General features: G+C 41.0%; 3 protein-coding genes across 3 annotated transcripts; 1 reads left to right on the top strand and 2 right to left on the bottom strand.

Annotated features, from left to right (window-relative positions):
* Window positions 1-10,231: 10,231 nt before the first annotated feature.
* LOC104216788 (uncharacterized) lies at window positions 10,232-13,979 on the top strand. The gene is made up of 3 exons (XM_009766920.2): window positions 10,232-11,390; window positions 11,509-11,660; window positions 13,605-13,979. The coding sequence occupies exons 1-3, from the start codon at window positions 11,138-11,140 to the stop codon at window positions 13,737-13,739; spliced, it is 540 nt and encodes a 179-aa protein (XP_009765222.1). The 5' UTR covers window positions 10,232-11,137; the 3' UTR covers window positions 13,740-13,979.
* A 13,932-nt stretch (window positions 13,980-27,911) lies between these two features.
* On the bottom strand, window positions 27,912-28,889 carry LOC138885344 (uncharacterized). Its single transcript, XM_070166285.1, has one exon. It carries the CDS (start codon window positions 28,887-28,889, stop codon window positions 27,912-27,914), a length of 978 nt encoding a protein of 325 aa, XP_070022386.1.
* A 750-nt stretch (window positions 28,890-29,639) lies between these two features.
* Window positions 29,640-32,987, bottom strand: LOC138885345 (uncharacterized). The gene is made up of 4 exons (XM_070166286.1): window positions 32,556-32,987; window positions 31,927-32,450; window positions 31,309-31,570; window positions 29,640-31,058 (listed from the first exon to the last, which is right to left on the bottom strand). Exons 1-4 carry the CDS (start codon window positions 32,985-32,987, stop codon window positions 29,640-29,642), a joined length of 2,637 nt encoding a protein of 878 aa, XP_070022387.1.
* Window positions 32,988-72,089: the final 39,102 nt, after the last annotated feature.

Genomic DNA, 72,089 nt, shown 5'->3' on the forward strand with positions numbered 1-72,089 from the left:
CACTTCCAATGGTACATGGGATAGTGAATGCGCCGGGATCCTCAAGTTTTGGAGCCATAGAATGCACAATTGCGCTCACTTGATGGGTCATCTTGATTGTCTCACACTCCATTGATCTCTTTTTTGTAACCAAATCTTTCATGAACTTTGCGTATCCCGGCATTTGCTCGAGTGCCTCCACCAAAGGCACATTGATAGTCAAACTCTTCATCATTTCAATAAATTTCTTAAATTGGTTGTCACCCTTTTGCTTGGCCAACCGTTGAGGGTAGGGCGGAGGAGGTCTAGGCAAGGGTGCCTTGGCTTTTGGCACCTCCGGTTCGGGCATATCAATGACGTGTTCCCTAGACGGGTTCACGACCTCTTGATTCTCCTCCTCACCCTCATCAATTGCAATTCTCCCATCATCATTTGCACTTGGTTCGACAACATCCTCAACTACCAACGGGATCTCATCATTTTGCAACTCATCTTCATCTACCGGAACTCGGTTATCTCTTGAGGCATGCACATCACCGCCTCTTCCACTTCGTGTTTTCACTGCCATCACATGATTGTTATGCCCTCCCTTGGGGTTTACTACCGTGTCACTTGGTAGATCACCCTTTGGGCAAGTATTTAAAGATTGAGAGATTTGGCCTAATTGCACTTCCAAGTTCCTGATAGATGTGTTATGCGAAGCTAATTGGGCCTCGGAATCTTGACTTTTTTCATCATTTGTTCGAACATGCTCTCTATTCGACTCATGTCATTGCCCGACGAACTCGACCCTTGAGATTGGAACGGAGGCGGGTTATTGGGCTGTTGATACATTGGGGGTCTTTGATAGCCTTGCCCCCTATTACCTTGACCATCATTGTTGTTGTTCCAATTGTTGTTCCCGCTCCAATTTCCTTGATTCCCAGAATTATTGTTCCCCCAATTGCCTCCTTGATTGTTGTTGTAATTCCAATTGTCGCCTTGTTGATTGCCCCAATTACCTTGGGGTCTCCATTGCTGATTCCCTTGGTTGCCTCTATTCCCTTGGTAGTTGTTGACATATTGGACTTCCTCACTTTGGTCATCAAAACCTTCATTCGAATACCCACCACCATCATTGTTGTTGTCATATTGTTCACAATTACCTTGAGGTTGTTGTCCTCTTTGCCTCCTTTTCAACATAGAAACACCTTCCATTGCATTGACTTGGCGCGGGTTTTGGACTTGTTGCAATTGCGCCTTTGCTAATTGATTCATAGTTGTTGTAAGTTCGGCTATCGCTTGGCCATGATCGTGCAATTCCTTGTGCAAATGGATGACCGTGGGGTCACCTTGTGGCACGTTTGCTCGGCTTTGCCATGCCGAAGAGGTGTCGGCCATTTCATTAAGTACATCACATGCCTCTTGGTAAGAAAGTTTCATAAAATTCCCTCCTACCAATTGGTTCACAATGCATTGATTTGTGGTGTTGATGCCCCGATAAAAAGTTTGTTGAATCATAGCCTCGGCCATGTCGTTATTAGGGAACTCTTTCACCATTGTTCTATATCTTTCCCATATTTCATGCAAAGGTTCTGTTGGCTCCTGCTTGAAAGCTAGAATTTCATCCCGAAGAGCCGCCATATGACTTGGAGAGAAGAACTTGGCAATAAATTTGTCCGCCAATTCATCCCATGTTGTGATAGAATGATTGGGGAGCCCTTCTAACCAATCCAATGCTTTACCCCGAAGAGATAACGGGAAAAGCCTCAATCTCAACGCGTCTTCGGACACGTTTGTCTGCTTGCTATCCCAACAAGTATCCACGAACCCCTTCAAGTGCTTGTAGGCATTTTGATCGGAGGCACCCGTGAAATAACCTCGTTGCTCGAGCAAGGTCAGCATAACATTTGTGATTTGAAAGTTCCCCGCCCGGATTCGGGGAGGAACAATAGCACTGGCGTATCCTTGATTTGGTTGAACTCTGGGAGCCACTCTCGGCGGTTGCGGAGGAGGGTCTGGAATGTTGTTGTTCTCATTTGCATTTATATTGACATTCTGGCCTCTCTGTGGAAGTTGAGGTAAGACCTCATCTTGTTCTAGATCTTCTACCTCCTCCCCCGCTATCACATTGCCGAGAGGGTCATTTGCATTAAGAGCCATGGTACCTGATTGATCAACACACAAAATTAGTAAATAAGAAGGAAAGAGAAGCAAAACACAATACTAGCTACACAGATAGTCAACACCGTACGATCCCCGGCAACGGCGCCAAAACGTGATCGCAGCAGACTCAACCTAAGGATGAGTGGGCGCTAATACTTTTACCCAATAGCGATATCGGGGTCGATTTTCCACAGGGAACTTCAAATTGGAGTCGAGTATTTGTATGGTCTAGGATAGTGTTTTAGCTCATAATTGATCTTCTAACATTTTTGGTTTTCTTTTGTTTAAGAGCTACAATTTATCAACTACAGTTGTAAAACTAGGTTATGCTAAAATTATGATTCTAAATTGTATGCAAGATAGATAAAAGCACTAGGGATGCAGCATTTACCTAGGTGGTCCACTAACGGGTAGAAATTCCTAATGCAAGAATGACGAATATGGGGCTTATGCTATAACCGTTGCACCTTTTACACCCACTCTCACACCTCTCGGTAGAGAGAGTGATTTTGCCCAATTGACTCTCTCGAGACCAATTGGGTAGGCTAATTTGCCCAAGCAACTTATGGTTCAAGTTGGGTAATTACTCTCTCGAGGTTTAACCCGTTAATTGGGACTACCATTCTCATGGGTCCATCCCGATTCCTTGTTGGAGTTAATCTTGAGGTCATAGACTCTCTTTCTCAAGAAGAGTCAAGACCCACTAAGCTAGACTTAGTGTTTGCAACCACCAAATCTTAGTGAAAACTTAAGATTAATCCAAATAGCAAACACCCAACATCATTCATGCACTAAACAATCACACCCATCAATTTCCCACACTAGGGTTGAGCCACAACCCTAGCTAATGGGTTTAGCTAGACATAGTAGTAACAAAAATCAAAGAAATAATAGATGAAATTGACATAATAGTTAACTACAATGTTAATCTACTTGATTCCACTTTAAAACTAGAAGAAATGGCCCAAAATAGGCTGATAATAGGGTAACACGAGTTCAACTGCTCTCTGCTCTCGAACCGCCTTTTAAAAACCCTTACTAAAAAGTAAAATGTTCTATTTATACTACACAAGAAAAATCGGACAAAAATACTCCTGAGGGTCTGGCGCGGACCGCGCACAAATGACGCGCGGCCGCGTAGGACTCTGGGTCTTCATTACTTGCATCTGGTACTGGGGGGCGCGGACCGCACAAAAGTGACGTGCGGCCACATCAACTTCATCCACGCGGACCGTACTGATTAGGTGCGCAGTCGCATGGGCTTTTGTCTCGAGTGATTGCTTCTCTGATTCTCTTAGGTGCGGACCGCACAAAAAGGGACGCGGACCGCGTTGGAACTGGGCGCGGACCGCGCAAGAAGAGGCGCGGACCGCGCAGCTTATCTTAAAAATATCATGGCCTCTGAACTTTCCTGCGCGGCCGCGTGGCAAAACAGTGCGGTCCGCGCAGGTTGAACTTGGATATGCCCAGCTTTTGAACTCTCCGGCGCGGCCGCGTGACAGAACAGTGCGGACCGCGCAGGGCCTTGTGATCCCCCCTTTCAGTTGTCTCTTGACACTTGGCAGATTTCACTCCTTTTTGAGCCGATCTTTAGTATTTGTCATCTTGTCGCTCAAACCTGCAATCAAGTGTCATTTGTAAGCATTTTGGGACTATTATATGGCAATAAATGCACAAAGCTCAGGTAAGAATGGGTATAAAAAACATGCAGAAATCGCAGTTATCACTCTGCAACTAAGAATTTGCCCCCTCCATCTGTCGAGGGTATCCGCGAGTGGAATTCAAGGCAGCCCCTCCGACTGTGATTCACTGGACGACTCTCCCTTGATAGAATCTGGGGCGGGGTTGACACTGCTCCACCCATAGGGATGGAGACAGCCGTCGTATCTGCCCTGTCGACGGAGGTTCCTGTTGCTATTGTTGATCAGCACCCTGTCGTGACGGGTGGTCAGGTTTCTGAGATTGACGTTGTGGTTTCGGACGTACCCTCGTCCTCCGTGCATGGTCGTTCTTCCTCCTCAGCTGCTGAAAGAGGAAAAGGCGTTGTGGTCGACGATTATGAATCCGAGTCGGACCTCGATCCTGATAATGTGAAGATGTTTGAGGAGGGTATTACCCACTCGGTGGTTTGTGCGGGAGGGCCGGCCCACATTCTTGAGATTTCTTCAGATGTTAATCTCCTAGGGGACACGGAGGATCTGGTGCCACAGTTCAACATTTTGTGTTCTGCTGCCGAGAACGAGGCTCTCTGGAATGTTCCTGATGTCGATTTGATGAATGAGGTGGTCGTTATGGGCTTGAGAGTACGTTGCACTTTTCTTTTATACTTCTCTCATTTTTCTTGCTAATATAACTTTAAACCATCTTCTCGTTTTTCAGACGTATATGGTGGAAGTGGAGAGTATGCGCAGGCCGACATTCGGGCCAAGCTTTTCTTGAAGATATTGGAAAAGTATCGACGCTATTGTAACAAGTGCCGTGAGATGCACGAGCGACTGAGGGAGAATCCTGGTGCTCGATCCCTCGGCGAGGAATTGGAGAAGAGAGACCAGCAGTTGATGGAGGCAATTTGCAGGAACAGTATGCTCGAAGAGCAGCTTCGTGCGAAGGATGAAGAGCACGAGGTGGGAAAGGGGGTGGCCGCAGAGTGTGATTATCTGCAGGGGAGACTGAGGTCAATGAAAGTCGAGATGGACCAGAATCTTATCAAGATCGAGGCGATGAGTGCAGAGTGGATGGGAAAGATGGCCGAGTCAGAGATCAAGGTCGTCGGGTTGGAGAGTATCGAGAGTGCCTGGTCTGCGGCTTCAACAAGGGCGGCGGCCCTGGAGAGCACTATCCGCGTCCTTCATTTCGATCAGGAGTCGGAGAGAGCGATGGCAACGCTAATGGAGGCAAGGCTTGAGGAGCGCATTGGTGAGATCGATTGGGAAGCTTCGACCTTAGGAGATTGGGTCGCCGCTCTTGAGGCTGAAAAGGAGCGATTGTTGGCACAGATTGAGTCTTCCTCCGCCGATGTTCCCCGCCGCTCACACGAGCTTGGGTTCATGCTGAATCTCACCAGGATATATACAAGAGCCTGTGGGAGGCGGGCAATATTACTGAGGCCGCATATGAAGGAGCACGAGCAAAGGCATGAGAGGCTCGTGTCAACTATGGTTATGACTCTGCGACTCCGGAGGCCGAAGAGCGCCGGATGATGAGGAAGAGCTTCCTGGAGATGAAGGCGATGATGGTGGCAATGATGACGTCGAGTGAAAGAATGTTGTCTTAGTCTATTTTTTTATTCATCATCGGTTGTCGTTGTTCCTTTCTTCTTTTCTCTTTTTTTTATTGTTGGCTTGGGCCGTGAGTAATCTGCGACTGTTAGCGCGGTGACTTTGTATAAAGAAGAATTCTTTTGTTGTTATTTGCCTTGTACTTTATCTTTGTTTTTGCTTTTCGTAATTTTGGTGCGGGGTAGACTCCCATATGGCGAGTCCCGGTCTTTCCTCCCCTTTTTGTTTATTGACGGCCCTTGGCCATATATATATTTCAAACTTTTTTTTCTTTGGTGATGGCTCGTGGACTTAGGGGTGTGATTTTGAACTTTTGTCGAAATATGTCCGTCACTATTCGATCGAGGTTGAACTCTTATTTTTGGCGAAGGCCCTTGGCCTTAAAGGGTATTATTTTGAACGTATCGAAATAGTAACCCGTCGTCGTTCGATCGAGGTTGAACTCTACTTTTTGGCGAAGGCCCTTGGCCTTAAAGGGTGTTATTTTGGACTTATCGAAATAGTAACCCGTCGTCGTTCGATCAAGGTCAAACTCTTCTTTTTGGCGAAGGCCCTTGGCCTTAAAGGGTGTTATTTCGAACGTATCGAAATAGTAACCCGTCGTCGTTCGATCGAGGTCGAACTCTTCTTTTTGGCGAAGGCCCTTGGCCTTAAAGGGTGTTATTTCGAATGTATCGAAATAGTAACCCGTCGTCGTTCGATCGAGGTCGAACTCTTCTTTTTGGTGAGTTTCCTTGGCCTTAAAGGGAGTTATATTGGACTTATCAAAATAGTAACCCGTCGTCGTTCGATCGAGATCGAACTCTTCTTTTTGGCGAAGGCCCTTGGCCTTAAAGGGTGTTATTTCGAACATATCGAAATAATAACCCGTTGTCGTTCGATCGAGGTCGAACTCTTCTTTTTAGCAAAGGCCCTTGGCCTTAAAGGGTGTTATTTCGAACGTATCTAAATAGTAGCCCGTCGTCGTTCGATCGAGGTCGAGCTCTTCTTTTTGGCGAAGGCCCTTGGCCCTTAAAGGGTTTTATTTCGGACTTATCGAAATAGTAACCCGTCGTCGTTCGATCGAGGTCGAACTCTTCTTTTTGGCGAAGGCCCTTGGCCTTAAAGGGTGTTATTTCGGACTTATCGAAATAGTAACCCGTTATCGTTCGATCGAGGTCGAACTCTTCTTTTTGGCAAAGGCCCTTGGCTTTAAAGGGTGTTATTTCGAACGTATCGAAATAGTAGCCCGTCGTCGTTCGATCGAGGTCGAACTCTTCTTTTTGGCGAAGGCCCTTGGCCTTAAAGGGTGTTATTCGAACGTATCGAAATAGTAACTTGTCGTTCGATCGAGGTCGAACTCTTCTTTTTGGCGAAGACCCTTGGCCTTAAAGGATGTTATTTCGAACGCACTAAAATAGTAGCCCGTCATCGTTCGATCGAGGTCGAACTCTTCTTTTTGGCGAAGGCCCTTGGCCTTAAAGGGTGTTATTTCGAACATATCAAAATAATAACCCGTTTTCGTTCGATCGAAGTCGAACTCTTCTTTTTAGCGAAGGCCCTTGGCCTTAAAGGGTGTTATTTCGAATGTATCGAAATAGTAGCACATCGTCGTTCGATCGAGGTCGAGCTCTTCTTTTTGGCGAAGGCCCTTGGCCCTTAAAGGATTTTATTTCGGACTTATCGAAATAGTAACCCGTCGTCGTTCGATCGAGGTCGAACTCTTCTTTTTGGCGAAGGCCCTTGGCCTTAAAGGGTGTTATTTCGGACTTATCGAAATAGTAACCCATTGCCGTTCGATCGAGGTTGAACTCTTTTTTTTGGCAAAGGACCTTGGCTTTAAAGAGTGTTATTTCAAACGTATCGAAATAGTAGCCCGTCGTCGTTCGATCGAGGTCGAACTCTTCTTTTTGGAGAAGGCCCTTGGCCTTAAAGGGTGTTATTTCGAACGTATCAAAATAGTAACTTGTCGTTCGATCGAGGTCGAACTCTTCTTTTTGGCGAAGACCCTTGGCCTTAAAGGGTGTTATTTCGAACGTACCAAAATAGTAGCCCGTCATCGTTCGATCGAGGTCGAACTCTTCTTTTTGGCGAAGGCCCTTGGCCTTAAAGGGTGTTACTTCGAATGTATCGAAATAGTAACCCGTCGTCGTTCGATGAGATCGAACTCTTCTTTTTGGCGAAGGCCCTTGGCCTTAAAGGGTGTTATTTAGAATGTATCGAAATAGTATCCCGTCGTCGTTCGATCGAGGTCAAACTCTTCTTTTTGGCGAAGGCCCTTGGCCTTAATGGGTGTTATTTCGAACATATTGAAATAGTAACCCGTCGTCAGTCCCAGTTTTTGGAGAGTCGGGCATCCTCCGGGGGAGTTCCGGTTTGCTTGATATTTTCTGCATCAGAGGGCATAATGTCGGAGAGTATGAAACGTTGTTGTTTCGCTTATGTTCATTTTGTGCCCATGTTAGAGTTTCTTTGCCTGATTCACGCCTTCCGACCTGAAGATGTCATCGGTGGGCGATATTTCGATAGTCTTGTAGTGGTTTCTCATTCTTTAATTGAGATGTTTTTTTGCTCGCTCGCTCGCGCGACATTTGTGTTCCTGCTTGAGCAAAGAGCAGAAGGTGAGTTAAAATGATACTTTCCTTACCCCCATCCGATGGACCGGTGCATGAGAGCAGGTTTGTAATGTTGCTCGTTTTGTTTGGCATTTCGATGGTTGATGGGGCGAGGATTTCTAAATTTGGTGACTCTATTCGGCTCTCCTTCCCCTTCTATGCTGCACCTTTGTCCGGCGTGGGTTGGGTTTTGCCTTAGCGCTCTTTTTGGTGGGTAATCGTGTTTCTTATCTTTGATATGGAAGAGACTAGGAAATTTCACTAAAAAATCCCCACAGACGGTGCCAAATTATTTGATTCAAAAGATATTTGAACCTTTTTGGACAAATCAATCAAAGAAAGTGAAGGGGCATCTTGGTAAAACATAATAAATTCCAGATCAATGAGCTAACTGAATAAATAGTACATAAGATGAAATAGAAGTAACCAATCTTATTGGAACTTTCGTTGTGTCTCCCATTAATCAATGGGGGAGGTTGTGTTACATATTCTTCTTTGGAGATTGCTAAATTGTTCCTTTTTGTTTTTAGGAAGATTGCAGAAGAGGGAAGTGAGGAGAGAGGGAGAAGCTCTCGATCCCCCTTAACTGAAGGTTTTCCCTTACTATATATAGTCATGGGACCTTTGCTATCTACTTGGTCCGACGCTCTTACATTATGTCTGTCTCGGTCGTCCTCTAAACATTGTTTCTTCTGGCTCGACGGGTATCGAGAATGCTGGATGTGGAATAGGCCATGTCGTCTTTCATCGCCTTGCCGCCTGGACGGGACGTTAGTTAGCTTGACGGCAGCAGTCAGATTTTGACCAAAACTTATTAGTTTAATATGCACTTCAGATTTTAATTTTTATAGTCGTAGCAGTTTAAGAGATAATTAATTAAGAGCGCTATATTGTTCAATACTTTTTTACCATAGAAAAGTTAGCGCCATCGCAACACCTTGTGGTTGATAATAACATGAATAAATGGTAGTTTAGCACTTTAGCTTCAGTCAAAGGAAAAAAGGGAAAGGCATTGATACAGGGAACTCCATTTAGGGTAAGTGGATTTCCTATGGTAGATGAGTCATATTAGACGGCAGAGATTAAAGTCCACAAACTTACGTCCCTAATTTAAGTACAAAAAAGGGATCATGTGTCACTTTAGAGCTCTATCTTCTTCTTCTACTTCGCTTAATTATTTAACTCTATCTTCTCTGGTACAAATTAAGAGGAGTATGGTCACCAACTAAACCAGGACGGCATTGCACTAACGCCCCTCACTCTCAGGAAACACGGCTATATAATTTAAGCCCATTGTAAGGATTTAATTACACTGGCTTGTTTACACCTGTACATAATCTTGCAATTAAATATGACAAAAATAAATGTTGGTTAACAAGCTTGGAGCGAAGTAGACTCCTCACCGAGGATTCCAATTTGAAGCTATGACAAGTATAATCGCGGCATTATAGAGCTTTACTATATTGACGACGACATCCCCTTTTACTTTTTGTATGTACATCCGATTACTCTATAAGGTCTCTAATTTGGCTTCCAAAATCCAATTTCATTTTAACTTTGCACTTATAATTGTTTTTCTATTTAAGTTGATCAAAATTTGACAACTATAAAATTAATTAATTTTAAATGGTCTTACACATTTTTAATAACATATGGTCATCAAATCAATACTGATTGGTGAAGTTTTAACATAGACTAATAGTATTATCGGTAACTAATTTTTATCTAACTTAAAACATAATATTTATTTATTTATTGTATATGTTTAGATCGTGATAATAGTCGTTAAAATTGATCCAAACATCCAATTGTATACTATAGGTTATCTCACAAACCAAACAGTCTGTTAGCGCCTTTTCATTCTGCTAGTGTCTTTTCGCAAACCAAACATCCATATATGTGTAGCACCGTAAGATTTCTTTACTATTCCCTTTTCATTCTCTATGACAAATTAAGCACAATAACATTTTAATTTGTTTGAACTTTTTTCGAGTACAAGGTCAAAATAATCTTTGGTATGAAGTTGTACATAGAGTCTTTAAGTTTTTTGAAATAAAATTATTTAAAAATTATATAAAAAGTACTGTAAGTCAAAATAGTTAACAATTTAAAATATTTATAAATTATTTATAAAAAATATGATCAAATAAAATCTTATTGACTCCCTAAATGGTAAAAAGTTCTTTTTTTTATTTATTTTAAGAGAGGGAGTAAAGTTCGATACTTCCGAAATGTTTTTTCTCTTTTTCTTATGCCTTCCTTTAAAAAAGAGAGAGGGAGAGAAAGATGTGCAGAGTTGCAGTGACACGCACGATGGCAGCAAAATGAATAGGAAAAATGGAAGAGCCAAAAGGGAGGTCCACGTGCCTCTCTCTGTCTTTCACAGTTTCTCACCTGTAAACGTGAAGTCTTAGCTCATAAACTATACAGGTAGTAATAGTAATAGAAATCCTACCCCCTGGTTTGTGCAGCAGCAAAGGCTTTGAGTCTTTGACAACGTAGCCCATATAGCTCAGTTGTTGGGTTTGGCAGATCTAATACTTTTCTCTTACGTCTCTCTATTTAAAGCTACCCCTCATTCCTCTGTTTTATGCTTTCTTCTCACGCTCCTAATTTACTTCGCGCCTCGTTACATCATTTTCTCTGGCAACTACTGCTTCTTCTTCTTCTTCTGCACTCCCCCATTACATCATTTTCTTTACAACTCCTACTTCTTCTCCGTCTCCACTTTTACACGAAGATATACACAACACAAAACCGTGCTTATTTGCAAGTTCCCAATACTTGTAGCATGATTCTACTTTGGTTTCTATTTCAGTGATTGATTTCTGTCTCACACCTCTGGAATCTTATCGTACGTTCTACATAGGTGAGTGTGAAGAGCGTCAGAGTCCTCTCTGTCCTTCATTCTTTTATTATTGGTTGACAAGTCAGTTTCGATTAATCAGTTTCTCTCAATTATAAAGTTTCCATCACATCGTCTCTGTCTCACTAGTAACCAAATCCCCCCAACCAATTTCTTCTATTCATCTTTAATTTCAGGCAGGAAAAGTGAAATAACTCACACCATTACTACGTATATATTCTGTGCATTTTGATACTACTACTACTACTACTCCTGTTAGTTTGTATTTATCAATCATGGGAAATTGCCAAGCGGCAGAGGCGGCAACAGTGGTGATTCAACATCCAGGTAACAAAATAGAGAGAATCTACTGGTCTATAAGTGCACATGAAGTCATGAGCTCAAATCCTGGCCATTACGTCGCCCTTGTTATCTCTTCTCCAACTGATCAGAGAACAGACAATGGTTCCCCCGTGAGACAGCTCAAGCTTCTCCGACCCGGCGATACTTTACTTCTTGGACAAGTTTATCGACTCATCAGCTTCGAAGGTAAAAGAATTTCAGACATGATCACGTGACTTTGTTACTAACTATTTCTTTAAAAAAACAAAAAAAAACCATTGTATTCTCAATTTTTGGTCTTTAATCGTTGATCAATTTTTCTCAGATGTACTGAAAGAGTTTGCAGCAAAGAAGTGCATGAAACTTGGCAAGTTACTAAGGGAAAGTGGAGGCCTCGTTCTTGATTCCAAGAAAATTTCGACCGATCCACCAGCAGTGAACGTCAAGCCTAGATTGGTGAATGGAATCCCATCTAAGGTAATTAATTCTTACAATTCCTTTAGGACCATTTGGATGGAGATATTTGATCTTGATGTGTTTTGAATTCTCAGGTCTAAGTCATTTTCACCCTTTTAATATACCCAACGACCAACTGAACACAGAGTTACAAACTTAAATTATTACATTACTGTTTATTTTAAGTCTTCTTTTGCAGTTAAGTTATTTAAATGATACTGGAAGATTTTGTTACTATTTAATTTTGAAAGTGAGTAAAAAATTTGGCTTGCAATTTAGGATTCTGTTGTCTTTGATCTAAGTAGATTTGGTGATGCAAAGTAAGATTGCTATACCTTCCTTCAATTGTCGTATACAGAATATAAAGCATCTTTAACATCCGTAAAGTTGAGTGCATTAAACGAAAAGCTTATAACTTGATAAATACGTAATAAAACAGAGACATATTTTGTACCATGGATAGTGATATTGGGCCTGCTTTCCTCTGTCTGTTTTACCTTTGAAGTATGGCTAGTGATATTATTGCCTATGAGGCCATGATGATCTGAGATTTGACAGGAATTGGTATATTTGGTTGGTGGTATTATTTGCCTAACTACATTATTTTACATATGCCTGAAATAATTGTTAGGGAAAACAATCGCATATTCCTGAAATAATTGTCTCTATAATAAATAGGGGTATAATTTGGTAGGTAACTATTCTAAAAATGGTTTCCTATACTTTTTTTTTTTTTTTGGCTAGTCAAACTAATGCATATTTTACCAAGTCTTTCTGGATATATTGTCATGTTGTAGTCGTTATTAGTGCATTTAGCTCTAGTACGATTTTGAGAGTTCGTTAAATTGAACTTCAAGGAATATGTATTCCATCAATTTAGGTAGATGAATCTGTCCAACTTTAAACTCTCTCTTTTCAGGCAATTATTGAGTTAGCTCAAGTGAGTTGCATATTATTGGTAGTGGGACAACACTAGGGTGGGCAAAGATCATAATTAGGAGATGATACAATTTATAAAGGGGAAAGGCTGACTAGAATTATGCATCTTTCATTAATTTGCTTGCTTGGTTTGTTAAAATGAAATAATGGAAGCCATGTGGTTTTCCTTGGTTATAATGAAAAGGTATGGTGGAATCTCTAATAAGAAGCCATTAATAGGAGGTGTAGTGAGAATATATATCTTGATCATTATACTTCCATATGTTTTAGTCCACTTCCCAATTTTGCGGGCTTTATCTCTGTCGATCATAAAGGGAATCACATGGGTATTTTTATATATATATTTTTTTTGGAGTTGAAGGAGAAATTAAAGTAAAATGCAAGAGTTTACCAGAATATCAAGTGGTTGTTAGAGTATTATAATATTTTTTTATGCTGTTTTATTGTCAGTAATAATCTTTTAGGGCATATAATTTTTAAAATAGCGAAGAGGCACTGAATCTATTTTCTTCTCCAAGCGTTTCACTTCCAGTATGCCAATCAGAAACTGCCGTTAAATGCACCATAAGGCGTGACCTCTGGTTTAACGAAACGATGATTACTTAAGATATAATGAAAACTACTACTACTAATATTTAAAGTACAAAAGCCAACTTCTAAATTAATAGTCATGCAGTTGCACATTACTTGGATTTAGTCTAGCCTTGGCCCTTGTGACAATTTAAAACCCTTTGACTTTCAAATATAAAGCAAGGGGAGAATCATTATTAATAAATTTCAGTTTGCAAGCTTAAGGAATATTGTGATGGAAATGTACTTAAATTATGTCATCGTATGACTTGATCATTTAATTTTAACATAATGGGCGCCTGATAAAGTGACGATAGAGATTCTGTTCCAAACATAATTGAATTGGTCATTGGTAAATGGCGGTCTGAAAATGCAGTCTTTGGCTTTACTATTGGTCTTTCTGCAGCATCATCTTTAGCTCAAGATTCACGCATCTTTGTGCACTTTTTTTTTCAGATGGAGCATGAGACTTATCAACAAGGAAGTAGCAGCAGCAGCAGTGGGCCGAGCCAGAGGAGTGTGGTGGGAAGACATAATGGTGGGGGGCAATGGAAACCAGCCTTACAGAGTATTGCAGAGATTGGAACTTGAACTCACTCACCCCAAGCAGAAGTGCCACTCCTATTTCAATTACATATTTTCCTAGCTAGGCTAAGCCTTTCCAAAATAAGAAATTGGCTTTTCTCAAATGTTCCTACTTTAGTTTAGAAAATTAAACCCACTTAATTAGTACAATGGGAGTTGATGTTTGACGGACTCGCTCTAAAGACTTGTAGTTTAGCTTATTTTCAAGTTTGACTTAATTACTGTCATTTGTTTCTATTCGGAAAATCCTTGCAAATTACTACAAAGCGATCAACTAGATAGGGACTTCCATAGTAAGAAGTATTATGAATGTGTCCTGGTTATGATTCAAGTTCTTCTAGATAAATTGTTCAATATTTAGACGCTATACCAAAACTATTGTTAATATTAAAGCGTGTGTATTTATTTTGGTGTATATATGGATATTAAATATATTGTATGTTTAGGACTAGGAGAATGATAGGTTACAAGTACTTTGGTCATAAGTATTTTACTTTATGTTTTGATGATCTAACAATCTTAATATCCAGAACCAGATTAGGAATCTGTTACACATTTACAAAACCTTAAGATCACAAGGTTCCAGGTTGGGATTCAGCGTGGAAAATGATTCAACTCCTTAGAGTGGAAGGAACAACTGAGGGAACAGGTCCTTACCAGTTCCCGAGGAGACTGTACGAAGTCAACTTTCTAGCTGGAAAGTTACTGCCTGCACACGCTACAGTGCAGGAACAGTGCTGCTGTCAACTTTGCAGGGAAAACTTTTTACCTACCTTGCTTACATTATTGTAAGTGATGTCACACATGTATATACACATTCAAGGGAGGTAAAACACAATTATTTGAACTTTTTAGAAGCTCATTCACGTGACTATCCAGCAAGAAAGTTTCAAATGCTTCAAGAACAAAGAACAAAGTAACTACGGACCAGTTCCCACATTGAGTTATTGTATGTCCTTAATTGAGTTTTAACTTTGTAATAGTTCTTCAATTGTAATCCCTACCTAGCTTGTTTAGAAGCATTCTGTAGGAAACTCTTTGTAAACCTTAAACATGTGTGTTCAAGTCTTTGCTAGAGTTAGTCATGTTGTAAAGTCTTTGTAATAGAGTTATTACAAAGTGGTTTGTAATTGGTGTGTTACAAGTTAGTGAGGGATTAAGAGGTTAATTCCTAGGTTACATAGGTTGTAATCTAAAAGTTGCTCAGTAGTGAAGTTAAAATCCTACAAGGGTAGACCGTGGTTTTTAATCCCGCTAAATTGGGAATTTTTCACGTAAAATTCCTCTTGTCATTTATTTACTGTTGTGTGTGTACTGTTGAGCCTGATAGAGAACCTGGTTGTCTATAGAGTTTGGTGGACCCTTATATTCTATCAGAGAATTTTCCTTTTCCATATTTATTAGGACTACTTTTTCATATTTGTTAGGAATAGGGAACAACTTGATTTATAATATATACTCCCTCCGTTTCATATTATATGAGGTAGTTTGACTCGGCACGAAGTTTAAGAAAAAAGAAGAAGACTTTTAAAACTTGTGGTCTTAAAAGCTTAATGGGTAAAAAGTTTGTGGGGTCATGACATTTGTGTGGCTATAAAAACTTCTCATTAAGGGTAAATGGGTAAAATGAAAGAGTTTAAAGTTAAACTATTCCAAATTTAGAAATGTGTCATTTGTTTTGGAACAGACTAAAAAGGAAAGTATCTCATTTAATATAAAACGGAGGGAGTATTTGTTAATCAATAGAAAACGACAAGTCTTTCTCTTCCACACTTGGCTACCATATGATTGCGTGCTTGGCATGGTATCAGAGCCAAGGTCGAGCCAAACCTAAGGAACTCAGAGTGATGTACCAATGGTAGGGGACAATGTAAAGACGTCGCCACTATCGACGGGAGTAGTGGTGGTGATGAAACAAACAAACGAAATACCATCTCTCTGTACGATAAAATGTCGAATGACTGGGATTTTGATAACACGTGGCACTAAAGGGACAAAACTATGATGAATGGGCAAGGTCCATGAGTCGCCTTGAGGGCGAGGAAGATGTTCGGATTTGTTGATGGAATAATTAGGAGACCCAATGAGAATTTCTCCAGATTTTGAAGATTGGTGGACCATCAACTTGTTGTTGCCTTAGATTTGGAATGCTATTGAGCCTACTTTTTGTTCGTCTATATCACACATGGAAGTTGCTGAAGATTTATGCACTAATATTGAAGAACGTTTCTCGGGTTCTAGTGGCCCAATAATACGACAGTTGAAGGCCGAACTTGTGGAGTGCAGATAGAAGGGCATAACCACAGTTAATTACTATGGAAAATTAACAAAATTCTAGGAAGAACTTGCTAAATTTTGATCAAACACCGAATTGCACATGTGATCGTGAGATCTTGGTGCAATCTTTGAAAAGAAAAGAGAAGAAGAGAAGGTGCATCTTTTTCTTATGTGGTTAGATGAAACACTATATGGAACAGTGAGGTCGAATTTGTTCGCTCAAGATCCGTTGCCAACTTTGAATCGAGTTTAGTTGAAGTTGGTACAAGACGATGTGAAGACGATGGCTCGAGGGACAGATGAATGAGGCGACATTATCATCTTTTAAATTATAAAAATGTCTAGAGAGTTTTGCCGAAGTTATAAGTAAGTACGTAGGCGTTCTAACTTCTATTAGCGAAGTTTATATGATATTTTAAGAAAAATACCAAAAATTAATTGAATCATATTGATACCAAAGAAAAATAGAGATAATTGGGACGACTTCGAAAAGTATAATTTTGTTAATACAAAATAGAATAACCAAAAAGTTGATATGGTATAAATTTTATAAAATAGTCGATCGAACCGAAATATTAATACCCCCAATCAGGAAGGGAAAAAAGAATTAATTTGCCGTTTAAGCTCTTCTAAACTTCAAAAGAGAGAATGAACCCGTCTAAGTCTTGGAGAGAGCGAGAGAGAAAAAGAATGAGATGGAGGACGAGCATAACAACGAAGAAAAAGATATCGCATTATTGGGCGAAACTAATTTTCAACTCATCAGTTATTCATTTTTTGAATGGATAATATAAGTTGATTCATATTTAACCCACTTTTATTAAATCGAGTTGCCAACCTATTTTTGAGCGAAAAATATGAGCGAATACATATAAATTTTATTCATTTTGCCAACAATAATTACGGCCAAGAGGGAAAATAGCATTATAAGGACGAGTTAAAATGTACCCATAACTTTCAACTTGGTGTATAAATTTATATATAAAAATTAATTAAAATTGTAAATATGAATCAATAACTATAAAAATACAATAAATTCAATGCTAATAACCTAAAAAGTTGAACCCCTAAATTTTAAATCCCGGACCCGATTACCCCATCCACAACTCTAATCACATCCGCGGTCCTAGCAAGTTGTTTAAATTTTCTCTTGAGCTTCTCTCTCAAGCATCCTCATTGAAACACTTGCTTTTGTACCATTGCATTGTCCCACCAAGTTTCAAATAGTGTTCTATTAGTAAGCGGACAACTTGGGGTATTTCTTTTCTTATTTGGAGCTTAACCAATTAGAGCTAAAATATTGCAAGCATCCTTATAAGCTACACATATTTGGTATAGTAGCATTCGTTATTTCCTCTGCTTATGTGTTACGATCTCAATTTCCCTCCGTAGAATGTCGTGATGGTACCTAGTCTCTAAGACTAGGTAAGCCTAACAATTATACGTAATAACTGAATATTAAGTTGAAACTCAAATCTCAAAATCCGAAATAAATAAAACTGTAATTTAAAATGATTACAACTCCCAAAACCTAGTAGAAATAAGTCATAAGCTTCTAAAAGAAATGCTAAGTGTCTATATACAGTAGATTCTAAGGAAAATAAGGAAAAACAATATAGTAAGGATAGAGGGGGACTCCGAGGTATGCGGACGCTGGCAGATGTACCTTGAAGTCTCCACGCACAATCTATCTCACTGGTATGTGGCCTGATAGGAAGAATCTGGATCTGCACAAAAAGATGTGCAGAAGAGCAGCATGAGTACACCACAACAGTATACAGTAAGTGCCAAGCCTAACCTCGGTAGAGTAGTGAATTCAGGTCAGGACCCTACTGGAATAAAAAGAAACAAGGCAAAAGAACTAATATAATATGATGAACTGACTTAGAATTTAATAATGAGAAATTACAGAAAGACTACACAGCAATAGAGATAAACAACAGGGGCGCTCCTGAGGTACCGCCTCGTAGTCCCAAAAGTAAATACACAACAAGGAGCTCCCGAGGTACCGCCTCGTAGTCCCAAAAGTAAATATGCAAAAGGGAAGCTCCCGAGGTACCGCATCGTAGTCCCAAAAGTTAATATGCAATGGGGAGCTCCCTAGGTACCGCCTCGTAGTCCCAAAAGCAAATACACAACTCGTAACAGATGGAACAAGGAATCCTATAGTTAAAGACTGAATACAAACTCAGGGAAACAGAAATTCAAGTAAGCATGTTGCATAGAATGCAAGTAAGGATCAAAACACGTAGACATGTGATATTAGGCTAAACATGATAAATACACATGCTAAGGCAACTCAGTTAAGGAATTAAAAGAAGACTACTCAGCAAGAACCAGATTTTTTGACATATAAACCGAGTACGCACTTGTCACCTCGCGTACATGGCCTCCACATATTTCAAATACCATAACAATACCAAAACCTAAGGGGAATTTTCCCCACACAAGGTTACTTGAAATCAAGCTCAATCAGTCAATAAGAATGTCTTTTCCTCGATTTTCTAACTCCGAATGGTTCAAATCTAGCCAAAAGCAATTACATACTATAAATATATCTATAAGAAACTAATCCAATTAATGAAATCATGACTTTAACAAGAAATTAAAAAATCGCCCAAAATCGCCACGTCTCAAAATCGGGTAAAAAATCATAAAATATGAATACTCATTTGATATCGAGTTCACCCATATCAAAATTACTCAAATCTGATACAAATATCTTGATCAAAACCTCAAAATTCGGCCTACGAATTTTATTACCTTTTCCCCAAATTACTCAACCCAAATCCTTAATTAGTGAAGAAATTAATGATAGATTAGTGGATATTAGTCAAAAATGAGTGTAGAATCCTTACCCAAATGTTTCCTCTGAAAATCCCTCAAACTTTTGCCTCAATCCGAGCTCTCTAGGTACAAAAATAGAGAATGAAATTAAACCCTCGAAATTAGCCCTTTTCTGCCTAGCAATTTCACTTCTGCGAGCTTAGCCGCATCTGTGGCTCCGCTGCACCTGCGGAATTTCCATCGCAGGTGTGACCATCACTTAGGCCATTGAAACTCGTTTCTGCGGCACCCTAAGCGCACCTGCGCTTGCGCTCCTACGAAGGGACAACTGCATATACGCTTCCGCTTCTGCGCTCCACTGACCGCACCTGCAGGCCCTACCGGCCTGACTCACTCTCGCTTCTATGGCTCAAGGGCCGCTTCTGCGGCACCGCACCTGCGGTCCAAGGTGCGCAGGTGCGATTGCACCAGACACTGCCAAGCTTCAGCAATCTAACACAATTCCAACTCGATCCATTAACCATTCGTAATTCACCCGGGGCCCCCGTGACCTCAATCAAATATATCAACCAGTCCTAAAATATCATAAGAACTTAGTTGAGCCCTCAAATCACATCAAACAATGCTAAAAATACAAATTGCACATCGATTCAAGCCTAATGAACTTTAGAACTTCTAACTTCTACATTCGACGCCGAAACCTATCAAATCAAGTCCGATTGACTTCAAATTTTGCACGCAAGTCATAAATGATATTACGGATCTGTTCCAACTTTCAGAATCAAAACCCAACTACGATTTTAAAAAGTCCACCCTCGGTCAAACTTTCCAAGATTCATCCAACTTTTCAACTTGTGCCAATTAATGCCGAAATGACCTACGGACCTCCAAATCAACATCCGGACACGCTTCTAAGATCAAAATCACCCTACGGAGCTATTAAAACCATCGAAACTCTATTCCAGTGTCATCTTCATACAAATCAAACTGCGGTCAATTCCTACGACTTAAATCTCCATTTTTTAGGGACTATGTGTCCCATTTCTCTCCGAAACCAAAAAACCAAACCTGCCGGCGAGCCACAAAATCATATAATGAGATAGAGGAAACAACAAATAGGAGTTCGAGGCTAATATTCTCAAAACGACCACCCGGATCGTTACATTGTGACAGAGTGGAAGGGATTGATGATCTTCATGCTATAAATATTCGTTCATTTTAGTGTATATTTTTTAGCAAAATATTTTTCTTTGTTCCCATATTGAAAAATGTAATGATTAATTTTAAAGGAGCTACTGCAATGCATACATATGATGATCTTGCAAGAAATGTACCTGCTCAGATTGTGCGTTTTTTCTTTTTCTTTCTTAGATATCCTAGCCGGGCTAAGTTTTTCCAATAGAAGAAGCTTTCTCAAATGTCTATAATTTAGTTTTAAAAATCCACGCATTCTAAAAAATCGTAATTTAGCTTATTTCCAAGTTTAACATAATTAAACAATTACTTGCTCAGCATCATAGTAGATACAATCTATTTATCTACTAGTAGGGATAGCCCGAGCTTCGTCCGGGCCCAACTTAAACAACCTATATTGTTTCATTATACTTTGTGTTACTTCTGATTCTCACCGTAACATTTCGATTTTCTCTTGTGAGAGGTCTCACTAATTTTTCAAATTCTTTGTCATTTTTTTTTGTAAGTACTAAAGAGAAATATAAAAAATACTACTATTGTAAATAAATGTACAGTGGCAATATCTGCAAGGACCCAAAAACAAAGTGCATAAAGTACTTTATCCTTTGACTTTTAAATTTCAGTTTTCAATATCACATAAGTTCGTCAAAAAGTAGATTGGGTTGAGCGTGTTGTGAACTAAATCATCAGAAAAGAAAGACCCTGTGTCCAGAAAGTGCGAGCCTAGTTGATCTGCACAGAGTTAAAAGGAGTATCCATGAAAATGTTTATAATCATTTTTATTTCAAAATGAGTTGATAACAATATTGTTGAAGTAGAATCAAGTGAAACTTTATTAAAATATTAGTAGATGAATAACATAACTTATGTAAATACAAGTATTGATAATGAGCGAAGGAGCATTCCAATTTACATTTGATAACTTAAGTGAACTTGGTAAAACTATATCTTAAGAAGGCTACCCAAGATTAAGTACATGCCACCTCTATTAATATTTCCAGATGTAAGCCATTTCTTCTAAGAAAAAGCATGTATTGATAATGAGCGAAGGAGCATTCCAATTTATATTTGATAACTTAAGTGAACTTGGTAAAACTATATCTCAAGAAGGCCACCCAAGATTAAGTACATGCCACCTCTATTAATATTTCCAGATGTAAGCCATTTCTTCTCAGAAAAAGATGTAAGCCATTTCTTCTCAGAAAAAGCATGTAATTGTATCTCACAAAGAACTCGTCGTATAGAGAACAAATACTAACCGAAAAACTCTATCAATATGAGAAGACTATATTCAATCAACATATTCAAATACTTTTTTTTTTCCTAAATCAAGTTAGGATCAGAGGACTCTTAGTTTACTGGAAAATTATACTTTTAAATCCTTTGTTTCACCTTTCACCATTCCTTCTTATTTGTACAAGACCTTTTAGTTGGCGAGTTTGTATCTTTGTGTCAAAGGAATAAGCTTTACTAACTGAACTTTTTCAATGCAGTCAAATTCGTCCATAACTTGCACTAATCAAGTGACTTATCAAAACTCTTCTTATGTGTCAAAACAACAGCAATGGCTCGTTTGAGTGTGAACTCCTTGACGGTTTTATATGAGTGTGAACTTCAGCTAACAAATGGAGCAACTATAAAGTATCCTACATAACTGATATGTCTTCTTATGCAAAAAATTTACTTGCCAAATGAAAATATCAAGGCCATTTAACAATTGTCAATCTAATATTTTTGTACAATACAAATGGAAAGAATGCGGGTAAGAAATAGCATCTTCTGTATCTTATGCCATAGTTTAATGTCTATCAAGCCGCAACAGTATCTGAAAATAAAAACACCAACTAACTTTGGTTACGGCTACTAAGAACCACTAAGCTTGGAAAGTAGGAAAGGAGCCCAAATTCGATGTTTCAAAAGTTTACTCTGCAATAATAACTGCCACAATACTTTTTGCAGTCTTGCAAATAACCTATTTATACAAAATAGTTTACACAAGCTAGTTACCCAAGATACTATGAGAAGGAAATTCAAAACACTGTTAAGAAATGGAGGGTATGTTGTCCAGATAAGGCCACATGTGCTCAAGAAATTTATTGAGTCAGTCCAGCTTCAGAAACATATAAAGATAATTGTTTGCAACAAATACATGCAGAAAAATCTAACTACAATCACAAACAAGTATAAAGAAAAAAAAGATTTTATTGATAAACATTGTGGGTTACAACTCTGTTTATCCCTTGATTCTTCACTCTAATTTATTATCCATAATTCGAGGGTCTTAGTGGCGTACATCTCAAACTTAGAATGATACATGTCCTTGATGTATTTGATGATCAAGAAGCATGTAGAAGCACTCCATTTGGATATTGAATGTTGCTAGAAATTTGAGCAACACATATTTGACATGTCTTTTATCTCTTAATGAATATTTCAAAAGTTTTACGGAATTTCAAAGATCTTATATTTGATCTTTTTGTGCATATTTCGAGTCTTTATGGAACTGCTGAGATCGTCTTTGAAGAACATATGTAGCCTTATTTATAGGCATGAATTAGGATTTGAGTTGAGTAGCCACTAGGTAACCCTAATAGACTCCTAATATTTGAAGAGTTGTACTGAATTTAGGATTTATCTTGATCTGTTAAAATTTCAGTGTCTACAAATGCCCCCTACTTCAATTCTTGTCGAGATATAGGCTTGCTGAACCTTGAAGACGAGACTTAAAGTACCCGACCATCACAACAGATAATCTTGAAACTTGTAGTTTTCGATTTGCAGGAGGAAGAGATGGATGGCAAAACTGGTCCCACTGGGCGTGCCAGAATTTGTAGACAATAAATTTGCGCCGAGAAAATAAAATCAAGATCCAAAATATCACAACAATCGTAGTATTTTAATTCGAATATTTAAGTGTTACAATCTCTATGAATGAGTCTGATTCTTCTTTTCAGTAGTAAATAAATTCAAAGGCCTTTGAGCTTGATCTTGAATCTATATTTGTTGCCACGAACGATGATCTTGAATTCAACTAGCACAAACTTTTATTTGAACTCGTACTCCTTGAATCTTGACTTGTTCTTCGTTCTTGAGCTTGAACTTGATTTCTTGAACTTGAACTTGATTGCTTGAAGCTTGAAACTTGTAAAGAAATTTGCGGCGTTTGATCCACGAGCTCTCTCTTGCTTCTTGTTATAACTTCTGGTGTCTTTTCTGGATTATGAAGACCCCTATTTATAGTTGTGGAAAGGAGGAGTTGTGATAAAGACAAACTCTTTCCGACCAATCAAATTGAAGTGTGACATGACCGCATTTGTTTGGCCAGAACATGTCACTTGCACACGTTCTCCACGTTGCAAACAAATTGGCATGCCCAGTGGGACCAGTTCTGCCATTCATCTCTTCCTCCTGTAAATCGAAAACTACAAGTTTCAAGATTATCTGTTTTGAGGGTTGGGTACTTCAAGTTTCGACTTCAAGTTTCAGCAAGCCTACACCTCGACAAACCTCGACAAGTTTCATCAAGATCTCAACTTTGAGCTAAATCTTCAAGTTATGAAGCTCTTCAAATTCGAGCGAAACTTCAAACTGTAAGCTAAACCTTCAAGTTGCCATGCTCTTTGACGCACGAGCCTAAACTATATGTTCCTACACTCCTGGCCCGCAAGAGTATAAACTGTGTACGGCCCAAAAAAATGGAGTCCGCTAGGTTGAAAATCTCGAAAGAGGTGGCCTAGGCAAAAGTTAGGACATAAAAAAAATCACCCAGTCTGAACTACAGTATGACTTGATCCTCTTCACTGAGGTACGTAGGCAGCTTAGAGTTTCATTTTAAGTTCAGTCGCATAAGTTCAAAAGATACATATTGCCCCAATTGTCGTTCAAATTTAGTATGAATGAATGTAAGATCAAGCTAAAATGCCATCCTCTTGTTAAACTTTGATCTCATTTGATCTAAAGAGGGCAACCCTCCATGGTAAATTAATATCTTCAATAGGCCGATTTTAGGAGGATGTCAAGTATTTACATTGAAGTTCAGGGATTCTCTATATCTTCTGGTTTGCCAAACCTTCAAGTTTGTTGGTCTCCAAGTCCGCCCTCTACCTTAAAAAAAGGGAAGAGAAGAGAGGCGTCAAAAGGAAATACAAGTATAAGGAAAAGATTGCTTGGCACAACGTTTCAAATTCAGTGAGACTTGAACTCAAGATATTTTTGAGAATATAGCTCTTAAATTTTAATTGATGGCAAGTAAGACATCTTTCGATCTCGAGGCTTCCATACCAAGATATGAATTTTTTTGGTGAAACTGCGAAAATCTAGAATTGATAGCATGGTGCAATATAAAGTTGATTTCAAAATATTATTTGGGACGATTCTAAAGTTGTTTGATTGAGAATTTTGGATATGTTCTAGATCTTAAGTCTAGTTTTCTTGAAATTAAACGGTTTGTAATTTCGATATTTCTACACCGAGATATGAATTTTTTGGTGAGACTGCGCAAATCTGAAATTGATAGCGTGGTGCAATATAAAGTTGATTTCAAAATATTATCTGGGACGATTCTAAAGTTGTTTGATTGAGAATTTTGGATATATTCTAGATCTTGAAGTCTAGTTTTCTTGAAATCAAATGGTTTGCAATTTTGATATTTCTACGCCGGGATATGAATTATTTAGTAAGACTGCACAAATCTGGGATTGATAGCGTGGTGCAATATAAGGTTTATTTCAAAATATTATCTGGGGCGATTCGGAAGATTTTTGCTTGAGAATTTTGGATATATTCTAGATTTTGAACTCTAGTTTTCAAGAAATTAAACGGTTTACAATTTCGATATTTCTACTCCAAGATATGATTTCTTTGGTGAGACTGCGCAAATCTGAAATTTTCAACGTGGTGGAATCTAAAGTTGGTTTCAAAATATTATCTGGGGCGCTTTTGAAGGTGTTTGATTCTAATTTTTGGATATATTTTAGATATTGAAGTCTAATTTTCGAGAAATCAAATGGTTCATTATTTGGTCTCTCCCACGACAAAATATGAATCTTTTGTTTCAAGCGCTTAAAGCTGAAAATTATGCGACTAAGATTTTGTCGGATAATGTAAGCAAAAGAGAAGCTGAAACATTTAAGCCCTCGAAGTGTCCAAGTTGAAATCTTCAAGTTCGTCGGTCTTCAAGTTGAAGTCTTCACGTTCTCCACCCTTCAAGTTGAGATATCTAAGTCCTCCGGGTCTCCAAGTTGAAGTCTTCAAGTTGAGGTCCTCAAACTCGTCGGTCTTCAAGTGGAAGCATTTGAGCCCTCAAATTTTTTAGATTGAAACATCAAAGTCCGCTGAATCTTCAAGTTTATCTGTCTTCAAGTTGAAGTCCGCAAAGTTCGCCGAATCTTCAAAGTTTTCCAAGTGTTCAAGTCGACGTCATCAAGTCTGTGAAATCTTCGAGTTGAAGCTTTATAACTTTCCAATCTTAAGGTGGACATATAAGTCCCTTTGCAGCATAAGTCGGCCTCTTCGTGGGTTTGTCCTTAAAAGGAACTATAACTTTCCAATCTTAAGGTGGACATATGGGTCCCTTTGCACCTTAAGTTGGCCTCTCTGATAGTCGGGTCATTTTGAGAGTAATCTCTCCGATAGTCGGGTCGTTTTGAGAGTAATCTCTCCGATAGTCGGGTTGTTTTGAGAGTAATCTCTCTGATAGTCGGGTCGCTTTGAGAGTAATCTCTCTAATAGGCGGGTCGTTTTGAGAGTAATCTCTCCGATAGTCAGGTCATTTTGAGAGTAATCTCTCCGCCAGTCGGGTCATTTTGAGAGTAATCTCTCCGATAGTCGGGCAAGGATGAGTACCCATCCCTCACATCCTATGATGGTCTTCTTCACGCATGGATCATCTCATTAAACAAGTAGCTTCTTGTTTGACCTACAAAAAAATGACAAAAGAAGAAAAGCACAAGAAAAGAAGAAGAAATTACCTTCGCGTCAATGCTTCCGAGTCCACAAAACTAGACTCAAATGGCTTCAAAATACTGCGATTGATGACGATTGAATGGAACATATGCAACTATTTATAGAAGCGGTGAAACGATACTGGAAGTTTAACGGCGATGTGGGATTTGAAGTTTGTTAGAGTCCAACAAGGATTTGATACCCTAATTTAACTAGAAGAAAAGGTTACAGCGGTGGAATTTGCTTACATATATGCAAATTGAAAAGAGGACAATGTTAGTTGTATTTCTAGTGAACTATGGAAAAGATATCCTAAGATATGATGATGACATCAACGTGGTTTTGCTTAATTCCATTATTCAAGTCAAATGCATTGAAAATGGACATTGCTAGAAGCTGCATGGGATGTTTTTCATAACCATATGTACGTACGAAGTTCTTTTACTACAAGCCTAGTCTTTTAAATTCACACAACAAGTCTTGAAGTAGGGGGCATTTGTAGGCATATAAATTTTATTAAAATTAAATTCATAAAATAATTTGGACTATATTTTAAATTCAAGATATATTGGTCCAAATATATATTATTTTCTAATATAATTAAATTAATTATATAAGTCCAATATAAATGGATTAAATAAATAAGTCTTAATCCATTGGGCTAGCCCATTTAATTGGGCTAAAGTGATGAGCCCACTTCATTAAGCCCAAGATGTCATCTTCCTAGAGGCCCAGATTGGTACCACGTGTCAAATGACGTGGCACACCAAGTCAAGCGGAAGAGCCAATAGGACCATGCCACGTGTCAAAATGACAAGGCATGCCAAGTCACATTAAAAGGATAATGAAATGGCGCCACATGTGCAAGTGACATGTTCTGGCCAATCAAATGCGACCATGTCACACTTCAATTTGATTGGTCAGAAAGAGTTTGTTCTTATCACAACTTCTCCCTTCCACAACTATAAATAGGGATCTTCATAACCCAGAATAGACACCAGAAGTTATAACAAGAAGCAAGAGAGATCTCGTGGATCAAACGCCGCAAATTTCTCTACAAGTTTCAAGCTTCAAGCAATCAAGTTCAAGTTCAAAAAATCAAGTTCAAGCTCAAGAACGAAGAACAAGTCAAGATTAAAGGAGTACGAGTTCAAATAAAAGTTAGTGCTAGTTGAATTCAAGATCATTGTTCGTGGAAACAAACATAGATTCAAGATCAAGCTCAAAGGCCCTTGAATTTATTTACTATTGAAAAGAAGAATCAGAGGATTCATAGAGATTGTAACACTCAAATATTCGAAATAAAATACTACGATTGTTGCGATATTTTCGGTCTTGATCTTATTTTCTCGACGTAATTTATTGTCTACAAATTTTGGCACACCCAGTGGGACCAGTTCTGCCATTAATCAAATCACTTGCATTTGATTGGCCAGAACTTAGGCGTGCCAGAAGTTATAACAAGAAGTTATATCTTGATGGAGATAATCAGGAGAGTTTTACAAGTTGAAAACTTTTTTCGAATTTGAAGAGCTTTACATCTTGAAGTTTGGCTTGAATTTAAAAAGCTTTGCAACTAGAACTCTTTGCTCAACTTTGAAAAGCTTTCGACTTGGGTCTTTGCTTGAATTTGAAGAAACTTAAAGACTTTGCTCGAATTTGAAGAGCTTTACAACTTGAAGACTTTTCTCAAATTTGAAGATCTTTACACCTTAAAGATTTAGTTCAAAATTGGGGAGCTTCGTGATATGTAATATATACTCATGTGCCAAGAAACATTATAACTTGCAGTTTAGGCTCGTGCGTTGAGGAGCATTATAACTTGCAGTTTAGGCTCGTACGTTGAGGAGCATTACGACTTGCAGTTTAGGCTCATGCATCAAGGAGCATTATAACTTGCAGTTTAGGCTCATGCGTTAAGGAGCATTACGACTTGCAGTTTAGGCTCTTGCATCAAGAAGTATTACGACTTGCATTTTAGGCTCTTGTGTCAAGGAGCATTGCAACATTCATGGAATTTTCAGTTTCATATTCGGATGAATACTTGCCCCCATTCTCAGCATCGTTTGCTTCTATTTCATCATTAGGCTCAAAGCCAGGAAATCCTTGATCTCCGTTTGTAGTTATACTCAATTCCATATCATGTGCACGAGTTGCTAGTTCTTCAAATGTTTTGGGCTTTATGCCTTGTAAGATATAACGAAGAATCCAATACATGTCTTGAATGCACATTTCGATGCCAGAGGTTTCGCTAAGGCGATCTTTGTAGTTGAGGCTTAAGCTCCGCCAGCGGTTGATGAAGTCAATAACTGGCTCATACTTTCCTTGATGAGTGTTTGTAAGTTTGATCATGCTTACGATGTGTCTTACGCTATATAAACGATTGAGAAACTCTTGCTCCAACTGCTCCCAACTATCGATAGAATCAGGTTCGAGATCTGTGTACCAATCAAATGCATTACCTTTGAGAGAACAAACAAACTGTTTGACAAGATGATCACCATAAGTTCCAGCGTTGTTGCATGTCTCGGCAAAATGTGCCACATATTGCTTAGGATTTCCTTTTCCATCAAATTGTTGAAGCTTTGGAGGTTGATATCCAGTAGGCATCTTCAAGTTATCAATCCGTTGCGTGTATGACTTTGCATATGCGGGGGAAGATTTAATCGGAGGATCAATTTTATCTTTAATTGTCCCTATGATGAAGTCCTTCAATTGTTCAACATGAATTAGACTTTCTAAAGAAACTTGGATCTCTTTGACCACCACCGTTTGCCTCGTAGAGGATTCTCCCTTTTCTTTATCTTTGGAAAGCTCCACAGGTGCTTGAATTGATTTTGCTAATGCTAAGCTCTCGATCTGACTTGCTAACTTTTCGAGGCGAGTATCTCGATCCTCCGTATACTTGGTCAACTTCTCAAGTGCTTTGGTCAAATTTGTAAGTTGTTCTTCCATGGTTGAATTGTTAGATCTTGTTCTTGAACTTGGAAAAGAAGAGATAAGAGGTAGAGATCGTCCCACTGGGCATGCCGGAAGTTATAACAAGAAGCAAGAGAGAAGTTAAAAACTCAAATCTTTTACCATCGTTGAAGAGATAGAGGTAGAGATCGTCCCACTGGGTGTCCTAAATCTTTTACCATCGGTTGCCAATAATATCCCATCTTTTTTATATGGAAGTGGAGGTTTGGTCCAGACTGGTGTGACCCACATACCCCAGAATGTGCCTCTTGCAAAGCTTGGAGTGCTTCTTCTTCCCCTATGCATCGCAAGAGTACTCCATCGAATGACCTTCTGTATAGAGTATCTTTGTAGTAAAGGAAGTGAGGTGCACGACGACGAATTTCAGTCCTTCTCCTCAGATTTTCTTGAAGTATCCCATAGCATAAATAGTCGATAAGGTTGTCGCCATTCTTCTTTCTAAATTTCAGAAACAGCGACAAGATGCTTGAGTTTATTTTCTTCACCTTCAGCCTCATTTGGCGGTAATACTACCTATTTTTGGTAGACAGTAACTTGCGCGTGATTTGGCAGAGTTAAAGATGAAGCTAGGGTAGCTAAAGCATCATCCTTCTTATTTTATTTCCTTGGCACATGCTGAATAGTCACATCACTGATCCACCCAATTAATTTTTTAGCGTAATCATGATATGGGCGTAGCTTAGGCTTCTTGACCTCGTAACTACCTAGAAGCTGATTAACCACTAACTAAGAGTCACCAAAGATTTGCAATTGTAACAGCTTCATTTCGACAGCCATTTCAAGCCCAAGTATTAGTGCTTGATACTTAGTAACGTTGTTAGAGCAGAGTTGCATCAACGTAAAAGAGTTAGGCAGAACTTCACCTTGAGAAGTGATAAATACCACCCCAGCACCAGCTCCTCTACGATGTGCAGCACCATCAAAGTACATCTTCCATAGAGGCTGAACTTCAATGACCATTGCGTCCTCATCAGGTAGTTCGTCAGTTAGCTCCCAGTCATCAGGTATCGGATGATCTGCCAAGAAGTCTTCCAATGCTTTCCCTTTTACAGCCTTTTGAGGGATGTACAAAATCTTGAATTGTTGAAATTGGAGGTACCACCTCGCTAGTCGATCATTAAGAACAAGTTTTGACATTACAAACTTGATGGGATTTGCCTTAGAAACGAGACGGACAACGTGAGCTTGAATTGGTGAATAATTCAACTCGTTTGGTGTCATCATCTTGCTCAAGTAGTAAAGGGAGTTTTCTTTCCCTTCACTATTTTCTTGGGCTAACAACGCTCCAACAGACCTTTCTTGTGCTGAAATGTATAGTATCAACGGCTTTCCAAGTTTATGGGCTGCCAAAATTGGAGGCTTCATCAAGTAGGATTTAATGCTCTCAAAGGCATTGGTACATGTTTGGTCCCATTTGAAATGGAAACCTTTCTTCATAAGGCGACTGAATGGTTGGCACCTCCCAGCTAGGTCTGAGATGAATCTCCTAAGGTACGCTAACTTTCCTTGCAGACTTTTCAATTCGTGAATATCCCAAGGCTCAGGCATCTTCAAGATTGCATCTACTTTGGCTTGATCAATTTCAATCCCTCGATGTCGAACAATGAAACCAAGGAACTTTCTGGAAGTAACTCCAAAGACACATTTCAATGGATTCATCCTAAGTTGGTACCTCCGAAGCAACTCAAACACCATTCTCAAGTCTTTTAAGTGGTCACCCTTCTCTCTTGATTTTACCACCAAGTCGTCAACATAGCATTTGACATTTTTGTGGAGAAGGTGAATATTTTGCATAGCTCTTTGGTAAGTAGCACCAGCGTTCTTCAAACCAAAAGGCATTACATTGTAGTAATAAATACCCTTCGGGGTACAGAATACAGTAAGCTCTTCATCTTTTGGCGCCATGCGAATTTGGTTATAGCCTGACGAACCGTCCATAAATGACATTGCCTCGTACCTAGTAATAACATCGATCATCAATTCTGGAATGGGAAGCGGGAACTCATCTTTCGGACACGCATTGTTAAGATCCCTAAAGTCAACGCACACTCGAATCTGTCCATTTTTCTTCCTTACAGAGACAATACTTGAAACCCATGTTGGGTATTTAACTTCACGAATAAAGCCAGCTTCGATGAGTGTTAACTTCGGTTTCAATCAAGGGAACCAAGTTCGGCCTAAAGTGTCGTTGGGCTTGTTTAACAGAGCGAGCACCATTTTTGACTGCAAGGTGATGGAATGCTACTTTCGGGTCCAAGCCAGGCATCTCTTTAAAACTCCAAGCAAAGACATCCCTGAACTCCTTGAGTAACTCAATATAAGTGCTCTCTTCATCAACTTCTAATAAAGCACTTAGGTAGGTGGGTCTTGGTTCTTCATCGGTGCCAAGGTTAACTTCTTTTAAGGCATCAACTGTCGCCTTCACTCCTTCTTCAAGTTTAGGTGGATCATCTTTCGCATCTTCATCTTCTTGAGGGTCCCCATAGTTGAAGGATGTGTGATAACATGGTGAAACATCCTCCAATTCTGCATTATCCTCCATTGAAGATGGAACACCATTCTCGCCTTGTACAGTAACATGATACGAAGAACCCACACTTTCTTCATCTTCATCACGTTCCTTAGTACCACAGTATATGGCTTTACCTTCAGTACTTCTTTACATGAAACCACAAGTTTTGTTTATCGCCTCATTCTAGAAGGAACCAAACTTTGGAAATCCTTAGGGATCTTCTGGATTTTGGGCGAAGCGGGTTTTCTTATGCTTTGAAAATTTCTCTGGAACTTGTTCCCCTTCTTTAATGGACTCAATCTTTCAAACATGGAGGTCCTCACAGGTGAATTTCCAATTCGATCAAAGACATAAGGCTTGTTAGAAGCGGCCGATTCATCTTCTACAGTGATATAATTGATGCTCGCCCTTCTTATAGAGATGCGCACTGGTGACGGTTGCTTGTATCCCAAACCTTCACATGGTTGCCTCGTTGTAGCTTATGATGGGAGCTTTCCTAACTTTGACGGCTCATTGGGATTGTATCCACCTTTTGCAAATAGCTTGTAAGCATTAGAGTCAAAACCTTCATATGTTCGCTTTGTAGGGAGTGCCAAATTCTGCAAATGATTTTGGGCTACAAACCCTGCAAGCGGCTTCAAGGACAACTTTACTAACTCAATTCGCTTTACCGGAAGAGTTAAATCCTTTAGCGTATGAGTTTGGAGATTAGATGATTCGCCCTCGTCTTTCTTCCTTTCAAGGACATATTGGAGCGCGAGACTTACTTTCTTTCCATAATACGCAATATCTCCTTTATGAGATTTATTCACGTTGGTGTGTACCTCCTCAGTAATAGCTTTGGCTTTACCAATAGTCACTTCAGCTCTTTTAGTTGTGGGCTCGTCATTCTTTCTTTTCATGCCATCATCAACTTTTATCTCCTTCACAATGTGGTTCTTCAAGTAGAACTTTGCATCGGCAAAGTGTGACTCTGCCTCAGTAAATGGCTCATCATCAGCAACTATCTTCTTCTCGACTTCACCCTCGTAGTATTTTAAATATTGATGGTAGGTAGATGGAACCACTTTATTCTCATGTATTCAAGGCCTTAAAAGCAAGACATTGTATGAAGTCTTCGCGTCGATTACATGCAGCCATGCACTTGATTGCATATCTTCAATAGTGATTTCCAGCCTGATCGCGCCTATGGATCTTTTCCCCCTTTGGTTGAATCCTTGGATCATCACACGACTTTCTGAGAGTTCGCTCATGGGAATACCAAGTTCTTTTACAATGCGAATTGGCAAAATGTTCACTGAGGATCCCCCATCAACCAAAATTCGATTTATTCTTTCATCGCGCATATAGCCAACCAGGTATAATAGGCGATTGTGAAGAGTGTCACCTAGTAGAAGATCATCGTTTATGGACGTAACCTTTTCATCGCACGCATTAGCTTCTTGAGGAATAGACTCGATGAGCTTTTCTGAAGATGGAGCTAATGGTAGGTTGTCACTCTTTTCTTCCCCTTTATCAACATTGCAACAAAAAGCTTCAATACCATCACGGGAAATCTTCATGCGGAACCAACATGGCAAGAAATCCTCCAAGGTCACTGGATGTCATAGCTTTTGAGGGTGGTGCACCTCCCCTTTTGCTTTCTTTACGTGCTTAACTGGATTCCATCTCCTCGGTCTTTTCACCATTATTATCCTTGTTGGTTGTTCCATTGATCCTTTTTGTGGGCTCATTTTGTGGCGCCTACGACGAGTCACCAATGTCCAATCTTCATCATCCTCATGTTGATTGACTTCAGCTTTGTCACTCTCTAGTAATTCTTCATCTTTACTTTCTTTAATACCGCATAATTCATCCGGACTAAATGAGCCAAAGGTGATAGGGACTTGGTTTGAGCTTGCTTTCTCATCTTCAAGCACGATCTTCTTTTCACGGGCTAAGTTCATAACTTTGTCCTTGAAGACAAAGCACTTCTCCAGAGGGTGGCTCACAAGTTGATGGTATTTGCAGTAATTTGGATCATTTGTTTTCCTAGCTTCATTTGGTCGCTTCATCTCTGGAAGCTCAATGAGATTTAACTCAAGGAATTCTTCCAAAATAACTGGCACATCAGAATCCAGAAATGGGTACTCTTTCTTTTGTATTTCTTTTAAAGTCAACTTTCCACTTGGCTTATCTTGAAAAGAAGTGGGTTTCATACTCTGCTTCTTGCTCACCTTCGTTGTGAACTTCACAGGTGATGTGTTGATATTTTAGCTTCTTCGCTTTCAGACTTGGGTACGAACTTGCCCCAATTCCTGACTTCTTGCTTGTCATTCCCTTTGCGAGGTTCATAGATGGGAAGTCTTTCATTTCCAGTGGAGACCATGCTCAATTCCATGTCATGGGCACGGGTTGCAAGTTCTTCAAATGTGCCAGGCTTGATACCTTGCAAGATGTAGCGCAATCCCCAATGCATGTCTTGGATGCACATCTCTATACCTGAAGCTTCACTAAGCCTGTCTTTGCAGTTGAGGTTTGCATTCCTCTAACAATTGATAAATTCGATAACTGGTTCCCCCTTTCGTTGACGAGTATTTGTAAGTTCTATCATACTCACAGTAAGTCTCGTACTATAAAAGCGATTGAGGAACTCTTGCTCTAGTTGATCCCACCTATCGATATATCCAGCCTCGAGGTTTGTGTACTAGTCAAAAGCATTTCCTTTTAGTGAATGGACTAACTGCTTGATGAGGTAATCTTCATAAGTCCCAGAATTGTTGCACATCTTTACGAAGTGCGCCACATGTTGCTTTGGGTTACCTTTACCATCAAACTGTTGAAACTTTGGAGATTGATAGCCAACAGACATCTTCAACATATTGACCCTTGTAGTGTACGGTTTTGCTTATGTAAGGGAGGATTTGGTAGCAACTTCTTTTATCTTAACGGTTCCTTCAATGAACTCCTTCAGTTGATCGATTGGAACCATCCCTTCAGATGAGATAGGGATATCCTTAGTGGATGCTACTTGTCTTGGTGGAGAGTCACTCTCTAGAACTTCTGGGAGCTTGCCGGGTGCATGGGTGGATTCTTCTTCCATCAAGATTCCCACCCTGCATGTTAGCTTGTCAATTCTAGCCTCTTGATTTTGCATGCATTTGGTCAAGCCATCGATTGCTTCCGTCAAGTTTGCTAACTGCTCCTCCACAGATGAAGTGTTTGTCACCATGACTTGCATGATTGTCATGGATGACAGAAAGTAACATGGATTTTCACATAGATTGATCCTTGATTGGCTCACACTATGTGCTGTAAGTAGGGAGGATCCATCACTTGAAGCATCATCATCTTCCTTTATAATAGAGTGCTTGGATCCGGAGAGGTCAAGCAGAGCAAGAGTTTTCTTGATCTTTTCAGCAACATCACTTCCTCCTTTAGGTGCATTTGTGAAAGTTCTTGCTCCTTTTGAGGATGAAGATCCAAAAACAGGTGTTGATGCAGACGATACTTGGGGTGCTTGTTGTCCTAAAGAGCTCGCTTTGCTCCTCGTAACTGGTCCAAAGCTTCCAAAGGTAACATCGATGATGCTTTCCACATCAGCATAGAACCCGGAGTTAGCAGCCTTGGTGGAAGTTGAATCGGAGTTGATTTTCTTTGAAGCCATTTCAATGTTCTTGGATTTTGGTAATTGAAAAGTTGAGATGAGAGGTAAAGATTATCCCACTGGGCTTGCCAATTTATTTGCAACAAATACGCAAAAAAATAAAACTGCAATCACAAACAAGTATAAAGAAAAAAAAAGGATTTTATTGATAAACATTGTGGGTTACAACTCTGTTTATCCCTTGATTCTTCACTCAAATTTATTATCCATAATTCGAGGGCCTTAGTTACGTACATCTCAAACTTAGAATGATACATCTCCTTGATGTATTTGATGATCAAGAAGCATGTTTCCGTTTGGATCTTGAATGTTGCTAGAAATTTGAGCAAAAAATATTTGACATGTCTTTGATCTCTTAATGAATATTCCAAAAGTTTTACGGAATTTCAGAGATCTTATATCTGATCTCTTTGTGCATATTCCAAGTGTTTATGGAACTGCTGAGATCGTCTTTGAAGAACATATGTAGCCTTATTTATAGGCATGAATTAGGATTTGGGTGGAGTAATCATCAGGTAACCCTAATAGACTCTAAATATTTGAAGAGTCGTATTGAATTTAGGATTTATCTTGATATGTTAAAATTTCAGTGTCTACAATAATAATTATGTATACATAACTAAGTAACTCTATAGATGCAGGTTAAACATATAACTGAATACATAACAAAACCCAAACCAATAACAAGAAGAATAAGTTTTAGTCAAGATAAAAATGAACCATCAAATAGAGTGCTTAGTTCATGATCAACTGGTTCTGGAATATATTAAAAAAATAATAAATTTAGCTAAATAAGAACTACAAGATTTGTTCATATTAGGTTTGTATAACCATAAGTATGTATGGATGCAATTAAATAAACCACAATATGACATTGAAGTGGGTAAGCAGACATGTCCAATTGGTCCACTCTAGTCTCAGTTGCTATCGTTCGTCAAGTAAGAAAAATTTAAATTTATGTCATTGTCTCCATTATAGGATGTGGAAAGGCATTCAAGAAGGAAAACTACAGAGGGCAAGCTATCAAGATAAAAAGTTTTATACTACAGGGATTAATGCATCCTTAGACATATGACAACCAACTTTAACCCTAACTTTATTCATATTCCAAGGCGAAACCTTGTCAAGTTCTCAGTTTCGAGAAGTAACAAATCCAAAGAGTATCGACATATGCAAATTAATATTGTATGTAAATTTATAATTAGTATCTCTAAAGCTAACACAATGAACATTAATTTTTTAAACTAAGAACACATTCTGAATGATCTAGGACATGCCTTTGACACTTTTAAATATTGTTTCTTCATTACAATTTTGTATTAGCATCTCTAAAGCGTTGAAAGAAGTACAGAATCATACTTAATCGCAATTTGAATGCCAAAATAATGAAAGTATAATTTCTTAAAATATTATTCTTGCCTAACATTCTCTCGGCGTTTATTTTTTTTTGATTGTGTTGTAATATATTACCATTTTATAAGTCTGAGCCAATATCAAAGTAATGGACACAACATAGCTGGGGAAAAACTTTTTAAACCCATGCAATTACATTGACGGAATGCAATTACATTGACGAAGCAAAAGTATAGTTGGCGGATGACGACGTTACCAGTGTTGCAAGGAGATGACCAAATCACTCTGTTATTTAAAGAAATTCAGTAACAAATGTAACATTCGATTAATCTTTTTTGAGAATCTCAGTAGAAGTCAAAATTTAAATTTTGGCGAAAAATGTGCGTAAATCAAAGAGAAGAAAGTAGCAAAACCCAAAGAAAAACAGAGAGGAAACAAAGCAAATCAAAAGGATTTACTTTGGTATAAGAAGCTAGAGCAGCGAAGAACTATGCGTCAAAAATTGAGGAGAGAGAAAATTATTCTTCAAACTCGGTAGCGGTGATTGCCACCGTCTAGATAGAAAATGACCTATTGAGTCTACTTCTGATCCGAATAGTTTAACAATAAATAAGGACATAATAGACAATTTAAAGAGAATAGCACATCAAATGACCAGACTGCCCTCGTCATAAGCAGGCAACATGCCTGAGAGCTCTCTGCTATTCCCTCTTATTATAAGTAGTAAAGTAATTCGCAAAATCCTAGCAGATTGCTACAAGGCGATCAACTATTTGGAGAACTACAAATATGTCGTGGTTATGATTCATACCAAATATTTGTTGGAATATTATTATTTATATGGATAATGGTTAGTTAAAGTTAATAAGATGTTACCTATATGTTAACAATATATTATGTTGGATCTTTTTGTAATTTTTTTTATTTACGAACCTTAAAATTTGAGTAATTTAATTCAAAGTTTTTAATATTTGTATTATTAAAAAGTAAAAATATGTGAGTAGGTATTCGTTCTTTCCTTTTTAACGAAGATCTTACTTCAATTCTTTCTAAGCAAAAATAAAATCATACGGTCCAACTAATAATTTTGGGATAGCGCCTCTAGTTATAGCTTGAGTTTAGATTGTCTGTTTTAAATTCCTCTATCTCGGATATAGTATGATGATCGCTGCTGCCAGAATCATTCTTACATCAATGGATCAAATGTTGGCTTTAAGCTTGGTGTAGCTTAAAGAGGGTGACTGAAAAATGGAGGGAAAATGAAATATTTGAGTTTCCCTCCTTGGCAAAGGGACATTGTCCCATATTGGAGGAAGAAAAAACTTTTGATGGATATATATACAATTGTTTTAAGAGCTAGAATGTCACGACCCAAGTTCGCCCTCCGTGAACTATCGTGATGGCACCTAGTCTCTACGACTGGGTAAGCCTAACAAATTGCGGAAAAAGGAAACGAAATACGAAACTAGCAAAAAAACTGCGGATAAAACAGAATAAAAGAGTTACAGATGCCGCTCGGCATATACAAATACTCACTCTCAAAATCAAATCAACTCCCAAAACCCGGAATCTCATAAAATTACAAGCTGTAGATACTACATAGTATTCTAACTCCAGAATGTCTAATCAAAAGAAAATACAGGATTCTAAAGCTGAAGGGAAGAATAGAGAGGGACTTCTAGGTCTGCAGACGCGGTAGATATACCTTAAAGTCTTTGATGTCGCCCGCCTCACTGATAGAACAGCTGAGCAGAAGAACCTGGATCTGCACACGAAATACATGTGCAGAAAAGGGCATGAGTACACCACAACGGTACTCAGTAAATGCCAAGCCTAATCTCGGTCGGGTAATGACGAGGTAGGTCAGGGACCTACTGGTATGAAGTGTGACAGTATAATTAAAAACACTAACAGTCGATAAAGAGCAAAATCCCAAACAGAATATACTCAGTACACAGAGATAGCAACATGGGATCTCCCAAGATATCGTCCCGTAGTCCCAAACGTAAATGTACAGGAGATCTCCCAAGATATCGTCCCGTAGCCCGAATCATAAATATGCAGGAAAAACTCTCGGAATGCCAATCCGTAGTCCCAAAGTAAATATCCAGCACAGGAGAATCTCTCAGGTGTCGTCCCGTAGTCCCAAACGTAAAAGTGCAGGGGGATCTCCTGGAATACCGATCCGTAGTCCCAAAATAAACATGCAGGGGGATCTCCCGGGAAATCTTCCCGTAGTCCCAACGTAAACACAAAACAGTCTCAAGAGAAAAAAATTACAGTTCTATTCGAGAATTAAACAGGAAATTCTACTCTAAACATGCTGCACAGAGTACAAGTAAGCAGTTGAAGCAGGTAAGACAATTAAATCACATACGCATTCTTTTCCTAAACTAAATAAGAGGCTTCAAGTATGATTATTGCTCAATTACAAGAAAACATGGATATTTAATTAATAAAAACGGGATTTTTCAACAATTAGAACGTGTACGCACTCGTCACTTCACATACACGACACTCATATAACAACAGTACCAAAATCCTAAGGGGAGTTCCCTCACACAAGGTTAGGAAAGCCACTTACCTCGAACCAGCTCAAATTTAATTCGAAATCATGCTCTTGCCACGAGTATCCAACTCCGAGTGGTCCAAATCTAATGAAATAAATTTCATAATGTAAATATAGTTACAAGCAACGAATTTAGCTAAAGGAATCGAAGTTAAGGTAAGAAAATAGAAAAATGCCCAAAAATCTTCCCCGGGCCCATGTCTCAGAATCGGGTAAAAATTACAAATTATGAACACCCATTTTCTCACGAGTCTAACCATACCAAAATCACTCAAATCCGATACCAAAAACCTCGATCAAAATCCCAAAATTAGGCCTAAAAACTTTTCTCAACTTTTCTCCAATTTTTCATCTAAATCCCGAAATTAAATGATAAAACTAACAATAGATTAATGTATTAGAACCAAATTAGAGTTAGGATTCATTACCCAATCTTCCTCCTTCAAAATCTCTCCAGAAATCGCCCTCTACTGAGCTCTAATTCGATTTTTCCAAGTTATGAACTCAAACCCTCGATTTTTTCTTTTTCTGCCCAGCGAAATCCGCTTCTGCGAGGGGTTGACTGTACCTGCGGTCTCGCTCCTACGGCTCCTACTCCGCACCTGCAGATTTTCAATAAACGGCAAGAAACCGCACCTACGCTCCTTTCTCCGCAGGTGTGGTCCGCTTCTGCGGCCCCATAACCACATCTGCTGTCACTGGCCAACAATGCCCAAATCACACCTACGACCAACTTTCTCGCATCTCGGTCCGCACCTGCGGGCTCGTCACCGCAGGTGCGAAAATACCAGAAGCAGCACCTCAGGAAATAGCCTAAGTCCAAATTCCAATCCCTTAAGCATCTGAAACTCACCCAAGGCCCCCGGGACCTCAACTAAACATGCCAACCAATCCTAAACATCATACGAACTTAGTCCAACCCTCCAATCACATCAAACAATGCTAAAATCATGAATCACCCTCCAATCCAAACCTAAAGAACTTGAAACTTCAAGAATTCTACAACCGATACCGAAACCAGGCAAACCAAGTCCGATTGACCCTAATTTTGCACACAAGTCACATTCAACACCACAGAGCTATTCCAACTTTTAGAATCAGATTTTGACCCCAATATCAAAATCTCACTATCGATCCGGAAACATCAAAAATTCAACTTTCGGCATTTCAAGCCTAAATAAGCTACAGACCTCTAGCACACAGTTCGATCACACTCTTAAGCCCAAAATCACCCAACGAAGCTAACAGAATCGACAGAATTCCATTCTGAGTCCATCTTCACACTGCTCCGATTACGGTCCAAATTCTAAAGCTTAAGCTCTCATTTAGGGACTAAGTGTTCCAAAACACTCCGAAACTCAAAACGAATCCTCCCGGCAACTCACAATAGCAGAAACAAACATGGGAAAAGTAGTTAATAGAGGATCGAGGTGTTAAATCTTAAAACGACCGGCCGGGTCATTACATCCTTTCCCTCTTAAAACATTCGTTTGTCCTCGAATGAGCATAGAGACATACCTGAAGTAGTGAAAAGATGAGGGTAACGGCTGCACATGTCCTTCTCGGTCTCTCAGGTCGCCTCCTCGACCGGCTGACCCCGCCACTGAACCTTCACTGATCAATATTCTTTGACCTCAGCTTCCGAACCTGCATGTCCAATATCTCCACTGGCTCCTCAACATAAGAAAGATCCTTGTCCAACTGGACAGAACTGAAATCCAACACGTGCGATGGATCACCGTGATACTTCCGGAGCATCGAAAGGCAAACTGGGAGGTAAGGCAAGCTCATAGGCAACCTCCCCAATACGTCTCAACACCTCAAAAGGACCAATAAACCTCTGACTCAATTTCCACTTCTTCCCGAATCTCATAGCGCCCTTTATAGGTGAAACCCGAAGCAAGACCCACTCTTCAACCATATAGGAAACATCACGAACCTTTCGGTCCACGTAACTCTTCTGTCTAGACTGGGCTGTACGGAGTCTATCTTGAATCACCTTAACCTTCTCTAAGTTTGTGCTCTAGCCTCAACCGGCTCAAACCAACCCACCGGGGATCTACACCGCCTACCATACAAAGCCTCATACGGTGCCATTTGAATACTGGATTGATAACTGTTGTTGTAGACAAACTCCGCTAGTGGCAAGAACTGATCCTAGGAACCTCCAAACTCCATCACACACGCACAGAGCATATCCTCAAGAATCTAAATAGTGCGCTCGGACTGTCCGTCCGTCTGGGGTGAAATGTTGTGCTCAACTCCACCCGAGTACCTAACTCATGCTGTATGGCCCTCCAAAACCGTGATGTGAATTGAGTACCTCTATCTGAAATGATAAAAACTAGAATACCATGAAGACGAACAATCTCCCGGATATAAATCTCCGCCAATCGCTCTGAAGAATAGGTAGTACACACAGGGATGAAATGCGCGGACTTGGTAAGCCAATCCACAATCACCTAAATGGCATCGAACTTCCTAAAAGTTCGTGGGAGTCCAACTACGAAGTCCATGGTGATCCGCTCCCACTTCCACTCCGGAATCTCTATCTGCTGAAGCAAACCACCCGGCCTCTGGTGAGTACTTTACCTGCTGACAATTGAGGCACCGAGCTACAAACCCAACTATATCTTTCTTCATATGCCGCCGCCAATAATGCTGTCTCAAATCCTGGTACATCTTCGCGACACCTAGATGGATGGAATACCGCGAACTATGGGCCTCCTTTAGAATCAACTCTCGTAGCCCATCAACATTGGGTACACATATCCGACCCTAAATCCTCAATACCCCATCATCACCAATGGTCACATCTCTGGCATCACCATGCAGAACCTTATCCTTGAGGACGAGCAAATGAGGGTCATCATACTGACGCTCTCTGATAAAATCAAACAAGGAAGACCGAGAAATCATGCAAGCTAAAACCCGACTAGGCTACGAAAGATCCAATCTCACAAACTGGCTGGCTAAGGCCTAAACATCCAACGACATGGGCCTCTACACTGCTTGTAAATAAGACAAACTCCCCAAACTCTCCATGCGGCAACTCAAAGCATCGGCCACCACATTTTTCTTGCCCGGGGTGATATCATAGTCCTTCAGCAGCTCTAACCACCTCCTATGGCGCAAATTAAGATCCTTGTGCTTGAACAAATGCTGCAAAACTCCGGTGATCAGTATAAATCTCACAAGGAACACCATATAAATAATGACGCCAGATCTTCAAGGCGTGAACACTAGCAGCTAACTCGAGATCATGGATAAGATAATTCTTCTCAGGTACCTTCAACTGTCTGGACGCGTAGGCAATCACCCTACCGTCTTGCATCAATACCGCTCCAAGGTCAATCCTCGAGACATCACAATAGATAGTATAAGACCCCAAACCTGTAGGAAATATAATTACTAGGGCTGTAGTCAAAGCTATCTTGAGCTTCTAGAAGCTCTCCTTACCCTCTTCCATCCATTGTAACGGAGCACCCTTCTAGGTCAGCCTGGTCATAGGTTCTTCATATGAAAATCCCTCAACAAATTGACGGTAATAACCAGCCAAGCCAAGAAAACTGCAGATCTCTATAGTTGAAGATGGTCTGGGCCAACTCTACACTGCTTTCACTTTCTTCGAATCCACCTTTATCCCCTCACTCGATTCCACGTGACCCAAGAATGGCACGGAATCCAACCAAAACTCACATTTCGAGAACTTTGCATATAATTTCTTTTCTCTCAAAGTCTGAAGCACTGTCCTCAGGTGCTGATCATGATCTTCCCGACTCTGGAAATATACCAGAATATCATCAATAAAGACAATGACGAATGAGTCAAGATATGGCCAAAAAAAGTTGTGCATCAAATGCATAAAGGCTGCTGGGGCATTGGTCAGCCCAAATGACATAACAAGGAACTCGTAATGACCATACCGAGTCCGTAAGGCCGTCTTCGGGATATCTGGCTCCCAAATCTTCAACTGATGGTAACCTGAATGCAAGTCAATCTTAGAAAACACTTAAGCACCCTATAACTAGTTAATAAAATCATCGATACGAGGCAAAGGAGACCGGTTGTTCACTGTAACTTTGTTCAACTGGCGATAATCAATGCACATACGCATAGAACCATCCTTTTTCTTCACAAACAAGATAGGAGCACCCCAAGGTGATACACTGGCCAAATAAAACCCTTATCAAGCAATTCCTGTAACTGATCCTTCAACTTCTTCAACTCAGGAGGGGTCATACGATACGGAGGAATAGAAATGGGCTGAGTGCCCGACAACAAATCAATGCCGAAATCAATATCTTTGTCGGGTGGCATACCTGAAAGATTAGTTGGAAACACATAAGGGAAATCCCGTACTACTAGGAATGAATCAACTGTAGGGGTATCAATACTGACATCTCTCACATAAGCTAGATACGCGTCACACCCCTTCTCAACCATTCGATGAGCTTTAAGAAATGAAATAACTCTACTAGGAGTGTGATCTAAAGTACCTCTCCACTCTTCTCACGGTACACCTGGCATAGCCAGCGTCACGGTTTTGGCATGATAATTAAGAATAGCATAATAGGGCGACAACCAGTCCATGCCCAAGATAACATCAAAAGCTACCATGCTGAGCAATAATAAATTGGCTCTGGTCTCAAAACCACTAAGAGCAATCAAACACGACCGATAAATGCGGTCCATAATAAGAGATTCTCCCATAGGAGTATAAACATAAACATGGGAACTCAAAGAATCCCGAGATACACCCAAATGCAGACAAAATAAGAGGACACATACGAATAAGTGGAGCCTGGATCGAATAAAACCGATGCATCTATATGATAAACCATGACAATACTTGTGATGACAGAATCGGAGGCGACAACCTCGGTACGGGCAGGAAGGGCATAATATCTGGTCTGGCCTCCCTTCTAGGGCGACCTCTACCTCCCTGACCTCCACCTCTAGCTGGCTGGGCAGGTGGGGCAGCAACTGGTGCTGTGATCACAGCTTGGGAACTTTGTGGAGCATGCTGTGGCTGAGAAGTCTATGGAGGTGCACCCATCCTAAGTCTGGGGCAATCCCTCACCATATGGCATGTGTCGCCACACTCAAAACAAGCTCTGGGAGGATGTGACGGCTGTGAATGGCTCGTGCCAGTTCTACTGGATTGACCACTAAAAGCACCCCCTGCAGGAGGCACACTACTAGAGGTGCATAATAAGGCTCCAGAGGTCTAGGAGGAGCTGGAATACCAATGGCTGCTGGAAGAGCTGAATGAATGGGGCGACTCATATAACCCCTACCATGATGAATTGCAGCTAGGGCACAGGCACCAGAATAATGGCCCGACTGTCGAGACCTCTTTGCCTCCCTATCCTCTCTATCCCGAGCATGCATAACCTAATGCTCACCACCTGCTGATAAGAAATATCCATCTACAACTCCCGAGCCATGCTAGACTTGATATTGGGAATGAGCCCCTCAATAAACCGGCGTACTCTCTCACGAGCTATAGAAACCAAGGCTGGTACATGCCTAGCCAAGTTAGTGAAACGGACAGCATACTCCGACATAGTCATAGTACCCTAGCACAAATGCTCAAACTCTGCGCGCCATGCGTCCCTGAGGCTCTAAGGAACATACTCCCTCAAAAACATATCTGAAAACTGGGTCCATATAAGGGATGTTGCCTCAGCTGGACTGTCCAACTCAAAAGTATGCCACCACTGATAGGCTGCTCCTCGAAGCTGGAAGGTAGTGAAAGAAACCCCACTCGATCTTGATATACCCATAGTGCGAAGGATACGGTAGCACTTCTCCAGAAATCCCAGAGCATCATCTGATGCTAACCCACAGAATATAGGAGGCTTGTACTTCTTGAACCTCTCAAGCCTTCACTGCTCATCCTCTGAAGCTGCTTCCCTATCTTGGGGCTGAACTGCGGCTATAGACGGTACCGGTATAACCCCTGGGATCTGATCAACCTAGACCCACTGCTTAGGAGTGCGGGCGGCGGGAGTCTGTGCTCCTCCCCCGGCCTGAGATGTGGCTGTAGCAAGGGGAATCAACCCTGTCTGAGCTAGAGTGGTGTACATGCTCACGAACTGTGCAAGGGTCTCCTTAAGAGCTGGAATAGCAGTAGCAGTAGGCGTATCAGGTGCCTGGGCTTCGGCTGGAGCTGCTGGTGACTCCTCACTGGCAGCTTGCATAGGTGCTTTGGCCGCACCACGTGCGCATTCTCGGCCTCTACCCCGGCCCCGACCTCTGACGGCTCTAGTAGGGGGTGCGGGTGCCTGGTCATCTCCGGTAGCACGTGTCCTCACCATCTATGAGAGAATAGAAGACAGAAGTTTAGAATTTCAATATCAAAAATATCGCACGACAAGGAAATCAAATGAAGTGGAATTTTCCTAATAGTTACATAACCTCTCAAAGATAAGTACAGACATCTCCATAGCGATCCGTGAGACTCTAATAAACAGTGATTCATGAATCCTATTAACCCAGAGCTCTAATTGCTTTAAGAGCTTAAAGGTCATGACGCAAGTTCACCCTCCGTGAACTGTCGTGATGGCACCTAGTGTCTACAACTAACAAATTGCGGAAAAAGGAAACAAAATATGAAACTGGCAAAAAAACTGCAGATAAAACATAATAAAAGCGTTTAAGATGCTGCTCGACATATACAAATACTCACTCTCAAAACCAAATCAACTCCCAAAACCCATAATCTCATGAAATCACAAGCTGTAGATACTACATAGTGTTCTAACACCAGAATGTCTAATAAAAAGAAAATACAGGAAGTCTAAAGCTAAAAGGAAGAATAGAGAGGGACTTCTAGGTCTGTGGATGCGGCAGATATACCTTGAAGTCTCTGATGTCGCCTGCCTCACTGATAGAAGGACTGAGCAGAAGAACCTGGATCTGCACACGAAAAAATGTGCAGGAAAGGGTATGAGTAAACCACAGCGGTACCCAGTATGTGCCAAGCCTAACCTCAGTCGGGTAGTGACAAGGAAGGTCACGACCCTACTGGTTTTATGTATATATAATGTAAAACAGTATGAAGTGCGATAATATAATTAAAAACACTAACAGTCGATAAAGAGTAAAATTCCAGACAGAATATATGTCACGACCCAAAAACCGACCCGGTCGTGATGGTGCCTATCGTGAAACTAGGCCAACCAACTGATTTCCAAATAATCCATATTTCATTTAAAACATAAGTAAAACCATGTTTCCAACTGAAATCCGATAAAAGATATAAAGTAAAAGTCAAAATAAAGTAGAAAATACAAGCCCGACCTCGGGTGTCACTAAGTCATGAGCAACACTACAATAGTTTCGAAACAAGACAAGACCAAAACAGTCTGGGAATAACAATAAAGTACTAATAGGAAGATAGAGAAGGAGAAAAACGGAACTGCGGTCGCCAGGCAGCTACCTCTCTATCTCCGTGAAGTCCGCAATTGGAATAGTCAATAGCGGCTACCGTGCCCTGAGATACCTGGATTGCACACAAGGTGTAGGGGGTAACGTGAGTACACCAACTCAGTACGTAACAAGTCCAAACTATGGACTAACAGGTAGTGACGAACCAAACCTCAACAGATAATACCATTAAACTGTGCGGAAGAGTAGACATGCTTGTAGTTCAAATAAAAACTCAACAGTAAGTAAATGCAGTCTGAACAGTACGGACTATAAAGCTCAGGAAATCTCTATGTACCAATGCACAGAAAGCATGATCAATGTTTCGTGTACCTCCACTCACAAGTGCTCAAACACTCGGTACTCTATATGGCCATCCGGCCTAGGGAAGATCCATCCCGGCATATATATATATATGTATATCACTGACCGCAGTCATCCAATACTGAGGAAGGCCATTGCAACCCTATGGAGAAGATTCATCTCTAGTTATAAATACTTCGGACAAGATCCATGTCCAGGGAAGATCCATCCCTCAATATCATCAATTGCGCTCATTGGGGGTGTGTTACAGACTTCGGAGGGGATCCTACAGTCCAAGCGCTATCATAATCATCAACATAACCATTGCGGCATGCAACCCGATCCCATAACTGTCACTCACAATCAGGCTCCCGGCCTCACTCAGTCATCACTCTCCAGTCTCACACACACGGTTCATAATGTCATGATACTAGTTTGAAAAATGATATGATGTGCCAAATAACAATAATCAAGACTGAGCCATGATATAAAATGCATGAACATAACTGAGTACAGAATATCAATGTAGCAAATGATACGACAGCAAGAAACGACCTCTCAAGTCCCAACAGTATCGGCGTGAAGCCCTAACAGGATATCTAGCATGTTTTTACAGCGCATTTACTTAATCACATGATAGAAACACGGATATCAGCAAGAAAGAGTTACTAAATGGTGCCATGGAGTGATCCAGGCCACAATTCTCACGGTGCACGCCCACACGCCCGTCACTTGGCATTTGCGTCACCTCAATAGTAATCATAGAACACATAGTTCGGGGTTTCGAACCCTCAAAACCAAGTTTGGAAGTGTTACTTACCTCAAATCAAGGCAAACTCTAGCCCGCGATGCCTTGCCTCTCGATTCGGCCTCCAAATGCCCCAAATCTAACCAAAATTAGTATATTATCATCAATATATGCTAATGGAATGAAACCCTCTGAAAATTATCAAATCAACTCAAAAATCCCGAAATTGGCCAAACCCGACTCCCAGGCCCACATCTCGGAATTCGATAAAAATCACATCACAAGAATCCTCATCCTCCCACGAGTCCATACATACCAAAAACATCAAAATTGGACCTCAAATGGCCCCTCAAATCCCTAATTTAAACTCTCCAATTCCAAACCTAATTCCCCAATTTAACCCTTAAATTCCACTAATTTCATGCCGAATCAGTTAAAAATCACTATAGAATTTAGTATGAGTACAAAACCTTACCTCCAAGCATTGTCGCTTGAATCCCTCTTCAAATCCTCTTAAAAAACTTCAAAGCCGTTCAAAAATGGTGAGAAAAGAGCTGAAAATCGCGGAGGCCTCAATTTATACTTTCTGCCCAGGTGCCCCTTCTTCGCGAACGTGGTCAAAGCCTCGCGTTTGCAAAGCACAAAATCGCTGCTCAATCTTTTCCTTTTCGCGAACGCGGGATCCTTCTTGCGAAAGCGAAGCGTCAGCTGCCCAAGCCTTCGTGAACGCTATCCTTCCTACACGAACGCGATGAACAAACTCCCAGGGTCCCAGCTGCTCCAACTTCCCTATGCGAACGCGACGCCTCTCACGCGGTCGCGATTCACTGGAATTCAAACCTACGCGAACGTGTCCCCTAACTCGCGAACGCGAGGAGCATTTTCTCCCCTAGACCAAGCTCTTTTTCGCGAATGCGGGACAATCTTCGTGAACCCGAAGAACAAACCTCTGCAACAAAAATACTAGAAATCTACTTTCTTTCCAAAGTCCAAAATGATCCGTTAACCACCCGAAACTTACCCGAGGCCCTCTGGGCCTCAACCAAACATGCCAACACATACCATAACATCATTCAAACTTGTTCCAACCTTCGGAACACTCAAAACAACATCAAACATCAAATCATTATCGGATTCAAGCCTAAGGATTTCCAAACTTCCAAATTTCGCAAATGATGCAAAAACCTTTCAAACCTCATCCGAATAACCTGAAATTTTGCACACACGTCACAAATGACACAACGAACCTACTCCAATTTTTGGCTATTCGAACCATCAGAATTCATATCCGAGACCATTTTTACATAAGTCAACATCCGGCTGACTTTTCCAATTTAAACTTACTCAAAAGAGACTAAGTGTCTCATATCTCTCCAAACCACTCCGAACCCGAACCAACCAACCCGATACCACATAATACGGCAGAACAAGACATAAAGAAGCAGAAATGGGGGAAACGGGGATGAAATTCATAAAACGACCAGCCGAGTCGTTATATACTCCCCCTCTTAAACAAACATTCGTCCTTGAACGAGTCAAGAAACATACCTGAAGCCTCAAAGAGGTGCGGATATATGCTCCACATCTCCCGCTCAGTCTCCCAAGTAGCCTCCCCCACGGGCCAATCTCTCCACTACACTTTCAGTGAAGCTATATCCTTTGATCTCAACTTTCAAACCTGACACCACAAAATAGCCACTGGCTCCACATCATATGTCAATCACCGTCTAACTGAACCGTGCTGAAATCTAAAACATGAGATGGATTGCCAATATACTTCCGGAGCATAGAAACATGAAACACCAAAGGCACACTCGACAAGCTAGGTGGAAAAGCAAGCTCATAAGCCACCTTTCCAATCCTCCGAAGCACCTCAAAAGGCCTAATGAACTGAGGACTCAATTTACCCTTCTTCCCAAATCTCATAACCCCCTTCATGGGTGAAACCTTTAATAGAACCTTCTCCCCAACCATGTAGGACACATCATGAACCTTCCTATCATCATAACTCTTTTGTCTTGACTGCGCTATACGAAGCCGCTCCTGAATCACCTTCACCTTGTCCAAAGAATCCTGCGCCAAGTCTATACCCAAAACCCTAGCCTCGCCCGGCTAAAACCAACCAACTGGAGATCTACACCATCTCCCATATAAAACCTCATATGGAACCATCTGAATACTCGACTAATAACTGTTGTTATATGCTAATTCTGCGAGCGGTAGAAACTGATCCCATGAACCGCCAAAATCAATGACACAAGCGAGCAACATGTCCTCCAATATCTGAATAGTGCGCTCGGACTGCCCGTCTATCGGAGGGTGAAAAGCTGTGCTCAACTCAACCTGAGTACCCAACTCTCGTTGTACGGCTCTCTAAAACTACGAAGTAAACTGAGTACCTCTATCTAAAATGATGGAAACTGGGATGCCATGCAAGCGAACAATCTCTCGGATATAAATCTCTGCTAACCGCTCTGAAGAATAGGTAGTACACACAGGAATGAAGTGTGTGGACTTGTTCGGCCGATCCACAATAACCCAAATAGCATCGAACTTCTTCAAAGTCCGTGGGAGCCCAACAACAAAGTCCATAGTGATCCGCTCCCACTTCTATTCTGGAATATCTATATGCTGAAGCAAGCCACCCGGTCTCTGATGCTCATATTTCACCTGTTGACAATTGAGACACCAAGCTACAAATCCCATAATATCCTTCTTCATCCTTTTCCACCAATAGTGCTGTCTCAAATTCTGATACATCTTCACGACACCCGGATGGATGGAATACCGCGAGCTATGGGCCTCCTCCAGAATCAACTCCCGAAGCCTATCTACATTGGGCACACATATCCGGCCCTGCATCCTCAATACTCCATCATCATCAATAGTCACATCTCTGGCACCGTCGTGCCGAACTCAGTCCTTAAGGACAAGCAAATGAGGATCATCATATTGGTGCTCTCGGATGCGATCAAACAAGGAAGACCGAGAAACCACACAAGCTAAGACCCGACTAGGCTCCGAAATATCCAACCTCACAAACCGATTGGATAGGGCCTGAACATCAACTACAAGAGGTCTATCCCTAACAGGAATATATGCCAAACTGCCCATGCTCTCCGCCTTCCTACTCAAGGCATCGGCTACTACATTGACCTTCCCTGAATGGTACAAGATAGTGATATCATAATCCTTTAATAGCTCCAACCATCTTCACTGCCTCAAATTGAGATCCTCCTGCTTGAACAAGTGTTGGAGGCTACGATGATCAGTAAACACCTCACAAGACACACCATAAAGATAATGCTTCAAAATCTTCAACGCGTGAACAATGGCAGCCAACTCTAGATCATGAACAGGGTAGTTCTTCTCATGGGGCTTCAACTGATGAGAAGCATAAGCAATCACTCTACCCTACTGCATCAACACACACCCAATACCAACTCTCAAAGCATCACAATACACTGTATATGAACCTGAAGCTGATGGCAAAACTAACATTGGAGCTATGATTAAGGTAGTCTTGAGCTTCTAAAAACTCGCCTCACACTCATCCGACCACATGAAAGGAGCACCCTTTTTAGTCAATTTGGTCAGGGTAATGCTATAGATGAAAATCCCTGAATGAACCGACGGTAATAGCCCGCCAAACCAAGAAAGCTGTGAATCTCTATGGCTGAGGACGGTTTGGGCCAACTCTGAACCACCTCTATCTTCTTCGGATCAACCTGAATACCCTCACTGGACACCCCGTTCCCCCAAGAAAGCCACTAAACTGAGCCAAAACTCATACTTGGAGAACTTTGCATAAAGTTTCTCCTCCCTCAACAGCTGCAACACAACTTTCAAATGCTCTGCGTGCTCCTCCTGACTACACGAGTACACTAGAATATCATCAATGAATACAATGAAAAATGAGCCAAGATAAGGCCAAAACAATTCATCAAATGCATGAATGCTTTTGGGGCATTGGTCATCCCAAAAGACATCACAAAGAACTCATAATGACCATATCGGGTCCTGAATGTTGTCTTAAGAATGTCCAAGTCCCTGATCTTCAACTGGTGATACCCTGAACGGAGATCAATCTTGGAGAACACCCTCGCTCCCTGAAGTTGGTCTAATAAATCATCAATACGAGGCAAAGGATACTTGTTCTTGATTGTGACCTTGTTCAACTGCTTGTAATCAACGCACATCCTCATAGTGCCATCCTTCTTCTTCACAAATAGAACAGGCGCACCCTACAACGACACACTAGTTCGAACAAATCTCTTATCAAGGAGTTCCTTAAACTGCTCCTTCAACTCCGCTGGTGCCATACGATACGGTGGGATAGAAATGGGCTGAGTGCCCGGCACCAAATCAATACCGAAATCCCTGTCCGATGGCATACCCGGCAGGTCTGCAGGAAACACATCCGGAAAGTCCCTCACTACCAAAACTGAATCAATGGTAGGAGTCTCTGCACTAACATCCCTTAGGAAGGCCAAATAAGAAAGACAACCCTTCCCAACCATCCGCTGGGCCTTCAAAAATGAAATCACTCTACTGGGAACATAATTCATCGAACCTCGCCACTCAATCCATGGCAACCCCGGCATAGCCAATGTCACTGTCTTAGCATGACAATCCAAAATAGCACGACACGGAGATAACCAATCCATGCCCAATATCACATCAAAATCAACCATACTAAGTAATAAGAGATCCACTCGGGTATCCAAATCCCGAATAGCCACCACACACGACCGATATACACGATCCACAATAATAGTATCGCCCACCAAAGTAGATACATAAACAGATAAAACAAGAGGCTCGCGAGGCGTATCTAAGTAATGAGCAAAATATGATGACACATATGAAAAAGTGGAACCAGGATCAAACAATACAGAGGCATCTTTGTGGCAGACTAAGACAATACCTGTAATCACAGCATCTGAAGCAATAGTATCTGGTCTGGCTGGGAAGGCATAGAAATGGGCCTGACCACCACCTGATCGACCTTCCCCTCTATGGCAACCCCTAGCTGACTAACCTCCACCCCAAGCTGACTGAACGGGTGGGGAAGTAACTAGTACTAAAGTCAAAGGCTGACTCCTCTGCTGAGATGAACCTCCCGTAAGACGGGGACAAAACCTCATAATATGACCCAAATCTCAAAAATCGAAGCAACCTCTCCCGGCAAATGAAGGTGGGGACTGAAGGGAGCCCCAAGCACCGGGATGCCCACTAGAAGAACTAGGCATAGATGAGCCTTGAACTAATAGTGCCTGAGTCGAACTCTTAGCTGGAAGGGCACTAAGAGATGAGTGACCCTGATGTGAACTGTGAGAACCGTGGCCAGATGATCCACCACGGTGGCCCAAACAGTCTGGCTGAGCATGTCTCAATGGATGGTCGCGCCGTGCTAAAACTGACCTCCCGAAGGAACACCACCGAAACTACCAGACCCCCGAGGCCTTTTGGATCCCTCTCAACTCGCTCCTGGCGGCGAACCGACTCTATCTCTTGAGCAATGTCAACCACCTCCTCAAAAGAAGCACTAGACACTCTCTTTCTGGTCATAAGAATCCGTAGCTGTTAAGCGAGGCCATCCATGAATCTCCTGATCCTCTACCTGTCTGTGGGATCCAACCAAAACAACATGATGAGCTAATTCAGAAAACCTCATCTCATACTGCGTCACAGTCATATCATCCTAACGCAACTGCTCGAACTGCCTGAGCAGCTCCTCACTACGGGACTGCGACTCATATTTCTCCAAGAATAGAGTAGAGAACTGCTGCAAAGTAAGGGGAGCTGCACCAACAGGCCTACGCCTCTCATATGCCTCCCACCAAGTGAAGGCATCTCCAGAAAACTGAAAAGTAGTAAATGAGACCCCACTAGTCTCTAGAATACCCGCTGTACGTAACATCCTCTCACACTTGTCCAAGAAACCGTGGGCATCCTCGCCCTCTACACCACTAAAAGTTAGAGGCTGAAGTGTACCAAACCTCTCCAATCGACGCTGCTCGTCATCAGGCATAACTGGAACCACATAATCCTAAGCAGGTGCAACCGGTTGGGTTGGTGGTTCCTCCGATGTCTACAGTCCCTGGACAACCTGATCGAGTGTACAGGTGGTGGGAGTCTGAGTGCCTCCCCCGGCTTAAGAAGTAGCTGCTGTACTAGTGTACACGGTATAGCAATAGGCATAGTCGGTGCCTGAGCTGGTACTGCTGGGAGCATCCCCCGCTGGAGTCTGATCATGAACTGGGGCGACTAGTGGATCTGCTGGTGCTGCTCTAGCTGCGTACGAGCTACACCCCTGCCCCTACCATGGCCTCGACCGCGTCCTCGACCTCTAGTGATAGCATCCTAGGAAGCTCAACTCTATTCAAGGACATGGATGAAACATTTGAATCTCAAAGATGGCCTTTAATAAGAGTTCAAGCTAAAGAATTACAAAACAAGATCATTAGACTTCAAGTGCAAATGAAGAAGTTATTAATTGGGAGGAAGAGCTCAAGGATAAAGGATGTGAATTGGCTAGGTGATAACATCAAGGACAAGGATAGAGTTTTGGAAGCTCCAAGGCCATATACAAGATCTCAAGCTAAAGAGTTGCAAACTAAGGTTGCTAGACTTCAATGGCAAATAAAGAAGCTTTTAATTGTAGAGGAAGAGCTCAAGCCCAAAGGAGATGAATTGTCCAAGTTTTACAATTATTTGGTAGTCCAAATTGAAGTCCAAGAGGAGGAAGATTGGGTTACCAAATCAGCCCTTGAAGTCCACCAATAGGGCTCAAAATGACCTTAAAAGAGGTCCAAAAGGGGGTGTTTCAAAAGGAGCCCAATTGGAGTCCAAACCAATGGCCCAAATTAATAGTTTTAAGGCCCAAATCTGCCCCAAAAGGATTTGGCCGCCCCCCACTTAATTTTGATGGCTTTTGTTACCCCTTAGGAGCCACCTACCTAAGTTTGATGGCTATTGGGACCCCTAGCAGCCCCCTACCTAATTTAGATGACTTTTTTTAGCAACCCCCTACATTATTTTAAGTGCTTTTAACTCCTATAAATAAGGAGTTCTTCTCATTCATAAGACACAACATTTATTGATTAAGTATATCATACTTTGAGAGTTCTTTGAACCTTTGTTACTTGTGCTTTGAGATTTATCTTTCAACCTTTACTAGTTCTTAGTTCAAGGTAGTAAGATTACTTCTCTTTTATGATATCTTTGATTCCTTTGTGGTATTCTTAGAAGGCGATTAATACTAGTTATTAATTGTTGTCTCAAGTTACTCGTAAAGTGGTCAAGATCCGAATCTATTGTTTTGATTTGCTTTTTAAGTAAAGGCGTTTGATTTCTTCCATAAATCAAGACGTTGTTACTTTGATCTTGTCAAGGCTATAGAACTTACGTTCTTGGAAGTTCTTGGAATTCTTTCCTTGAATTCGTCCCATATCCTTTATTTTCATCTCTTTAATTCTAGTTGTTCAATTCCTTGTTGTTATTGCTTCCGCATTTACTTCTCAAATTCTTACTCTAATTTGGATTCTCGACCTAGTTGTTATCATCTAGTGGCCCCAATTGGTGGTACTGTTGGTCGTCCGTCCTGACCAGTAGCATGCGTTCTCACCATCTGTGAAAATAGAATAACAGAAGTTTAGTTACGAGAATCAACAGATTCGCATGACAGGAATTCAAGAATGTGAAGTTTTTCTTAAAGGTTCTGCAGCCTCCCGAGGATAAGTACAGACGTCTCCGTATCGATCCATGAGACTCTACTAAACCTACTCATGTCCCGTGAGAACTATGTAACCTAGGCTCTGATACCAAATGTCATGACCCAAAAATTGACATGGTCGTGATGGCTCCTATCGTGAAACTAGGCCAGCCAACTGATTTACAAATAATCCATATTTCATTTAAAACTTAAGTAAAACCATGTTTCCAACTAAAATCAAAACAAAGCGGAAAATACAAGCCCAACCTCGGGTGTCACTAAATCATGAGCAACACTACAATAGTTCCGAAACAAGACAAGACCAAAATAGTTTGGAAATAACAATAAAGTACTAATAGGAAGTTAGAGAAGGAGAAAAGCGGAACTACGGTCACCAGGCAGCTACCTCGCTATCTCCGTGAAGTCCGCGACTGGAATAGTCAACAGCTGCTATCGTGCCCTGAGATACCTGGATCTGCACACAAGGTGCAGGGGGTAAAGTGAGTACATCAACTAAGTAAGTAACAAGTCCAAACTATGGACTGATAGGTAGTGACAAACCAAACCTCAATAGGTAATACCATTAAACTGTACAGAAGAGTAGACATGCTTGCAGTTCAAATAAAAACTCCACAGTAAATAAATGCAGTCTAAACAGTACGGAGTATAAAGCTTAGGAAATCTCTATGTACCAACGCACAGATAGCATGATCAATGTTCCGTGTACCTCCACTCACAAGTGCTCAACCACTCGGTACTGTATATGGCCATCCGGCCCAGGGAAGATCCATCCCGGAATATATATATATATATATATATATATATATATATATCACTGACCACAGTCATCCAGTACCGAGGAAGGCCATTCCAACCCTATGGAGAAGATCCATTTCCAAGTATTTATCAGACAAGATCCATGTCCAAGGAAGATCCATCCCTCAATATCATCAACTGCGCTCACTAGGGGTGTGTTACAGACTCCGGAGGGGCTCCTACCGCCCAAGCACTATCATAATCATCAACATAATTGTTGCGGCGTGCAGCCCGATCCCATAACTGTCATCACAATCAGGCTCTCAGCCTCACTCAACCATCACTCTCCAGTCTCACACACACGGGCTCACAATGTCATGATACTAGCCCGAACAATGATACGATGTGCAAAATAACAATAATCGAGACTGAGGCATGATATAAAATGCATGAACAGGACTGAGTACAAAATATCAATGAAGCAAATGATATGACAGCAAGTACCTCTCGGGTCTCAACGGTATCAGCGTGAAGGCCTAACCGGATATCTAGCATGTTTTTACAGCACATTTACTTAATCACATGATAGAAACACGGATATCAACAAGAAAGAGTTACTAAGCCGAGCCACGGAGTGATCCAGGCCGCAATTCTCACGGCGCATGCCCACACACCCGTCACTTGACACTTGCGTCACCTTAATAGTAATCATAGAACACATAGTTCGGGGTTTCGAACCCTCATTACCAAGTTTGGAAGCGTTACTTACCTCAAATCAAGCCAAACTCTAGTCCACGATGTTGTTGCCTCCCGATTCGGCCTTCAAATACTTCGAATCTAACCAAATCAGTATATTATAATCGATATACGCTAAAGGAATGAAACCCATACGAAAATTATCAAATTAACTCAAAAATCCCGAAATTGGCCAAACCCGACCCCTGGGTCCATGTCTCGAAATTCGATAAAATCACATCACAAGAATCCTCGTCTTCCCACGAGTCCATACATACCAAGAACATCAAAAACGGACCTTAAATGGCCCCTCAAATCCCCAATTTTAACTCTCCAATTCCAAGTCCTAATTCCCTAATTTTAACCCTTAAATTCCACTAATTTCATGCTTAAAAAATCACCATAGAATTGAGTATTGAAATCAAAAACCTTACCGCCAAGCGTTATCCCTTGAATCCCTCTTCAAATCCTCTCAAAAAGCTTCAAAGCCGTTCAAAAATGGTGAGAAAAGAGCTGAAAATAGCGAAGGCCTCTATTTATACTTTCTGCCCAGGTGCTCCCTTCTTCACGAAGCACAAAATCACTGCTCAATCTTTTCCTCTTTCGCGAACGCGAGGTCCATCTCGCGAACGCAAAGCGTCAGCTGCCCAAGCTTTCGCGAACGTGATCCTCCCTACGCTGACACAATGAACAAACTCCCAGGGTCCCAGCTGCTCCAACTTCCTTACGCGAACGCGACGCCTCTCATGCGTTCGCGATTCACTGGAATCCAAACCTACGCGAACACGTCCCCTGACTCGCGAACCCGGAGAGCATTTTCTCTCCTAGACCAAGCTCTTCTTTGCGAAAATGGGACAATCTTCGCGAACGCGAAGAACAAACCTCTGCAACAAAAATACCAGAAATCTGCTACCTTTCCAAAGTCCAAAATGATCCGTTAACCACCCGAAACTCACCTGAGGCCCTCGGGGCCTCAACCAAATATGCCAACACATCCCATAGCATCATTCAAACTTGTTCCAACCTTCGGAACACTCAAAACATCATCAAAACATCAAATCACTATCAGATTCAAGCTTAAGGATTTCAAAACTTCCAAATTCCGCAAATGATGCAAAAACCTATCAAACCTCATCCGAATGACCTAAAATTTTGCACACACGTTACAAATGACACAACAAACCTACTCCAATTTCCAGAATTCCATTCCGACCCCGATATCAAAATTTCCATCGCCGATCGGAAAATGCCAAATTTCCAATTTCGCCAATTCAAGCCTAAATCTTCCACGAACCTCCAAAATACATTACGTTCACGCACTTAAGACCCAAATCACCTAACGAAGCTACATCAGAATTCACATCCTAGACATTTTTCACATAAGTTGACTTTTCCAACATAAACTTACTCAAAAGAGACTAAGTGTCTCATACCTCTCCAAAACCAGTCCAAACCCAAACCAACCAACCTGATACCATATAATACAGCTGAACAAGACATAAAGAAGCAGAAATGGGGGAAACAGGGCTGAAATTCATAAAACGATCGGTCGAGTTGTGATAGCTTCCCAGGAAGCTCAAATCTATTCATGGACGAGGATGATGATTTGGAATCTCAAAGAGGGCCTTTAACAAGATCTCAAGCTAAAAAGTTGCAAAACAAGGTCATTGGACTTCAGGAACGATCAAAGAAGTTGTTAGTTGGGAGGAAGAGCTTAAGGATAAAGGATATGAATTATCTAGGTGTTATAATTATTTTATGGCCCAAATTCATGTCCAATAAGAGGTGGATTAGATCCCAAGAACATCCTCTAAAGAAGGTCCATGTTGGACCAATTTAGCACCTAAAATGTGTCCAAACTTGCATCCCTTGAAGTCCTATACAAAGCCACGTTTCTATAGCATAAAAAAGACTTACTTGATGTCCAAGAATGGTACAATAGTCGTGCGAGATGTTGAGTGCAAGTTGGTGCCAAGTTGCTTGCAAATTTCCTTTAAGATTTTCAAGATTCTATCCAACATTGGTTTGGGACTTATTTCCATATATTATGGGACTATATTTATTGCTTTCCTAGTTAGTTAAGGTTATGTTTTCCTTTTACTAAGATTTTTGGAATTACTTTCCAAGAATGACTTGGTTTTTGCTTCCTAGTATTTTCCTTTTCCTAAGGTAGTTGGACTTGTTGCCCAAAGTAGTTTAGGACTTTATTTACTTGTTTTTAGGTAGAATGTCATGACCCCTATCTATATATAGGGGTGCATTATTTGTTTTTAGACTGAGATTATTCAGACTATTATCAATAAAAATTGTGAGATTTTCTTACACTCTTGTGTGTGGCTACTCTTGGATTTATTCTTCAACCTTCAAGACTCAACTTAGGCTTATTGTATTTCTTTTTATTCTTAAGGGTCGGGTTTCTCAATCTATCACTTGTTTTTAATTCTCTACCAAAGGTGATTAGTTCTTTGTTAGCTAAGTGTGGTTGTTATGATTTTATTTCAAGAATAGACTTCTTGAATTCAAGAAACCCTTTCTTGAATTCAATTTATCTTTAATTTTTCGTCCTTTTTCGTTTCTTTATTTTCTTGTAGCTTCCACACGTTTCTTGACTTTCTTATTTTTCTTTAGTAATTCTTGAATCCCTTATCGTGTTGTTATCAGGTTGTTACAATATACTCTGTACACAAAGATAGCAACAAGGGATCTCCCAGGATATCGTCCCATAGTCCCAAACGTAAATGTATAGAGGATCTCCCGGGATATCGTCCCGTAGTCCGAATCATAAATATTCAGGGAAACTCCCGGAATGCCAATCCATAGTCCCAATGTAAATATCTAGTACAGGGGAATCTCCCGGGTGTCGTCCCGTAGTCCCAAACGTAAAAGTGCAGGGGGATCTCCCGGAATACCGATCCATAGTCCCAAAATAAACATGTAGGGGGATCTCCCGGGAAATTTTCCTGTAGTCCCAAAGTAAACACACAACAGTGTCAAGAAAAATATTTACAGTTCTATTTGAGAATTAAATAGGAAATTCTACTCTAAACATGTTGCACAGAGTACAAGTAGGCAGTTGAAGCAGGTAAGACAATTAAATCACATAAGCATTCTTTTCCTAAACTAAACAAGAGGCTTCAAGTACAATTATTGCTTAATTACAAGAAAACATAGATATTACTTAATGAAAATGGGTTTTTCAACAATTAGCACGTATATGCGCTCGTCACCTCACGTACACGACACTCATATAACAACAGTACCAAAATTCTAAGGGGAGTTCCCCCACACAAGGGTAGCCAAGCCACTTACCTCGAACCATCTCAAAATCAATCTGAAACCACGCTCTTTCCACGAGTATCCAACTTTGAGTGGCCCAAATCTAATCAAATAAATTTCATAATGTAAATATAACTAAAAACAACGAATTTAGCTAAAGGAGTTGAAGCTAAGGTAAGAAAATAGAAAAATGCCCAAAAATCCTCCCCGGACCCATGTCTCAGATTCAGGTAAAAATTACAAATTATGAACACCCATTCAATCATGAGTCTAACCCTACCAAAATCACTCAAATCCGAAACCAAAAACCTCGATCAAAATCCCAAAATTAGGCCTAAGAGCTTTTCCCCAATTTTTCATCCAAATCCCGAAATTAAATGATAAAACTAACAATAGATTAATGTATTAGAACCAAATTAGAGTTAAGATTCATTATCCAATCTTCCTCCTTCAAAATCTCTTAAGAAATCGCCCTCTACCGAGCTCCAATTCGATTTTTCCAAGTTATGAACTCAAACCCTCAATTTTCTCTTTTTCTGCCCAGCAAAATCTGCTTCTGCGAGGGGTTGACCGCACCTGTGGTCCCTCTCCTGCGGCTGCTATTCCGCACCTGCAGATTTTTATAAAACGGCCAGAAACCGCACCTGCACTCCTTTCTCTGCAGATGCGGTCCGCTTCTGCGGCCCTATAACCGCATCTGCGGTCACTGGCCAACAGTGCCCAAATCGCACATGCGACCAACTTTCTCGCATCTATGGGTAGGGCTACTTATCGGGCGGATTGGGAGTTTTTTACTCTTAATGGTGGCTTATCGGTTATCGACTTTTAAATGTATTAATCCACTAGCCACCCGATAAGATATCGGGCGGATTGGTATCATTTTAGCTCTTATCAGGCGATTTATCGGTTCAACATCAAAACAAATCAGTATGAAGTATACATGCTCATTTTGGTTAGTGAAAAGGTTCCTGAATCTTGGTAAGACACCAGCGAAAACATGCATTCAAGACCTTGTAATAATTGACTGGTTACACTTGCTACAAACTTGCTGGGCCTTTCCCTAAAGCTACAAACTGCTGCTGCAAACTAATTGGTCCATTACATTATAGAGAGTGAAATCTTCTATTATGCTACATAGGTGATTTCAACTTAACTTTTACATTGTTAACAAAAGGCAAGCTGTCTCTATTTGATACTGCTAGAGAAGACATGATTCTAAGCAGTATGAAACCTCACACGTTATAACTTGTGCTTTACTTACAAAATAGAGGACAAAACTAAGAAACTGATAATGTCTCACCCTTTTAATGGTGGCACATACTCACAAATCTGAGACTTAGCATCCTTATCCTTGTATATCTGGATTATTTTTAAAAGTTCGGCTTAAACGTGATTAATATCTATCTAGAAAGTTCCAATTTTTCTGATAATTTACCTGAAGGCCACAGACATCATCTGTGGCCAAAAGAGTAATCATACAGTCAGTATGTGCACAGTGATAAAGTACTGGAAGTGGAAGAAGGGTTTTTGATATATATATATATATATATGTATAACGAATTATTCGTTAAGAAAATTGAATAATCCGCCGCCAAACCGATAAGCCGTTAATTAAAAAATTTCAATATGTTCCCCATCCGTTAAACCGTTAACCCGATACCAATAAGCCATTAAGCTTCGGTTTCGATTTGATTTTCGGATTCGGTACGGTTTTGAACACCCCTATCTGTGGGCCGCACCTTCGAGCTCCTCACCGCAGGTGCGAAAATACCAGAAGCAGCACCTCAGAAAATAGCCTAAGTCCAAATTCCAATCCATTAAGCATCTGAAACTCACCCGAGCTCCCTGGTACCTCAACCAAACATGTCAACCAATCCTAAAACATCATACGAACTTAGTCCAACCCTCAAATCACATCAAACAATGCTAAAACTATGAATCACCCTCCAATCCAAACCTAAAGAACTTGAAACTTCAAGAATCCAACAACCGATGCCGAAACTAGCCAAACCAAGTCCGATTGACCCCAAATTTTACACACAAGTCACATTCAACACCATAGAGCTAGTACAACTTTCAGAATCGGATTCCGACCCCAATATCAAAATCTCACTATCGATCCGGAAACTTCAAAAATTCAAATTTCGGCATTTCTTGCCTAAATAAGTTATGGACCTCCAAAACACAATCCGAACACTCTCCTAAGCCCGAAATCAGCCAACGGAGTTAATAGAATTGACGAAATTCCATTCCGAGGTTGTGTTCACACTGCTCCAACTACGGTCCAAATTCTAAAGCTTAAGCTCTCATTTAGACTAAGTGTCCCAAAATACTCTGAAACTCAAAATGAATCCTCCCGGCAACTCACAATAGCAGAAACAAACACGGGAAAAGTAATTAATATGGGATTGGGGCATTAATTCTTAAAACAACCGGCCGGGTTGTTACAAAAAAGAAGGCAATCCTCGCGCCGTCGTCGTTGCTCGCTCAGCTTCGGCTTCAGCTTCGAATTTGGTCATAGATTGATCGATTGATTTAATTATTTAACCCATGACCCGTGGTTCGATCAGTTTTCTTTTCTGGACTATTTTAAATCCATTTTCTAATTTTCCCGCAATATTCCCTCATGTTCCAATAGCTATGGATGTTCTGAAATGTTGCCAACCTTTTCAGAAATAGTGCCAAATGGGCTTTAAATATGCCTTGAATCCCAAAAATTTTACTTGCTAAATTTTTTGATTATCTTCTTCTTCTTCCGCACAATATTTTCCAGTGTGCTTTACGACCATTGAGTGGTTCACCGTTCACTAGAGTTTTTGGTACCAATACGCTGGTGAGTTAAATTGTTCTATCCTAGAAGGATATATTCCAGCACCTCGGGTACTTGAAGAGAATAATTTCCTTAAGGACACGATGTGGGATCAATTTAGTCCTATGTTTTTCCAGATTTTATTTGTCGTTGTGGTTCTACTAACTTCTGTTTTGTTTTTCCAGAAAGTTTACTATTTTATTGTTTATTACAGCAATATAGTTTTGATAACAATCTTAAGGAAATTATTTTATTATATTCCGTATTCTATTTATGGAGATTAAAACCTGTGTGGTTTTCTACACCTTCTGAATTTTACTATTCTGATTTGAAGATATAAAAACTTCATCATAATATTTAAATTCAGAAAACGATTCGAAGAACATAAAAACTTCATCGTTTTCTGTAAAACAGTATATAAGAACTTCGGTTTTTATTTATTATATGTACTATTTATTGTTAATTACAGTATTTTTTACTGTTCCGATTTTGCCATTAATTGAACTCTTCTATTGTTGGCAGTAAGAAATGGCAATTGATAATAGAAATCCTTCTGTGACTGTTGGTGCAATGACGATAGCCTCGTCAAGCCGCACTACTGTTCCACGGGCCGAGAAACTGGGAAAATTTTCTGGAGCCAACTTCAAAGGATGGTAGCATGGGTGTTCTTCTGGCTTACCCCACTAGGTATGCAGAAATTCACTAGTGAAGAGCCTCCAGTGCCTGCTGCGGACATGCCGGACAACGAGAAATTCATGATTGTTGAGGCGTGGAAACAGGCAAATTTTCTTTGCAAAGTCTATATCTTAAGCGCTTTAGAGGATGACTTGTACAATGTATACAGTGCGGTGAATACTTCGAAAGAATTATGAGTTGCAACTGAGAAGAAGTACAAGACTGAAGATGCATGCTTGAAGATGTTCGTGGTTGCCAAGTTTCTAGACTATAAAATGATAGACAACAAAACTGTTGGAACCCAAGTTCAGGAACATCAACTTATTTTTCACGACCTTATTGCTGAAGGTATGGTCATGAATGAAGCATTTCAAGTGGCTCCAATGATTGAAAACTTGCCTCCTTTGTGGAGAGATTTCAAGAATTATCTTAAGCACAAGCGCAAAGAAATAAAGTTGAAAGATCTTGTGATTCGTCTCAAGATTGAGGAAGACAACAAAATAGCCGAGAAGAAGTCTCGTGGAAATTCAAAGATCATGGGAGCTAATATTTGATAACAACTAGGTCGGGAATCCAAATTAGAGTAAGAATTTGAGAAGTAAATGCGGAAGCAATAACACAATAAGGAATTGAACAACTAGAATTAAAGAGATGAAAATAAAGGATATGAGAAAAATTCAAGGAAAGAATTCCAAGAACTTCCAAGAACGCAAGTTCTATAGTCTTGACAAGATCAAAGTAACAACGCCTTGAAGATATAAAAACAGTGTTTATTCCATAAATCAAATGCCTTTACTTAAAAAGCAAATCAAAACAATAGATTCAGATCTTGACCGCTTTACGAGTAACTTGAGACAATAATTAATAACTAGTATTAATCGCCTTCTAAGAATACCACAAAGGAATCAAAGATATCATAAAAAAGAAGTAATCTTACTACCTTGAACTATGAACTAGTAAAGGTTGAAAGATAAATCTCAAAGCACAAGTAACAAAGGTTCAAAAGAACTCTCAAAGTATGATATACTTAATCAATAATCTATTGTCTTATGAATGAGAAGAACTCCCTATTTATAGGAGTACTAAGGCATAAAAGTCCTTAAAATTAGGTAGGGTAGTTGCTAAGGCACACAAAGTCATTACAATTAGGTAGGGTACTGCTAAAGAGTAAGAAAAGTCATTCAAATTAGGTGGGGGAAGCCAAGACCCTTTGCGTTAGATTTGGGCCTTAAAACAACTAGTTTGGGCCATTGGTTTGGACTCCAATTGGGCTCCTTTTGTAACACCTCCTTTTGGAATTGTCCGCCAAATAGGCTCAAAATGAGCTTAAACGAGGTCCAAAAGGAGGTGCTACAAAAGCAGCCACTTCTCAGGCCGGGGGAGGTTCTCAGACTCCCGCCGCCCGCACACCCGAGCAGGTGATGTAGGGACTTCAGACACCGAGGGGGTACCACCAGCCGTTGTAGCTGCTCAAGACTATGTGGAGTCAGCCATGCTTGATGATGAGCAGTGTAGATTGGAGAGGTTTGGGAGGATCCAGCCTCCGACTTTTAGTGGCGCAGAGGGCGAGGATGCCAGGGTTTCTTGGACAGATGTCAGAGGATCTACCGTACAGCAGGTATTTTAGTGACCAGTGGGGTCTCGTTCGCTACTTTTCAGTTTTCTGGATCTACCTTCACTTGGTGGGAGGCGTATGAGAGGCGTAAGCCGGTTGGTGCCACTTACATGGCAACAATTCTCCATTCTCTTCCTAGAGAAGTATGTGCCGCAGTCCCGTAGAGATGAGTTGCATAAACAGTTCAAGTAGTTGCACTAGGATGATATGACTGTGATGTAGTACAAGATGAGATTTTCTGAGTTAGCTCGTCATGCTATTTGGTTGGTTCCCACAGACAGGGAGAGGATCAGAAGGTTCTTTGATGGCCTCACATTTCAGCTGTGGGTGCTTATGACTATAGATAGGTTGACTGGTGCTGCTTTTGAAGAGGTTTTTGACATTGCCCGTGAGATAGAGTCTATTCGCCGCTAGGAGCGGGTTGAGAAAGAGGCCAAGAGGCCTTGTGGATCAGGTTGTTTTGGTGGTGTTCCTTTTGGAGGTCAGTTCTACCATGGCAAAGGTCGTCCTTACAGGCATGCTCAGACGACTCGCCCAGTTCACCATGGTGCATCATCTGGCCATGGTTCTTACAGTTCACATCAGGGTCACTCATCTCTCAATGCCCTTCCAGCTCAGAGCTCGTCCCTTGCTCCATCGGGTCAGGGCTCATTTACGCCGGGTCCTTTTGCTAGTTATTCCGGTGCTCGGGGCTCCCTTCAATCCCCACCACCAGCACCAGGGAGTTTCTACAAGTGTGGAGAGTTTGGTCATATCCTAGTGGGAGGTCCAGATTAGCAGTAGAGGGGTCAGCCTTCGACTTCAGCACCAGTTACTTCACCACCCACTCAGCCAGCTCGGGGTAGAGCTCAATTAGCTAGGAGTTGCCCTAGAGGGGGAGGCTGATTAGGTGGCGGTTAGGCCCGCTTCTATGCACTCCCTACCAGACCAGATGTTATAGTTTCATACACAGTGATCACATGTATCATCTCAATATGTCATCGAGATGCTTCTGTAGTATTTGACCCTGGTTCTACCTATTCATATGTTTCATCATATTTTTCTCATTATCTGGACATGCCCCGTGAGTCTCTCATTTCATCTGTTCGTGTATCTATGCCGGTGGGAGATAATATTATTTTGGACCGTGTATACCAGTTGTGCGCAGTGACTATTGGGGGACTAGAGACTAGAGTTGATCTGTTGTTTCTTAGTATGGTCGATTTTGATGTGATATTAGGTATGGATTGGTTGTCTCCCTATCATGCTATTTTAGACTGTCACGCTAAGACGGTGATGTTGGCTATGCTAGGGTCACCATGAATTGAGTGGCGAGGTTCTTTAGACTATGTTCCCAGCAGAGTGATTTCATACTTGAAGGCCCAACAGATGGTTGGTAAGGGTTGTTTTTCTTATTTGGCCTTTGTGAGGGATGTCAGTGCAGAGACCCCTGCCATTGATTCAGTTCCGGTGGTGCGAGGTTTTCCGTATGTGTTTCCAGCAAATCTGCCGGGCATGCCGTCGGACAGGGATATTAACTTCGGTATTGATTTGGTGCCGGGCACTCAGCCTATTTCTATGCCACTGTATCGTATGGAACCGGCGGAGTTGATGGAATTGAAGGAGCAACTTCAGAAACTCCTTGATAAGGGGTTCATTCGGCCTAGTGTGTCGCCCCGGGATGCACTAGTTCTATTTGTGAAGAAAAGGATGGCACTATGAGAATGTGCATTGATTACAGGCAGTTTAACAAAGTCACAATCAAGAACAAGTATCCTTTTCCTCGTATTGATGATCTATTTGACCAGCTTCAGGGAGCGAGGGTGTTCCCCAAGATTTATTTGAGGTCAAGGTATCACCAGTTGAAGATTAGGGACTCAGACATTCTTAAGACAACTTTCAGGACCTGATATGGTCATTATGAGTTCCTTGTGATGTCTTTTGGGCTTACCAACCCCCCAACAGCGTTCATGCATTTGATGAACAGCGTGTTCTGGCCTTATCTCGACTTGTTCATTATTGTGTTCATTGATGATATCCTGGTGTACTCTCGTAACTAGGAGGAGCAAGCCCAATATTTGAGGGTTGTATTGCAGCGATTGGGGGTGGAGAAGCTTTATGCTAAGTGCTCCAAATGTGAGTTTTGGCTCAGGTCAGTGGCATTCTTGGGGCATGTGGTGTCCAGTGAGGGTATCCAGGTGGACCCGAAGAAGATAGAGGCGGTTCAGAGTTGGCCCAGACTGTCCTCAACCATAGAGATTTGGAGATTTATTTATTTGGTTGGTTATTACCGTTGGTTCATTCAGGGTTTCTCGTCTAGCATCTCCCTTAACCAAATTGACCCAAAAGGGTGCTCCTTTCAAGAGGCCGGATGAGTGCGAGGCGAGCTTTCAGAAGCTCAAGACTGCCTTGTCCACAACTCTAGTGTTAGTTCTGTCATCAGCTTCTGGTTCTTATACAGTATATTGTGTTGCTTCTCGGGTTGGTATTGGGTGTGTTTTGATCAGGAGGGTAGAGTGATTGCTTATGATTCGTGTTAGTTGATGCCCCATGAGAAGAACTACCCGTTTATGATTGGAGTTAGCTGCCATTGTTCACACACTAAAGATATGGAGGCCTTATCTCTATGGCATGTCTTGTGAGGTATTTACCGACCATTGTAGCCTCCAACACTTGTTCAAATAGAAGGATCTCAATTTGAGGCAGCGGAGAAGGTTTGAGCTGTTAAACGACTATGATATTACCATTTTGTACCATCCAGGAAAGGTCAATGTGGTGGCCGATGCCTTGAGTAGAAAGGCGGTGAGTATTGGTAGTCTTGCATTCCTTCCCGTTGGTGAGAGACCCATTGTAGTTGATGTACAGTATTTGGCCAACCAGTTCGTGATATTGGATATTTCGGAGACCAGTCAGGTCCCAGTTTGTGTGGTTTCTCGATCTTCCTTATTTGATCACATCAAAGAGAGCTAGTATGATGATCCTTATTTGCTTGTCCTCAAGGACATGGTTCAGCACGGCGATGCCAGAGATGTGACTATTGGTGATGTTGGGGTATTATGAATGCAGGGCCGCAATATGGATGGGCTACGAGAGTTGATTCTTGAGGAGGCACAGCTCGTGGTATTCTATCCATCCGGGTGCCGCAAAGATGTACCAGGATTTGAGATAGCACTACTGGTGGAGAGGGATGAAGAAGGATGTAGTTGGGTTTGTAGCTCGGTGTCTCATCTATCAGCAGGTAAAATATGAGACTCAGAGACCGGGTGTTTTGCTTCAGAGGTTAGAGATCCCGGAGTGAAAATGGGAGCGGATCACCATGAATTTTGTAGTTGGGCTCCCACGGACTTCGAGGAAGTTCGATGCTATTTGGGTTATTGTGGATCAGTTGACCAAGTCCACGCACTTCATTCTTATGAGTACTGATTATTCTTCAGAGCGATTGGCAGAGATTTACATCAGAGAGATTGTTCGCCTTTATGGGGTGCCAGTTTCCATTATTTCGGATAGAGGCACATAGTTTACATTGCAGTTTTGGAGAGCCGTGCAGCGAGAGTTGGGCACTCAGGTTAAGTTGAGAACAACATTTTATCCTCAGATTCACAGTCCGAGCGCACTATTCAGATATTGGAGGACATGCTACGCGCCTGTCATTGATTTTTGTGGTTCATGGGACTAGTTTCTGTCGCTCGCGGAGTTTGCTTACAATAACAGTTATCAGTCGAGTATTCAGATATCTCTGTACGAGGCTTTATATGGGAGGCGGTGTAGATCTACGGTGGGTTGGTTTGAGTCGGGTGAGGCTAGGCTTTAGGTACAACTTGGTTCAGGATGCACTAGACAAGGTGAAATTGATTCAGGAGCGGTTTCGCACAGCGTAGTCGAGACATAAGAGTTATGTTAACAGGAAGGTCTGTGAGGTGTATTACATGGATGGGGAGAAGGTTCTACTGAAGCTTTCACCCATGAAAGGTGTTATGAGATTTAGGAAGAAGGGCAAGCTGAGCCCTCGGTTTATTGGGCCATTTGAGGTGCTTCGGAGGATTGGGGAGGTGGCCTATAAGCTTGCTTTGCCACCTAGATTATTGAGTGTGCTTCTAGTATTTCATTTTTCTATGCTTTGGAAGTATGTCGGCGATCCGTCTTATGTTTTGGATTTCAGCACAGTCCAGTTGGATGGCGATTTGACTTATGATGTGGAGTCGGTGGCCATCTTGGGGCGGAATATTCAAAAGTTGAGGTCAAAAGATATATAGTAGAGAGGTCAGCCCGTGGAGGAGGCTACTTGGGAGAATGAGCGAGAGATGCAGAGCAGATATCCACACCTATTTGAGGCTCCAGGTATGTTTCTAAACCCGTTCGAGGACGAACGTTTTGTTTAAGGGGAGAGGATGTAACGATCTAGCCGATCATTTTGAGAGTTGTAGCCCCATTCCCCCATTTCTTGCTTCTTTTGTGTTCTACAACTGCATTACGGGTTAGTTGGTTCGGCTCCGGAGTGATTTCAGAGTGAATTGAGACCTTAGTCTCTTAGTTGGAAGTTTAAGTTGGAAAAGTTAACCGGATATTGACTTATGGGTAAATTACCTCGGATTTGCATTTTGATAGTTCCATTAGCTCCGTAAGGTGATTTTGGAATTAGGAGCGCGTCCGGAATGAGATTTGGAGGTTCGTAGTAGAATTAGGCTTGAATTGGCGAAAGTTAGATTTTTGGCAATTTTGGCCAGTAGTGGAAATTTTGATATCATGTTTGAATTTGATTTTTGGAAGTTGGGGTAGGTTCGTGGTGTCATTTACGACTTGTGTGCAAAATTTGAGGTCAATCATACGTGATTTCATAGGTTTCGGCGTCCTTTGTAGAATTTGGAAATTTCAAAGCTCATTAGGCTAGAATACGGGTGCAATTCATGTTTTAGTTATTGTTTGAGCTGATTTGAAGATTCGACTAAGTTCGTATGTTTGGTTGAGGTCTCGAAGGCCTCAGATGAGTTTCAGATGGTTAATAGATCATTTTTGGCCTTGGTGAGTTAGCTGGTGACTGCTGTTGCAATCTCTCTAGTTTCCTCCTACGCATTCGCGAGAGGAGCCTCGCATTTGCGAAGAGTATTTGTGAGCTGGGGAGGATTTATTCTTCGCGTTTGCGAAGAAGAGGATGCAAACGCGAAGGTGTGGTCTGTGTGTGCATCGCGAATGCGGGATTAGGGTCGCGTTCGCGAAGAGGAGAGAGGTAGCTGGGGACCCCCAACCTTTGGTTCTACGCGTTCGCGAGGTAAAGGACGCATTCACGAAGGTTTGAGTTGCAAAGCATCGCGTTCCTGAAGTAGTTGTCGTGTTCGCGAATAGTAAAGTAGAGAGGCAGTCAAGTTGGTCTATGCAAACGCGAGAGGACGGTTGTGTTTGCGAAGAAGAAAATCTGGGCAGACAGTGTTAAATTCAAAATCAAGGTTTTGAGCCCATTTTTCATATTTTGAGCTAGAGATCACAGATTTGGGCGATTCTTGAAGGGATTTTCGCGAAGTTGATTGGGGTAAGTGTTTCTCACTTGGTTTTGGTTAAATCTGATGATATATCTTTGATTTTATCATCTAATTTGTCATTTGGGGTGGAAAATTGGGGAAGAAGATAAAGTGTTCTTGAGTTAGATTTTTGGGGTTTTGTATGGGATTTGGTTATCAAATTGGAGTAAATTTGGTATGATTAGACTCGTGAGTGAATGGGCTTCTGGCGTTTATGACTTTTGTCGGATTTCGAGATGTGGGGCCGGGTTGAGCCAATTTTGGATTTTAGTCTAAATTAGTAGTTTTCTTGTGGAATTGATCCCTTTAACCTATAGTAATTGTATTGTGCTGCTTGTGGCTAGATTCGGGATGTTCGGAGGCCGACTCGCGAGGTAAGGGCATTTTGGAGTAGAGTTTTGCTCGAATTGAGGAAAGTAACAGTTATAAATCTGGTCTTGAGGCTATCCTTTTCCTTCTTTTGCACGACTCCGATTGTAGATAATGTAATGAACAAGCTTCCAAAGATGCTCTACTCTTAGAAGCTAGCAGTACTTACATTGTTTCCCCTCTTATGGAACGATTGATGTTGATGTTACTTCTCTTGTTCTTATGTTATCGATGTTGTTGGTACTTCCTGATTCTTATAAGGTTCATAGTGAAGAGTTAGTCCTAATAACGTGTACAGAGGATACCGACCTTAGGTCACGCCGAAAGGTTTGGAACGTGATTCCATGAGTCGAGCATGCATTATATATATGTATCTATTTTACTCTACCAAGCCGCGCTATAGTCAGCCGGGTACGACACCTATTGTGCAACCATTGATTAGTTGGGTTTTACCGAGCTCCACATGGCCGGGTATGATTCTACCGAGCCTTATGATGGTCGGGTACGTTTTTTACCGAGTTCTCTTTGAGGCCGGTACGATATGATGATGATGATGCCCACAGAGGTGTGTGTTTTAAAAGTTTATGTATATATATCTGTATTATGCATTTCATGTCAGTAGCCCACAGAGGTACCCAGATGTTACAGGTTGTATATTCTCTATCCTTATTCACATTACTGTTCATACTTATGCTTTCCTGCCTTGCATACTCAGTAATTTATTCGTACTGATGTCCTTTTTATTTGTGGGCGATGCATGTCGTGCTGCAGGTCCTAATAGACGGGTAGACGCAACTCCCCCACCACAGTAGGCTACCTAGTTCAGCGGTTGTTGGCGAGATCCCTTCTCCAGACTTGCCGTGGTCTTGGTATGCATTGTTGTTATAGACATTATGCGTATGTCGGGGCCCTGTTCTAGCTATGTTGCAGCACTTATGTTCCTTTAGAGGGTCATAGACAGGTGTCGACTCATGTATAATTTGGTATGCCTTGTCGGCTAATTTTTGCCGCCTCATGAATATACTTCATGGCAGCGTGGTAGCTCGTACCTTATAAATATTTTCCTGAATGTCTGGTTCTTCCATGTTAAGTATATTCATGCCATTATCTTTCATTTTTGGTTGGTCATGATCCATATCTACCATTTATATTGATCTCGTCGGCCCT

This window comes from Nicotiana sylvestris, chromosome 2 (genome assembly GCF_000393655.2).
Source record: "Nicotiana sylvestris chromosome 2, ASM39365v2, whole genome shotgun sequence".
NCBI lineage: Eukaryota > Viridiplantae > Streptophyta > Magnoliopsida > Solanales > Solanaceae > Nicotiana > Nicotiana sylvestris.

Excerpts from the sequence above, each read along its gene's own strand:
- LOC104216788 (XM_009766920.2), top strand. The coding sequence starts at position 11,138 with ATGGGAAATTGCCAAGCGGCAGAGGCGGCAACAGTGGTGATTCAACAT. Across the intron at positions 11,391-11,508 it reads TCGACTCATCAGCTTCGAAG|ATGTACTGAAAGAGTTTGCA; the intron begins GTAAAAGAATTT and ends AATTTTTCTCAG. Across the intron at positions 11,661-13,604 it reads TGAATGGAATCCCATCTAAG|ATGGAGCATGAGACTTATCA; the intron begins GTAATTAATTCT and ends TTTTTTTTTCAG.
- LOC138885344 (XM_070166285.1), bottom strand. The coding sequence starts at position 28,889 with ATGGAAGAACAACTTACAAATTTGACCAAAGCACTTGAGAAGTTGACC.
- LOC138885345 (XM_070166286.1), bottom strand. The coding sequence starts at position 32,987 with ATGAAGATTTCCCGTGATGGTATTGAAGCTTTTTGTTGCAATGTTGAT. Across the intron at positions 32,451-32,555 it reads AATCAAGTGCATGGCTGCAT|GGTGAAGTCGAGAAGAAGAT; the intron begins GTAATCGACGCG and ends AAATACTACGAG. Across the intron at positions 31,059-31,308 it reads CAGTTGATGCCTTAAAAGAA|TTAACACTCATCGAAGCTGG; the intron begins GTTAACCTTGGC and ends TTGAAACCGAAG.